General features: G+C 43.4%; 1 protein-coding gene and 1 long non-coding RNA gene across 3 annotated transcripts; one reads left to right on the plus strand and one right to left on the minus strand.

Moving 5' to 3' along the window:
- Positions 1-22,703: 22,703 nt before the first annotated feature.
- Positions 22,704-27,992, minus strand: IRX5 (iroquois homeobox 5). Its single transcript, XM_003916880.5, has 3 exons — positions 27,307-27,992; positions 25,849-26,254; positions 22,704-25,675 (listed from the first exon to the last, which is right to left on the minus strand). The coding sequence occupies exons 1-3, from the start codon at positions 27,553-27,555 to the stop codon at positions 24,879-24,881; spliced, it is 1,452 nt and encodes a 483-aa protein (XP_003916929.1). The 5' UTR covers positions 27,556-27,992; the 3' UTR covers positions 22,704-24,878.
- Positions 27,993-29,992: 2,000 nt separating this feature from the next.
- On the plus strand, positions 29,993-41,290 carry LOC101012009. Of its 2 annotated transcripts, none has more exons than XR_641478.3 (4): positions 29,993-30,277; positions 33,537-33,579; positions 35,110-35,175; positions 39,831-41,290. It is a non-coding gene; the product is annotated as an uncharacterized LOC101012009 (long non-coding RNA). The 2 variants fall into 2 exon arrangements; XR_641479.4 differs by lacking the exon at positions 29,993-30,277 and adding an exon at positions 30,402-31,877.
- Positions 41,291-71,918: the final 30,628 nt, after the last annotated feature.

Genomic DNA, 71,918 nt, shown 5'->3' on the forward strand with positions numbered 1-71,918 from the left:
ACCACCCTCAGTCGACAGAACCAGCATGTCCTCCTCTCTGTTGATATCACAATGGTGACCAGTGGATTGGGATGTTTTTCCATCTAAGTATCATACATTTTTGCAATGAAACAGAAAAAGAGTTGAGCCAGAAGTGCAAGTTAGAATCTCTACCTTGCAGTAAGACCTAGAGCAAATCCTTTTTCTCCATTTTGACCTCTGTTTCCTCATCTGTAAAATGAGTATAAAGGAATGTGTGTTTTCCGTACCTTATAATGGAGGTAGGGAACAGGGAGAAATAAGTAACTCTTCAGGATCAAAGTAGATAATGAATTAAGAAATACAAAGCTCTAAAATGTCATATACATGAAACAGATTGATGCAAACATTTGTGCAAACACAAAGAATGCCCTACTCTCAGGGAATGAGACTCAGCATTGAAAGGGAAACCAAGCAGACTGTCTAGATTGCCACTATAGTGACCTCTGTCTATTGTTTAGAATTCCACCAGGGGATGGGGCAGTTCTTTGGAAAATCAACAACTTTTTCAGGTTGGGACAATCACAATCTCCTCATCCCCATTCCACTGATGTGAGTAAAGCTTGTTGAACCAAGGTCTAGAACATGGACAGAGCTCCCAAGCCAACTGGGGCTCAGAACCAAGAATGTATGTTCATATCTCCCAGAGAAAAGAGGTCATCAGCCCTAAGCCGAGAACCAAGCACAGGGACCCATTCATTCAATATTTGCTCCTATGTCCATTCATTTTATAATAAGTTAACATCTGTAAAGTACTTAGTTCAGTGCCTGGCACATAAAAGGTGCTATGTAAGTGCACATCTTCATCATTCATCAGCTTATTCACTCACTCACGAGCTCACTCACTCACTTGGCTGGGTTGTACAACTGCAGGGATTCCATTCACAGGCATGCAGGGCCCCTGCTCATTCCCTCTTTGCAGTCAGACTCTAGGCCAGGTCCTTTGGGCTTCATGAATGAATAAGAGTCCAGTCCTCAAGGATCTCACAGGCCAGTAGAGGAGATGAGGGTGCCTATAAACATCAATATTCCAACATAAATTGGGAGACAAAAAATAACAACCACCCTCCAAAACACACACAGAGGAATAGGAGGACCAGACAAAGAAGGAGGAGGAGGAGGAGGACGAGGAGAGGGGGAGGGGGAGGAGGAGAGGAAGGGGAAGGAGGAGGAGGAGGAAGAGGAGGAGGAACAGAGGAGGAGGCAAATTGCCTTCCGGTTCCAGGCAGAAAATCAGTCAATTAGGAAAGCATCAGAGGTGAAAAAAAATTCAGGAACACCTGCCCCACCTGTAGGGGGCAGCAGTTAGCCATCTCCAGACAACTGTCCAGGTCCCAGATTGCCAAGTCTTCTGACTTTTCTTTTTTCTTTTTTTTTTTTTTTAGACTGAGTTTCATTCTTGTTGCCCAGGCTGGAGTGCAATTGTGCTATCTTGGCTCACTGCCACCTCCACCTCTTGGGTTCAAGCTATTCTCCTGCCTCAGCCTCCCAAGTAGCTGGGATTACAAGCATGAACCAGTGTGACTGGCTAATTTTGTATTTTTAGTAGAAATGGGGTTTCACCTTGTTGGTCAGGCTGGTCTTGAACTCTTGGCCTCGGGTGATCCAAAGTGCTGGGATTACGTGAGCCATTGCGTCCAGCCTGACTTTTTAAAAGAGGTTGCGGCTGGGTGTGGTGGCTCACGCCTGTAATCCCAACACTTTGGAAAGCTGAGGTGGGAGGATCACTTGAGGCCAGTTCAATACCAGCCTGGGCAACATAGCAAGACACAGACTCTACCAAAAAATTAGCTGGGCATGCCAGCTACTCAGGAGGCTGAGGCGGGTGGATCCCTTGAGCCTGGGAGTTTGAGGCTGCAGTGAGAGCTGTGATGGTGCCACTGCACTGAAGCCTGGGTAACAGAGCAAGTCTATGTCTCAAAATAATAATAGTAAAATAAAAATAAAATAAATTGAAAATTTAAAATAATGTAATAATTTCTGCTTTTAAAAACTACAGCACGGGACCGGGCATGGTGGCTCACGACTATAATCCCTGCACTTTAGGAGGCTGAGGTGGGTGGATCCCCTGAGGTCAGGAGTTCGAGACCAGCCTGGCCAACATGGTGAAACCTCATCGCTACTAAAAATACAAAAAAATTAGTGGGGTGTGATGTTGTGCACCTGCAATCCCAGCTACTTGGGAGGATGAGGCAGGGAGAATTGCATGAACCCGGGAGGTAAGGTTTCAGTGAACCAATATTGCGCCACTGCACTCCAGCCTGGATGACAGAGAAAGACTCCATCTAAAAAAAAAAAAAAAAAAAAAAAAAAAAAATACAGTCCAGGACAAACAAAAGGGCACCAATTGACAACTTTGGTTTGAGCTGATTTACAAGAAGAAACAAATCCCTTCCCAGGGAAGGTTTCTTGAAGGCTTGGTAAGATGAGAAGAAAGGAGTCCTAGGCAGAGGGAACGGTGTGGTCAAAGGCATGGGGTGGGGCTTTCCCAAGGCCTAGAAGAGTAGGATTGGTAGAAACCTCAGAGAGAATCTAATTCATTGATCTCATTTCACAGAAGAGAAAACTAAAGCCTGGTGGGTTGGTTCTTTTTGGCTAGATAATAGGGGACATGAGGTGGGGCAGAGTTAGGAAGAGTTGATTGGAGATAAACCATAAAAGACTTTGAATACCAGGCTAAGGAATTTGGGTTTGAATATGCTTGTATGCCTATGAGCTGACACTTCTGAGTACTGACTCTGTGTCAGGCACCATCTCATTTTGTCTTCATAGTGCAATTACTATCATGCCCATTTTACAGATGAAAAAATTGAGGTTTAGAGAGTTTAAGCAACTTGCCCAAGTTCCCATAGCTTGTAAGTGGCAGAGCAGGTCTCAAACCAAGGCCTTTCTAACGCCCGAGTTTGTGCTCTTGGCCACTATGTTGTACTGCAAGAGAAAAATGGAGCAATAGGTCTTAGAAAGATGTTCTATTGCCTGGACACAGTTTTAAATTCTCTAACTCATTGATTCCCAGAGCTCTGTTATGTTTTTATCGACTTGAAGATTAGGTTTCCTGAGAAGTCTCTCCCCTTCCCTTTTTAAACACAGCTGTCTTTAAGGATGGGGAAGAGGAGTGTTTTAAACAGGAGTTGTTTAACTAATTGCCAATTATCTCTGAATAGGGTATGGTTTCCAACAGCTGTAAGGGATTTAGTTCCCCCATCTATTGCCTACTGTTGCTGGTGCTTGGAGCGTGTTGGGTTATTCTTGACCTCTTGCTTCAAAGAGGCAAACCAGTGCCTCACCCCTCCTCTGGCCACACAGCCCACCTCAGTCCCTTTGTACTGACTGGCTGGCTTAGGAGGGTACTGACTTTCTGGGTAAAAACTCTCTCCCTTTGAGTGCCAGTGCACAGTACTTAGAGGGGCAGAATTCTCCCACGGGACTTCACACCTATGCTGTCATGCCCAGCATGTTTTAACATCGCTTTTGAGTGCAGAGGGTTCTTGCTCAAATACGAGACTAGACTTTGCCTCCTCCATCCCAGATCTAGCAGAAAGCTCAAAAGAAAATCTTCTGAGATGCCAGAAGACCCCAGTGTGGATGGGCGATGTTAATTGTCCCTTCTGGCTCTGTCTGCTGGATTCCTGGGAATAGGCCGAGGGGCAAACCTTTGTAAATGTTAATCTCCTTATGCTTAAGATACCACACTGTCTTTGATGTTCCCAAACATGTTGACTCCTATCTTGGTTGAGGGTGTGCGGCCCAGACAGGCCGAATGCTTGTTTTGTCTGTTGCCTTCCTCCAGAAGAGAGCAATGATAATATGTTCACCCCAGGCTGAAGCATGAAGAGGCCCCCTTTAATGCCAGGTTGGGAAGAGAGCAGAGGGTCAAGAGGCAGTGACACTGGGACTCTCAGGGCCACTACATTCCCATCCCTAGAAACCAAACCTAATTTGAGTCATTTTCTCATCCAAGACCTACTGGATTCAAGTGGATAACCCTGTCCATTATGAACTCCTCGTGTTACAATGGAAGGGAAAAAGGAAAAATGTTTTAAAGTCCATTCATATTTGTATCAGTTAAGGTAACGCTAATTGCTATAACAAAACCAAAAATATATAATGACTTAAAGACAACGAAAGTTTATTTATTAAGTCCAAAATGAGTGCTACGCATTGGAGTTGGCTTTCCTCCAAATGACATACTTGGAGGAAAATACATCAGGAACCCGGATGTATTCCATCTTGTGGTCCTTTCATCTCCAACACATGGCTTCCAAGTTTGCTGTGTTGCTCTGCAGTAAGCTGTGGGAAGGGAAAGAGAGGGCGGAGAAGACGCACCCATTTCTTAATTGCTGTTGCCCGGAAATAACACATATCACTTCCTGTCATGTTCCATTCATTGGCAAGAACCTGTCACATGACTTGATCTAGAAGAGAGGCTGCAGAAAAAATTAAAAAGAAAAGAAAACGATAAAAAATAAAAAAATAAGAGAGGCTGGGAATTGCAGTCCCTAGCTCATAGCCATTTCCCACTCACCACCTGGGCTATGGAAATGGAAGCATGAATCTTTGGTGCACAATCGGTCTCTCCATTACATATTCAGTCACGAGGAGACAGCTATGATAGAGGAGGAAGAGAAAGCAGTTGACAGTTGACGTGGAGCCAAATGGTGTAGGTTCAAGTTTCAGAACCTGGCTATGTCCATCTGGGGGAGTCACTACACCTTCCTGAGCCTTGGTTTCCTAATCTGTAGAATGGAGACAATGTAAGATGGCAAGACATAATAAGGGTGACTATGTGTTATACACTATCAAACATTCTACTTGTGGTCGCCGACAAAGTTTGAACTTCACAGTATTTTAGAAAAAAATCCAGTTGACAACCAGATGGATTTCAAGTCTCCTGGAAAAAAAAAAATGGAAGAACTAGCAACATTGGGCCTACATTCCTACGTGGGGACAATCAGCCAGAGCTGAAGGTAGAAGAAGCATCCCTGTGAAGGTCCCCATGGTCCCAACTACTCCCACTGGCCTGCTCGAATAATGTCATGGTCTGTCTGGTCCCTATTAGCAGATGTGTCTGAGACTCCTGAGCTGTACAGTATCTCATATGTTAATGATGATGATCACACTCAAACTTCAGGAATGATTTACTTCTACTTTTTCATTCAAAAGAACTTAGTCATTTCCAAACCTCCACCCCAGATGCAGAATCTTGTGCATTGGCTTAATTAGCTGATCAGCCCTAAAAATTACTTATTAATAACTAAAGTTGATTCATATAATTTTTTTAATTGTCCATTTTGTTGTTGTTGTTGTTGTTGTTGTTGTTCTTGTTGTTGTTTGAGACAGAGTCTCACTCTGTCGCCTAGGCTGGAGTGCAGTGGTAAGATCATAGCTCACTGTAACCTCAACTATAAGGGTCCAAGTGATCCTCCTACCCAAGCCTCCCAAGTAGCTGGGACTACAGGTGTGCACCACCATGCCCAACTAATTTTTAAATTTTGTGTAGAGACGAGGTCTCCCTGTGTTGCCCAGGATGGTCTTGAAGTCCTGGGCTCAATCAATCCTCCCACCTTGGTCTCCCAAAGAACTGGGATTACAGGCGTGAGCCACCATGCCTAGCCTGTCCATTTTTTTTATCTTGGTAGAGCATTATGTTATGAATACCATGCCACAGACTTCAGAATCTTTTTAATTTTCATAAGATAATGAATGGAAATTTCTGGAGAAAGTTTTATTCCAGAACTCAGAGCCCTGTGTGTCCAACAATACGATCAGGAAGTTGGCCCCTACTGAGACCAGTATTAGGAAGAATGAATGACTGACAGCTGTAATTGATTGGCACTAGTGGGGATGCCACCAGCATGACTTTGTTGAGGTAAACGGATTATCTCCTGCCAGTGTCCACTTGGATGTCACTGGGAAGGCTGGAGAAGAGCAATAATGGAACCCTTTTAATGGTCTGTTGCCAGAAGGTAAATTAAGAAATAGAGTTATAAGACTGCTGGCCAGAACAAGGCTGCAAGAAGAAAGAGATAGATAAAGGGAGGAGAGAGGAAGAGAAGAGGAAAAGGAGGAGGAGGAAGAGAAGAAGAGAAGGAGTAGGAAGTGAAAAAGAATTATTCATTTATCATTTGGGGTAGGCTAAGGTACGCTACTCTAGCAACTGATCCAGTATCTCAATAGTTTAAAATAATAACAGTTTATTTCTTGCTCACAGTACAAATCCATCAAGGGTCAGCAGAGATCTGTGCTCCTCGTTGTCTTCAATCTGGCACCCAGGATGATGGAGTCTCCAACATCTGGAACATTATTATGGGAAGGAAAGAGAGAGGAGTGAATCATGTGCTGACTTTAAAGAGCCCACCTGGAAGTGACACATATCACGTCTACTCACATTTTGTTGACAAGAAAAGTCATACACCATAGTCATATGTCATGCCCCACTCAGAATGAGGGAGGAAGTGCAATCCTACCATGTGCCCAGGAGAAGAAAAAGTGGAAAGTTGGTGAACAGCCCCGAAATCTACCTCCCTGAGGATGCTGGGATTCTGGATCTGGAAGGAATCCGTACTAGTTGGGACTCTAGGTTGCAAATAATAGAAGGTGAAACTCCAGCCACTTAAATAAAAGAAAATATTGGCTCACAAAACCAAAGGTCCAGTGGCAGATCTGTCTGTCTTCAGGCAAATCTTAATCTAATGGCTTAACACCTCTGAGATCTGGTCTCTTTCCGTCTTTCAGCTCTGTTTGCTTCCATGTAGACTTTATTTTCGGGTTTCATAGTCCCAGGGTTCAAGTTTAACGGGGAAAAAAATTCCACCTCTCTTCAATTTTAATAAAAATCCCAGATCTAATCTCACTGGGCTAAATTGGGTCATGTGCACATTCCTGAACCAATCACTGTGTCCAGTGGGATGAAATGTTGGGCATGCCAAAATCATATGTCCAGCCCTGGAACCAAATTGAATTAACTTCATCAAAAGCATATGGACCTGGGGGAATGGAATGGTTGTTCTCAGGGAGAAATTCAGGATGCAGGAATGGAATCTGGGTGTCCCAAAAATTAAACTAGATAACACATATCCACTACAGAATACAGATATTCTCCAACCCAGAGGATTTCCAAGTGTTGTTTTGTAGACATCCACAGGGACTTCCCAGAAAGGCTGGGAGAGGACTCCTGCACTCTCCAATTTCCATTTCAATTACAGCAATTGTGTTTTGTTGGTTATATATTAGGATTCCATGTAAGATTTCTTTGGAACAACAAAAAAGAGGATTTTCTGCATTAAAAAGAAGAAAAAAAAAAGGGCTGGGCACGGTAGCTCACACCTATAATCCCAGCATTTTGAGGGGCCGAAGTGGGTGGATCACTTGAGGTCAGGAGTCTGAGATGAGCCTAGCCAACATGGTGAAACCTTGTCTTTACTAAAAATACAAAAATTAGCTGAGCATGGTGGTGCATGCCAGTAATCCCAGCTACTCAGGAGGCTGAGGTGGGAGAATCACTTGAACCTGGGAGGCGGAGGTTGCAGTGAGCCAAGATCATGCCATTGCACTCCAGCCTGGGCAACAGAGCAAGACTGCATCTCAAAAAGAAAAGAAAAGAACAGGGGAGATTAAACATCACTGCACATTGATTTTATAAAATAAGAGGCTGAGATTCAGAAAAGTTAGTAGATTTTTTTTCATATCTTATTGGCCAGAATTGGTCACATGACCACATAGCTGCAAGGAAGGCTGGAAAAGCGAGCATCATGCAAAAGGGAAATGGAATTCTTACAACAGGCCTAGATATAATCGGTTCCTCCCTTAGGGCAGGGCACATTGCCACCCCAAACAAGACTGGGGTCCCCTTGGGAAACAAAAAGAAAAAATGGTTCTCAAGAAGCTGTTAATCATTGTGCTATGAGTCTGACCTCAATGAAAGTTCCTTAGGGTAAGACTGAGCCTTATGCATCTGTTTACAAAGTTTGCCTGCGACAATCCACGGGCCTAGAAATTTGCCTGCAGCAATCTCATTTAATTCTCACAACAATCCTAGGAGCCAGGAAAGCAGACACTGACTTTTAAAGTGTCTGCCTGAAATGGACTCCTAACATTATGATTGTGCCTCATTTTACAGATGGAGAAACTGAATCTCAGAGGTGAATTAAGTATCCAGGAGCACGCAACTGGTAAAGGGTAGAAGTGGGGTTTTTAACTCATGCTTATCCCTTATTTTACGTGTTTTGCATAGAGAGAGGCAGGACACTAAGGGAGGGGAGGCTTCAAATATAGATGTTTCTACGCAGGGGCTGACTGTAGGAAGGTAGCAGGAAAGGGGGAAAGACAGAGCATGCCAAGCAAAGGGAACAGCGTGTGCAAAGCCTCAGAGGCAAGGTAGAGTACAGATATGACAAACTGTTTTACAGGTTCAGAGCTTAAAATTTGAAGCAGCATCATACTTAGGAGTCTCTGGGCCTTGTAGGAGGGCAATAGGGAGCCATTGACTATTCTAGGCAGCGGAATCATATCACAACATCTGCAGCCATCCTCAGTGGGGAATTTCAGCTGCAGGGAGCAGTACTGGAGCTGGGAGGTCACTGAGGAAGTGAGAGGTGACCATGGCCTGGATTAGTGGTGGCCATGGGAATTGAGAACAAGAGAGATTCAAGCAAAAAGTCAAGGATGTTCAATCAACCAGATTTGGTAACTGGATGTGACAATTTGGAGAAAATGAGAAGAGCTGGCTGACTCCTGGGTTTTTAGATGGCAGTGTTGCCACTTGCTAAGGGTGGGGGTGGGGGGGGGCGTGGATAGGCGGAGGAGGGATCCATCATAGAGGGACAGGAGCCCAGGCAGCCTGACTCTGGGGCCCATGCTATTAGTCACCATATAACCTGGATCCCTGGTACTTGTCATTTGATAGGAAAGAGTCAGGACTGGGCCAAGGGTATTTTAAGGGAAACCTGATTGAAATAGGGAAACCTGATTTAAATAAGGAAACCTCCTTCATTGGGTATGGGTGTACCAGAAGCCCCAAGTACTCATGCAGCCAGCTCTGCACCCTGCCCAGAGCAGCAGGCACAGGAGAGTGCTGCCTCCCAGGGCCAGGGCATGCACTCCTCTGTCATACTGCCTCAGAGCCACAAAGGGACTTTGCTTTTTCCCCTCCACTCACCCAAGGCAAGGCACCTGGGCCCTCCGGTTCACCTGAGAACCATCAGGGTGCACAAGACAGGTCCTGTCAGAACACTTTATTACTTTCTCAACCTGTGTCCTCAGAGAATCACCTGGATATTCTCACGCCCATAGTCTTGAAGCTAAAACTTTGTGTCGGGCGCAGAAAGGGTACAAATATAATGATTTAAACACTTAATAAACTCATCTTGAAATTTGTGTGGAAGATTAAATGCCCCCAAATAGTCAAGTCAAATAGTTTTGATGAAGAAAAACAAGATATAAGGACTGCCCTACCAGATATTAAAGCATATTACAAAGCTATAGTTAAGACAAACAGTATGGTACTGGCTCAGGACAAACAGAGCAGGAAAGCCCAGAACCAGATCTATGTGTTCAAGGGAACATACATGAAAAGATCACAGTAGCCAGCCCAGAGCTCACTGGAGTGTGTGCATTTTGGAATCATCTTGTTTCCAGTCTTCTACCTGGGCACTCAATATGTGGCCAACGAACATACATGGCTCTGTAGACAGTGCTAGAATGAGTGAGTTCGTAAGACATTCCCCAGAAGTGTCCACACTCATCCTAACAGCTTCAGGACACAGAGATTCATGTCCTTACTATTGTGGAATTGAGGCTTTGAGAATTGAGCCCTTACCCAAGGTCGTACAGCTGATACGTGGCAGAGGTGAGATGCAAACCCAGATTCTCCTGACCCCAGAGCCTGTAAACTCCATCGCCTCTGGCTCGGCAGAAGCGCTATGGGCTAGAACCATTGAGGAAGACCTCTAGAAGGGCTTGAGATGAATCTCAAAAGGGCAGGTAGATTTAGACAGGCGACCTGGATGAAGGGTATTGAAGCAGAGGAAGAGCCTGGGAAAAGGGTGTGGGCAGGGACTGTTCACCACAAGATACCCGTTAAGAGTCTTGGGACATGAGGCTTTAAGGAGAGAAGGGTCAGACTGAAGAAGGGCTTTGAATGACAGATACAGGAGCTGAGAATTTACTCCTTTTTTTGTTGTTGTTTGTTTGTTTGGTTTTGTTTTTGTTTTTTGAGACAAGTTCTCACTCTGTCGCCCAAGCTGGAGTGCAGTGGCATGATCTCGGCTCAGTACAACCTCCACCTCCTAGGTTCAAGTGATTCTCCCACCTCAGCCTCCCAAGTAGCCGGGATTACAAGCACCCGCCACCACGCCCAGCTAACTTTTTTTTTTTTTTTTTTTTAATCAAAGGGTTTCACCATGTTGGCCAGGCTAGTCTTGAACTCCTGACCTCAAGAGATCTGCCCACCTCGACCACCTAAAGTGTTGGGATTAGAGATGTGAGCCACTGTGGCTGGCCTGACTTTACTCTTTTTGAAGTGCAGCTTTGATTTTTGTCAGTCTCCTGCTCCACAACCTTCCATAGCTCCATTGTCTCCTGGCTAACAAGGGAAGAGTTTGCAGATGAAAAGATGCAGGGAGAATCTGGAGTCAGAGAGACCTATTAGGAGGCTGATGTCACAGTCTGGGAGCCAGGGGACAAGGGCTTGGAGAGGAGGAAGGAAGACTGTGTGCTCAGGGGCAGGGTTTTGAGAGATGCCTAGCCTAGGCATCCACCTACTCCTTTCACCACATTGAGGATTACTGCTTCCCTGTAGTCTGATAGCATTTCAAGCTCAGCAAATAGCAGGTACCTTATTCAACTCACAGTAGAACCGAGCCATGAATAGCCAGAGAAGCATTTAATGCCTGTAGCAGCAAAGAACAGCCAGCAGCGCTCTCGTGGTTGTGTCTAGGCACAGAAAGAGAGACAGACATTCCTACACACATATCTTACTTTGACACCTCCTCAGGCAAGTTAATCTTGCAATGCCTTAGTTTCTTCATCTGTAAAATGGGGATAATAATTGCACCTACTCTGTAGGGTTTGATGAGATTCTGCTGAGATCATGTATATAAAAGTTTCAGTGCAATAACTGGCACATACTAAGAGCTTAATAAGTAGCTACTGTTATTAATGACAAGATAATTGTTTAGGTAATATGTTAAATCGTGAACTATGTAATTAGCAGCTTTTAGCAAAGGAATCGGTGCTAGAATTATCAAACATTTATTTTACCCCAGAGGGAGAGACTTGGGCCTTATGACTCAGAAATGTCAGAAGATGAAACAAATTCAATTCAGTTCAAGAAGTTATGAATTGTCATTTTCCCCTGCTATGAAGATTGCTAATTATAGATAGACAGAAAGTAAATCATGAAGACTGAATGTATTTTCCCTGTTTGAAGTACTGAATGCTATTAAAAAAGAAAAGAAAAACCTGTTCTCCTTCCACAAGTCCCTGCTTGTGTGACAGAAGTCCACGGTGTCACCTCTAGGAGTTCTCATTATTCAGCAGTTTTTGAAATGAGTGATTGATGTAATTAAAGTTATTGGTAAAGAAAGACTCAGTTACCAAGGGACAGATGAGTCAGCAGCAAGTTTAAGTAATGAAATAATGTTCCGAGGCATGATTCTTAAAATAAGCTTTTTTTTTTTTTTTAACTCTAGACACCTTAAACATTGCTGGTCAGCAAAAAGATGTGAAGTAGTTAAGAACTGAAGGAAACACACTATACAATTTTAGAAATTCTCAGATGAAGACATCTTCAATAACATGAAGCAATATTTATCAAGTAATAATGGCCACAGCTTCCATTTATTTTGTTTGTTGTTGTTTTTTTGCTTTTTTGTGTTTTGTTTTGAGACAGCTCGCTCTGTCACCCAGGCTGGCAATGATGTGGTCTCGACTCACTGCAACCTCCGCCTCCCTGGTTCAAGCGATTCTCATGCCTCAGCCTCCTGGGTGGCTGGAATTACAGGGGTGCACCACCACGCCTGGCTAATTCTTGTATTTTTAGTAGAGACAGGGTTTTATCATGTTGCCCAGGCTGGTCTCAAACTCCTGAGCTCAAGCCATCCACCCACCTCGACCTTGCAAAGTGCTGGGATTACAGGCGTGAGCCACCATGCCTGGCCCAGCTTCCATTTATTGATTGTCGACCATGTGCTTTGGTGGGCTTTGCAGGCATTACCTCATTTGCCCTATGAGCTGTATACTGTTATCTCCATCTTACAGATGAGAACACTGAGGCTCAGAGGGTGAAAGAACTTACCTGGGATTCCACAGCTGGCACATGTCACAAACCGGAATGGAACACAGGCAGGCACACTCTGGAGCTCACCTTCTCACGCCCCACGTGTCCTGGGCATCTCTGTCTAGATTCCGTGAGCATTTAATCTAGCTCACTAATATACTCCGAATAACAGAGGGCCATCAGGATTTGAACCCACATCTGTCTGATACCAGCTCGCTTTCAAAATTCATAGGGAAATTGCATAGGAAAGTACAAACACATTGGCTTAGGATTCATTCATTTGTTTTCATTTCCATCTGCATTTATTGAATACCCAGGACACATCAGGCTTTAGGCTTGGTGTAAGTGGTACAAAGCTGATAAGGGCAGGTAGATGCTCCAGGGATATGTGACAGTCCATGCAACAGAGGACAAAGACTCCAATTAGAGTATGGAAGGGAAGGAAAGGGAGGCGCCAGGAGGTTTCTACACTCCCTCCACTGGGTGACTGGGTGCAGGACGGGGGAGAAGCTGATATGAAGCTAGGGCTAAGGGGAGGAACGGGGAGGGCATAACTTCAGTTTGCAGCATTTTGAAATTGAGTTGCATGTGGTCCTTCTAGTTGGAGATACAGGTTGAGTACCCCTTATCCAAAATGCTTGAGCCCAGAAGTGTTTTGTATTGCATTTTGGGGGGGATTTTGGAATACTGGAAAATATATAATTAGATATCTTGGGGATGGGGCCCACATCTAAACATGTAATTTGCTTATATTTAATATACACCTTATATACATATCCTGAAGGTCATTTTATTTTCCCCTGGGGGACACTGAATACACCATGTGTTGTTTACCCACGTTTTGACTGTGACCTGTCTCATGAGGTCAGGTGTGAAATATTTCACTCCCAGTATCATGTTAGCACTCAAAAATTTTTGAAATTTGGAGCGTTTTGGATTTCAGATTTTCAGGTTAAGGATGCCCAACCTGTATATAATTCAGCTAGTCGATGTGTGGCTTAGAGCAAGGGTGAGAGGCAGGGCTGGGTGCTAAGCCAGGTGGGCAGTAGCAGCACTGAGGGGCATGGCTGACCTTCCAGGGCAGGTAGGGCAGGGCCTATCTGATCCCCCACCCGAGGAGAAAAGAAGGGAAAAGGGACAAGCTAGGGGGAGTTGACTTTGAGTGACATTACAGCCCAAAGCCCCCACTTGTTGACACTCAACAATTACCACATGTCACTGTGGTTGGCTTTAGGAAGGAGAGGACTGGGATGGGAAACCATTTGTGAGTAACTGGAGAAAGAGGACACGAGGGGCTCCTGGGGCAGAAACTTCTGGATGGAAGATGACATCTACCCCTTCACTGCGACGTTACCTGAGAACCCCAACGCCCCGCACCGCTGTGTTTTCTCACAGGTGCAAACTCTGGCCACCTCTCCTGTCCCTGCAGAAGAAAAGAAGGGCCAGAGACTTTTATGATGTCAAAGAGCATATTTGGTTATTGGTCTTGGCTTTTTACCCCCAAAGAGTGACCCACAGATGGGAAAAAAGGGTTCAGGTATTGCAGGACCAGTGGGACAGAAGCAATGAAATCTCAGGGGTTTGCAAGGCCGCTCCCGTTTGAATCTCGCGCCATAGAACCACATTTGAGACGAGGATTTGAGTGCAAGGGGTTTGATAAGAAAGTGCTCCCAGAGGGAACCGGTGAGGAAGTAGGGGGAGCAGGGTGGGGAAGGGAAGACAGACACCCCTGGCTCTGTCCCCAACCAGCTGACTGATCTTGAGTAAGTTGCTTTACCTCTCAGGACTTCAGTTTCCATATCTGTAAAATAAGCAGTTGCTATTTTCCAAAGTGTGGTAAGCACATCTCTGGAAAGACAGGACATGATTTTAGGTGAGGATGAAGAGATACTCATGCAGCCCATATAACTTTGAGGGCAGCCTGCAAAGAAGAAAGAACAGGGTCAGGGGAAGCCTCTAGAAGCAATCAGAGACCCTGAGAAATCTCAGTCACTTTCAAACCCATGGGGTCAAGAATTTCATTGAATTAATTTTTTTTATAAGTGTCTTCTGTTTCAGTTTCAGTAGCATTATAAATGTTCCTAAATAAGTAAATCATGAAAAACTTGGAAGGAAATTATTTTCTAAATAGTAATCACAATAGAAATTGCACTCATTCCAGCCCTGGAATGAGTGAGTTTGAAGAGCGTGGAGTACAGGGCTCTGGTTCCTTTTAGTCTCCAGCCCTGTGGAGCCCCAGATGTTCCTCCTACATGCTCTAGAACTTGTCAGGCCTTAGCCAGATTGAAAGGGAAAATTAAAAAGAAAAAAAAACCCAGAAAGAAAAATAACTCCACCAACCAAAATAAACCAGGCCAATGACTTTTCTGCCACACTCTTCATGAAAGCAAAGAGGTGGTATTTATTCCAAATGAGCCCTTTTCTCCACGTTGCCACTAATCTTCTCTTTTATGTGATCCAGGAAAATTGGCCCTCAGCGACCAATGAATATCTTTGCACAGATGAGTATTTGGAAAAAAAGACACCTATTACACAGGGTTTGGACTTAGATACTGGATACAAATAGAGGGCAAACAAAACAAACAAACAAACAAAAAATCTTGTGGTTTGGATCTAAAAAAACAGTCTCAGAAACAACTATGTGATGTCTGATGTCAAACCATGTTAGCCAGGAAGGTGTCTGGAACATTCTGGAATGGTGAGGGGATTTGGAATCTAGGGATAACAGATGTCTCACTCTGCTTGAAAGATGTTGAGATGCTGTTCCTAAGGGCCTGTGGATTCCCTTGGGGACAAAGCTATCAATCATTTACAGAAAAAAATAAAACAAAACAAAATCCCCAAGTCAAGTAAAAGACTGGAAAAAAAACAAAAAACAAAAAAAAAACAGTGAAGCTGAAATGTCAGAAAAAAAATCAAAATAAATGCATGAAGGACCCATGATGAGGGGCCTTGCCCCCAACTCCAATCTGTCTTTGATAGGGGTTGCTGTGAAATGATGGGCAAAGGAACATTAATTTTTGCTGGCATCACATGGGATAATTGTGGGTGGGCAGACGTCACTTCAAATAGAAGAAATGAGTAAATCCTTTCAAACAGCAATTGTTTAGGAAAGAAAACATTCCCTGGTAGGCGAAAAGGCCCCAGTTTCTCCTTGTTGTTGAGTCTCTGGGAGAGACAGCACATTCCGAGCTTTTTCTTCATCTGTACTTCACACACGGAGTCCTGAGGAGGCACTCATCCTCCAGCAGTGTCTGAGGAGGGCTAAGATGTTTCCCGGCCCAGCCTAAATATATCTCCCTTGACAGCCTGTCACGGTGTCTGAGATTCTGCCATTATAAATTCATTCCTCTCTGTTAAAGCATTTTGTTTCCAGGAGTTCTCCGTTAAAATACAGATATCCCAGAGAACTTAGCTTGGATGAGGCAGGGAAGAACGCAGGCCTAGGGGTTAGGAGACTTGGGTTTTGGATCCATCCCTGTCTCTAAACCCATGGCATGAGCTTGGAGAAGTAATTTTCATTTCGTCAGTCTCAGTTTCTACCCTGGTAAGGAAAAAAGAAATAAAAAGGGAAGCCAGGGTCCGGTGTCTCACACCTGTAATTCTAGCACTTTGAGAGGCTGAGGCAGGAGGATTGCTTGAGTCCAGGAGTTCAAGACCAGCCTGGGCAACATAGTGAAACCCCATCTTTACTAGAAAGAGAGAGACAGAGACAGACAGAGAGAGAGAGAGAGAGAGAGAGAGAGAGAGAGAGAGAGAGAGAATGGATAGAGAGGTTATTTTTTAAAGGAAAAAAAAAGAAAAGAAATGGGAGATGTGGTCAAAGAACTGTAAGGTCTATGGTTTCAGGAGAGAGGATCTGTTGAATTTTCCCTGGACTTGTGCGTCTGCCTTGGGCATTTGACTGCTTTGTCATTAGATGCCTCACATGTCCACAAAAGCAGCTCCTTTTGGCCCAATGGCTTGAGGGTCAGGGCAAAGAGTATTTTACTTACCCTCTTTCTGGAGGAAAAAAAAAAAAATCCCTTCACCTCCCTTAATGTTAGGCATCTCAGCAAATGACACCCCCTATTATCCTGGGGACTCAGGCCCAAATCCTTAGGGGCATCCAGCATTCCCCGCTCTTCTCTCTTCGCCCATATACAATCCGTCATCAGTAAAGCCTGCTGACTCTGCCTTCAAAATATCGCCCAAACTTGAGCACTTCTCCCTGCCTCTCTGGGTACCATCAAGTAGAGGTTGGTGCAAAGCAACATTCCCGCCCCCTGAATTCTCCATTGGCCTCCTAACTGTTTCCTACTTGCACTCTTGCCCTATCAGACTTTCAGCTCCTCACACCCTGGGGATGCATTTAAAACATAAATTAGATCTTGTTGGGCGGGGTGTGGTGGCTCAGACCTGTAATCCCAGCACTTTGGGAGGCCGAGGCGGGTGGATCACGAGGTCAGGAGACTATCCTGGGTAACATGGTGAAACTCCGTCTCTACTAAAATTACAAAAAATTAGCCAGGCATGGTGGCATGTGGCTGTAGTCTCAGCTTCTCAGGAGGCTGAAGCAGGAGAATCACTGGAACCTGGGAGGCAGAGGTTGCAGTGACTGACATCGCGCCCTGTGCTCCAGCCTGGGCGAGAGTGAGACTGTCAAAAAAAAAAAAAAAAAAAAAAAACAACCAAAAAAAAAAAAAACCCCAAAAAAAAAAAAAAAAAAAACAAAAAACCCCATAAGTTAGATTTTGTTACTCCCCTCAAAATCCTTCCACACCTCTTCCTTTTCTCCCTCTCTCATAAATCCCAAATATCCCACCAGGACCTACAAGGTCCCATATAACCTGACCCTAGCTTTACCTAGGCTTCTTCCCCTTCCACAAAGATCTCCTTGCTGCTCAAACCTGCTCCCACTGTAGGATCCTTGCATTTGCCCTTCCTTCTGCCTGGCACTCTCGTCCTGGGAATATCTGCATGGCCTGTTCCCTAACTTGTTCCAGGACTTTGTGCAAACACCTAAGAAAGCTTCCTAAGGGAGGGTTCCCAGACTGCCCTCACTAACCCCTTACCCCTACTAAATTTTTCTCATAACTCTTATCACCTGGACATGGTGATAAGTCATTACCTCACTCATCTGTTTATTTTCTGTCATATTCTTTCAAGTGTAGGAAGGCAGGGACTTTGTTCTGTTCATTGCTGCATCATCAATGACTAGAACAGTACATCTGGTATATCACAGGTGCTTAATTGACAGTGGTTAGAAGAAGGGAAGGGAACAGTTTAAGTGGGGCTGTATTAACACAGAGACTAGGATAGGCATTCCACTAGAGAGGTCAATGTCAAGGTCTTTCCTGTCTTCTGTTGCAGGAACACTGGATGTCCTGGGAAGGCAAGGGAGAAGTCCACTGTTGGGAGATCCGGGAGGGACAGAGTGAGGTGGTATGAGATAGGCAGGGGAGGTGATTCAATCAGAGAAAATAATCCAGGTTGAAATGATAAGTTCATGGGCTGCAGGTTCTTGATTAAAACCAGCAGAAATAGCCAAAAGGTCCTTGTGGACAGATTCCAAAAGACAGGAGTCTACAGACAAAGGGTGGGTTATGAGAAGAAGAAGTTCTGAACCGTTCAGCAGACTAACCTGAAAGTAGATTCTGCCATGTAAACAAGCCACATGGCAGCTCCAGTCAGCTCCAGAAAGCTCAACTCTGAGCAGGTCACTCCCTGGTTGAACTGCCTTCCGGTCTCCCTCACTGTCCGGCTATCAAGACAGAGCCAGGAAAGGTGGGGAGGTTGAGGCAAGTGCTGAGAAAGATCAGCCATTCAGGCAGGATTCTCTCTCCCTCAAGTCACAACCCAAGCCTCTGTCTCCCACCCTCTGTTTGTTCCCAGGCCTTAGCTAGCATCTTCAGTGAACTGAAGTCTTAAAATAGCATGATTTATTAACTGTATTGAAGGGTAGCCAAGCACCATGCACTTGAATCCTCACAAAGCCAGGAGTGGTAAAGCCCCATTTCACAGATGAGGACACTGAGGCTCAGACTGGGTATTGGATCTGTCCAAGGACACATAGCTAGTAAGTTGCAGAGGCAGGACTGAGCCACCAAAGCCCAAGTACCAACCCAGTAAACTATAACATTTTTGGAAGACAACTCCAGTCCCCCAGCTCCAGGCTGCCTCGCGTGCCACAGTCACACTCAGTCCTGGAGAAGCCATTGCCCCCATGGGTCTGCAGCGGACCTCCCCCCAGGCCTGGGCAGCTGGTTCGCAAGGGGCGATGGCGGCAGCTAGAGCCCGTGCCCCGAATTAGGTTGGGTCGTAGGGGAGACCGCCAGCAGGAAGTAGCTAAGGAAAGCAGTCAGGACCGGGCACTTGGGGAAACCTGAGCAGGCGCTGAGCCCCTGGAGGCTGAACCCCAGTTGTGTTGAGCGCCGCCGCCAGGCCGCCAGTGCAGACGCGAACTCTCCAGTCCTTGTTTGATGAGCAGCGGCCAATAAATTCATTAATCATCATTTTATGCCTCATCAAACCCCTCCAAGCCCCTCCATGGGAGTTACACAAATTAGCCCCTGAAAAGACAGTAATTTCAGTTTAGCGAGGTAAGTGCTTTCTGATGGGCTCCGCGCACAGAGCTCTCCTGACAAGCCGATCCATCAGCGCGTTGGGGACGGGGCGTGGCCGGGACGCCCTGCCCGACCGGGCCTCCCTCCCACCCAGCCCTTCGCAACCTCGCCAGTCCAGCCCTCCCGCCCACAGTGTCTCAGCCTAGGGCGCCCCTCACCACCGACTGCTGTGCACCCATTCTCGGCAGGTTGTCTCATCAGGTCTCTCTCCCAAGCCCATCCCGACCTCCTCGCAGCCCTTCTGAACATGAGAGAAACTGCAGGAACGAAAAACTAAGACCCCAAAATGGAAAACAAACTTGATGGGAAGGAGGATGCGCTGTCCTTGAGGTTCGAACTCCCGCCCCAGGGAGGCAAGAGCCAGGCACCCCTTTCTCCTAATGTCTGGTTTTCGGGGTTCCGCGACCCCTTGCAAAGACTTAAGGGCTCTGTGTATTGTGTTCCTACGTTATTTGGGAGAAAAGGGGTTAATCCATGTCTTCCAGCTGATTCTGAAAGAAATCTCATGCTCCAAAAAAGGGCCTTGTGGGAACAGAGAAGGGGATCCTTCCTTCTCGAGGGCGGCTCCGCAGGACCCTGGAGGCTGGAGGGTCGCACCTGGTCTTTTTCATGGCCCTCGCGTCTTTTTCTGAAACCTCCAATTGGGGTGGAAGACGACGCCTGGGGAATGAAGAAGATGCCTGGGAAAGGAGATAGGAAGGATTTTCTATGGAATGGGCCCAGCCAGTACGACCCAAGCATGGGGACTTGGGTAAGAAAGGAGAGGGGGACAAACCGAGGTGGAGAAAAGAGAAAGTTGTGGCGAGGGTGGGGTATTTGCAAGCGCGATGCCAACATCACGCCTTCTCACTTTCCCAGCCTGGAGCACAGAAGGTCCTGCGGGGACCCTATCTAGCGGGCAGGGCCAGTGCAAAGCAGGTCGACAAGGAGTTGCAGCCCACGCGGAGCCGGTCGGCCGGCGTGCTACCGCTTCGGAGAGCTCGAGTGCCAAGCGCTGCGCTGCTCCTTCATTAGCTTCCCCTCCACGCGGCGCTGCATGCCTCGGAAAATAAGTTAGCAAACGGGGAGCCGTTTATCTCTTTTATCTTGGGGCCTGATCCAATTAAATAAGTGCACATTTACATTTGCATCCATCAGGCGGGAGCGCTGAGAGCCCGGGGTTTGCTTGGAGCAAATAAAAGCAGATTTCACTGGGAAAGTGGTGTCTGGGCGCGCTGGGCTCGTCCCGGTGCCGGAAACGAACGCTGCCCGGCGAGCGGCCTTGGGGACCCAGGGCTGGGACCTGCGGCTGACAAGAGGCCAGAGACCCCCACTGGCCCCGAGAGGCCGCCCAGCGCTGGAGGTGCGGCCAGAGCTGCAGCTAAGCCCCCGAGGCGATCTGCTGTTAGGCCACAACCTGGGCTCGACTAGTGCCCGGGGCCCAAGTCGCAGTAATCGTGAAAACGAAAAGGAGATCCGCTCTGCGCTGGACACAAAGGAAGACCCGCGGGGTGGGTCTAGGGACAGTCCTGAAGTTTTAGCCAGTTTAAGGGGAAGGCGGGCGCCAAGGTCCCAGTCGGGCCCGATTTCCCTCCTGTTCGATGGCCGGGCGACGAGGGAAACAAAGATCCAGCCTGAGGGCGCGCCCGGCTTTCCCCAACAACCCTGCACCTGAGGGAGAACAGTGAACACAACCTATGAGGGCTTCTGGAGGGATAGGGCGAAGCCGAGGTGAGCACCGCAGGCTTTGCCACGCTGACCTCATGAAAGTTCTTTTCGAAATAGGAGGGTTCGACGCAATGAGAGGGTACTTTTGTTTTGTTTTTCCTTTTTCTACAGATGTTCACCCACAGGCCAAAAACTCTAAAGACCAAAACGGTCTTTGGGGCGCGGTTGCACGGTAGCACCCCCACTTTCCAAACCGCAAATTAAAACTGCGCGGGGTCCACAGTTTGAACGTGTAAGGGCCCGCAGGAGTGGAAAAGAGTACACCTGATGCAGGGCGGGAGCTGCCGGGCGCTCAGGGTTGCAGCCCCCACCCGCAGGCTATTTCAGCCGGTAGCATATTTCTCAACTGCCTACGCCTGTTTTTTTGAAATGTGCTGAAGCTGTGGCGGGAACCGGTAGGGTTAACACTGTTCAAGTCATGGGCCCTGCTCCCCAAATCCCGAATGCTAACTGGGTCTTAGGTCCAGGGCTGTGGCGCGTTGGGGTGGAGAAGCAGTTTAAGTTTCTCCGGGCCAGAGTTCAAAGCTAAGGCCCCACGGTGGGTGTGGGGATAGCTGGGGTCTCCACTCGTCCCCCTCCCTGCGAATCGCATGGTTCCCGGGGACCGGTAGGCGGCGCCCTTCCTAAACTGCATCCGCGTCTGGCTCAGTTATGGGAGCGCAATTACATTCCTTTCACTTTGGGCGGTTTGCATTGCGCTGTTCCGCGCTTCGGTCCGAGTGGGCAGCTAACTGTGCGGGACAGGTGGACTAGGAGGCACGGCCGGTTCCAAAACCTTACGCGCGACCCTCCCTCCCCCTCAATTTTCTAGGTCCCAAGGGCTGCGCATGGCACCCGGAATAAGCGGCCTGGAGGGGTTTGCAAACCAGGAGGCCTTGCTGCAGACCCCGCAACCGGGTTGGGGGAACAGCATTTCGGGCCTTGGTACCCGGAGTGTAAGAGTGGGAAGAAGAAAGGAATCTCTCCTGACTCCCAAATTCCATGAACTGATTCGGCCCGGCACAGAGCAGGTTCCCGTTTTTGCACTGCCTCAGGGGACTGCTTACAGAGACCCCATGCAGTGATCCCGTGACCCCTGTTGCTAGACATCCAGCGGCTTCTGGTCCCTAAATGCCAAGGTAGGCGTTTCTTGAAGCCCAGAAACTGTCTAGCCAGGCGCAGGTGGCAAACGCCAGCACAGTCTCAGCACCTCGGGACCTTAGGCTCTGCCTCGCGCAACGTCTGCGCCCCATTCCATGCCTGATAACAAACCCTGAACCCCGTACACGCTGGAAATTTTCCCCAGAGCGTCTAAGAGGCTTCGCCTGCTGGAGGGCCCGAGACGCAAAGGAGAGGCTCCGGGAGGAACTTGGGATCCTACAGACACGCAACCACTTCTGGGGTTAAGCGAGGAAGACATTTCCTAAATGCCCTGAACCCCCCATTTGCCTGGTAGGCCACCTCCAAACTCAAAGTCGCTAAACACCAGAAAAGCTGGTGACCACCGAAACCCAGCTCTGTAAAGAAGAAAAACCCAGACGTAATTGGGTGCTAGTACTGAAGACCAAGTGCGCATAGAAAACCGCAGACCCTGCGGAGGCCCAGGGCGGGAGGATGCGGGCAGGGGTCAGCGACTCAGGCAGCAGCCGCCGAGCCCCCAGCGGTTTAGCTCCTCAGCCGGGAGGCTCCCCGCGCAGCCCCTGGATGAAGAGAAACGCCTGGCGCTCCCGGGTGCGCGGTTCCCGTTCCCAGGCAGCTCGGCGGGCATTCGGCTCCCAGCCCCGAGCCTTCGCGGTCTGATTTGGGAGGCCTGCGCCCTGCCATTTGCATATTCCCGGGAACACTGGGAGGCCTGTAATTTTCTTTTTAAAATCGTTGGGCAGGGTTTAGGGCCAATGCTTCCAAAACCCCGCCGAGTTGATGTCCTTAAAGTCTCCCTTAAGAGAAGGGGACTGGCCTATTCTTCTGACTTTTTTAGAAAAGGTGACTCCTGGGGCTGCATATTCAACAGGGGGGAAAGCTGATTGTGAACCAGGCTGTGGGGGAGGGAGGGGAGAGTAGAGGGGGATGAGGCGCAGGGTGGGGGGAGAAAGAGCGAGGGCAAGTCATCTCTGGAATTCAATTGTTTTAAAAAATCATTTATAATTAAAGGGACAAAATAAAATACGATCGTCTCATGCATATTTAATCATTCACACTTCCAGCTTTGAAACCATTTTCCCTGCGTGAATTTTCTCACTAATTTAAACCCTGAAGTCCACTGCTGTTTGCTAAAACATCTGGACAATGCAGCTTTCAAACTTGTTTAAATTCGAATAAGCTTAAAGGAGCTCCGTGGCAGGTTAAAAAAAAAAAGAAATAGCAAAAGCAACTCCAGTGAAACTTCGGGGTGGGTTTAAAACACTGAGTTAAGGTTAAAGTCATCTTCAGTAGAAATGCAAATATGTGCATTTTGATTTAGCCTAATTAAGCCGGTGTTATGTGCAAACACATTCCCTCTCTACACTCAGGCTTGGGTTTAATAGAGCAAATTAATTCCCCTCGCTGGGGTATGTTTTTGCTATAACACCCACCCCTACTCCCTCCCCCAACCACTGAAAATTTCCCACGAAGTGGGCTCCAGATCTCGGCTGCAAAATGGAGCCGTCAGCACCGCAGCCAAGCCCGAACCCACATCGTTGGCCGGCCTCCGGCGCAGGGCGTTGATTCTTCCTCATTAGGGATTCAGATGCATCCTGACTTTTCATTTTGAGATGAAGTATGCGGGATTAAAACGAGAAAATAAAACCCCAAAAATATTTTTGTAGCTGCTCGGACTCTTGCATCTAAGCTGGGAAAAGTGCTAAAGCGACGACAAGCCTGATGGAGTCCACAACGGCCTCGTTATCTAGGCAAATGGCCTCGAACTTCTGAAGGCCACTTGTCCGAAAAGAGGCCCGTTGTGAGGGGGAGGGATCCTTTCAGGGGCTCCCCTCGCTTCCCCCAAGTGGCTGTGGCGCTCCCTCCTCCGCCTCCGCCCACTCTGCAATCTCCGACTCTGCAAAGTGCAGGCTTGAAATTCAGGACAAGTGTGACACCTACCTGTGAAAGGGGGAAACCGTCCCCTCGCCCGTCCCGCTCGATCCCAGCCCCGTAGCTGAGCGGACACTCCTGCGCCGCCGGCCACCCGCACCGTCTGGGATGGAACGTTCATAATTTAATCAAATCCAAAGAGATCAATGCCCAAATTTGAAGGGGCAGAGAAGAAGACGGTGACTTGGGAAAGCCTTCCTCTTGGCATCCCTGAATACTCCCCCCCGCATTAGCCCGAAGCACCCTTGAAATAGTAATAAGGGCTAAATCCGGCATAAAATCGAACTCATTAGCAAAGTTCACCAGCTGATTACTTTGCATAAAACACGGCACTGATTGGAAGTAATTAGGTTAAGCGATGGCGCTCGGGTGGTGCGTGTCCCTAACTGGCTTTGCCATTTTTTCTCCCTTCTGGGTACACACTTGGGTCTCTCTTCTCCTTCCTCCAGGGTCCAGTCTATCCCAAACAGCCCACATCAGTGATCCAGATCTGCTTTCTGGGCAGGGCCAAGTTCCCCCGGGCTTGCAACCTAATTATGTTTTTCCCCTGGCACACTTGAAGGTCTGTGGAACCTTTCAATCCCCACTTTGAAAAAAGTTGCAGTTTGCACCTTTTGACCAAGGCAATGGACAGTTTATTGAGGCTTCTAAAAAGTAATGAGTGGCTCTCATTATGTTAAAATCTCTTTTAATTAAATATTTTGCATTTTACAAAGGCGCCTGCAGTTTCTTTCACTTTTTAAATCTAAGAGTATAACCTGTTTCCTTTCTGTAATAATACTTTAGCTCATACCCAGCAGAATCAATAGGTGTAAAAAATTAAATTAAACTTGTATTTTTAAACTATGAAACAGTTTTGGGGAAACACAAATGTATATATTTATATTACAAAAAAACATTAAATGCCTGTACAGGTGTCTTGATTTCATAATTTACTTCAAAGATAATGAATTATCAATTTAAATACAAAAATGCTACATTAAATATACAGAATAAGATTTAATACAAATCCTTTTTTAATTTTTCTTTTCGGTTGGTTAAGACTTTTGTGTGTGTGTGTGGAGATGTTTACATTTTTATGCCATCCATCTCCATAAACTATAAACTTTTGAATAGGAGGGGTAGTTTATTTTTTTTCTCTCTTTCTCAGTGATGGAAAAATAACTGCCAAGGCCATGTTTTTAATAAATTAGAAAAGTCCGGGACCGACGCAGCCCGCGTTAAATGTCGGACATACCTTTCTTCAATTCATAGGGAGAGTCTTTGCACAGGTCTAGCTGAGACTGGCTCCGCAACATTTTCGGGTCTTTAGCCAAAGCGTCCGCTCGGTTCAACACGGTCTGGTTTAATCCATTGAAATGAGACCCCGGACCGGTTGTGGGCCCTGGCCCGGGCCCTGGGTGGCCATGAAGGTGTCCGAAGGAGCCATAGTTCGTGTAGCCGGGATAGAAGGGCGCGGTGTAGTAGAGAGGCCGGGACAGCACCGTCCCGCCTGGAAAAGGACACTGCGCCGAGGGCGAGCGCGATGGCGCCGGGGCCGGCGACGCACGGCTGCCTCCTAGGGCTTGCCCAGCTATGGGCCCGGGACACGGTGGGCATGGAGAGCCCTCGCTCCCGCCACCCCCGTCCTTGACCTTGTCCGAGGATGTGGCGATCTCTGCCAGAGACCACAATTTGGGCTTGGCAAGCACCGCCGGAGGCGGCGGCGGAGGCGGCGAATGGATAACCGAGGGCCCGCCGGGACCCGGGGGCAGCTCTCCCGCGGCTGGATGCGGGCCCGGCGCCGGCGCGCCCGCGGGATAGTGAGGGGCCGGGTCCTCCGCCAGCCGCGCCGCCGCTGGCCCAGCCGGGGAGGGCCCGCCGGTGCGGGGGGCGCCCTGCAACGCGTCGAGGCGGCCCTCCGAGGGCGGCTCCTTAAAATCCGAGTCGCTGAGGCTGCCCTCGGTCTCCTTGCTGGCAGGGGTGGGTGGTCCCTGAAGCCGTTCGCAGCCCGAAGCCGCCTTCTGCTCAGCTCCTCCTGCGGGTGAAACCCAGGCTGTCAGAGGCGCAGTGGCCGCGCGGCGGGACTCGGTTCCCGCCCGCAAAGGTAGAGACCCCTGCTCCCAACCTCCAGGCCCCGTGCGCGCCCCCTCTAGGTCTCTCTTTTCCTTTTTACTCCCGCCCAACACGCCCGTTCCCGTGTCCACCAACCTGCTTCGGGGCCCTCGGGGTCGCCCTTGTCCTCGGGCTTCTGGGGCTCGTCCTCGTCGTTCTTCTCCAGGTCAATGTTCTCCTCCTCTTCTTCGTCCTCGCTGCGGTTCCGCGGCGTCCACGTCATTTTATTCTCTTTCTTGAGGCGCCGGCGCGCGTTGGCGAACCAGGTGGACACCTGGGTGAGGGTCATCTTGGTGATGATGGCCAGCATGATCTTCTCGCCCTTGGTGGGGTAGGGGTTCTTGCGATGCTCGTTGAGCCAGGCCTTGAGCGTAGCCGTGGCGTCCCTTGTGGCGTTCTTCCGGTACGCTGGATCCCCGTAAGGGTACGAGCCCAGGGGCGCCGCGTAGGGATGGTACCCCAAGGAGCCCGCCATGCCGGGTGTGTGGTCGTAGGGAGAGCCCTGCGGTGGAGACGCAGAGAGGTGAGTGTGGGCCTTGGTCTCCACTGCCATCGGAACGACCGAAGCACCCTTTTCCCTGCGCTCCCCGGGGTCTGTGGGTGGACGAGGCCCGCACTCCAGCTTCCTCTGGGGCAAGGCTGGCGGGGTTCAGACCTAGGAGCAACTCCTCCCCCTCCTCAGAAGGCAGCGGGGACCTCAATTCCTGGGTCAGGTCCTTCTGGGGCCCCTGAAGCTGTCCCGGCCTCGGTGCCTCCCATAGGCCCCCATCTGCCCCGGCACGTCCGTACCCCGTGAGCAGATCTGGCCAGGGCAGCCCGGCCTCCATCCAGATAGAGGCCTGGGCAACTGAGGCGACTCCGCGGTCCGCGCGGGAGCGGCCGCACGTTGGGCGCAAGGGGGGAAAACAAGGGAAGTAAAGGTTCTTGCTCTTTTTTTTTTTTCCAACACGCTAACAAATGCAAACAAAAAGCTGAGCCATGCCCAGGCACTCCCACCCTCCAAAATACTACCCCAGACCGAAGTTACAACCCGGCCGAAAAATCCCGGATGCACCGCAGCTCGACCGACTTTTCTGAAATTTAATACCCGCAAATCGGATTGCGAAGATAGGATTACGGATTTGCAACATTTTGGAGGACTAATTAAAGGCTAGGCCAAACACATTTACATTGACTTAGCACGCTTCTGCTCAAATTTCGGGTCTATTTCTTTTGAACTACTTTTCCAAAATGGCAAAACCAAAAATATAAAATTTGCAGGGCAGCCCGGAGCTTACGTTTACACCAAATGCTGCTCTTTAATTGCAGCTACCTCTCCCCACAGAACCCCTTCCCGCAAGCTCAGCGATCCGAGCAAGACGCGGCTCTCTTTTCCGAGCAACTCTTGAGTCCGAGGCCTGGGCGAAGCCGGGGGAGACAATCGCCCAAGTTTGAAGGGGTCGCGAGCTTGGCGGGGGAGGTCGGTGTTGGCGCCTAGGCCCGTGTCCCCCTCCGACCCCGTCCTCCCGCCGGGCCCCTGCCGCCCCTCGCCAGCCGCGGATCCCGCTCACTTACCACGTACGAGGAGAAGGCGGCGGCGGCTGCGGCCGCGGGGTCGGCGCCGTACTGGAGGTGCGAGTTGTAGCCCGGCGAGGGCGCCGTGAAGGCAGTCGAGCCAGCGTAGGGCGAGAACGCGGAGCCCGAAGAAGAGCGGCCGAGCTCATCCGTGCGGGGCCCCGAAATGACGCTGGTGCTGTACGCCGGGCACGAGTAGAGCGCCAGCGAGGCGGACGGCTGGTACAAGTAGCCCTGCGGATAGGACATGGCCACACACGGGCATGGGGCGCGCCGCGCCGCGGCCGCCAACGAGCCGGGCGGCGCCCTGCGAGGGCGAGCGGGCGGGCACCTGGCCTCTGGCTGCCCTGGGCCGCCGCTCTTCTGGCCCCGGCTCCGGGGCTCCGGCCCGCGGCGCCTCCTGGTTGGCTTCCCGCGCGCCTCCGGCTGCGACCGCCGCGCCCGCTCCTCTGCGCGCCTCGCTCGCCCCAGCTGGGCTTTTTTCCCCTCCCCTCCCTTGCTGCTTTCTCTTTTTTCCCCTCGCTCTTTGCACCGGGGGGCTCTGCTTTTGGCTTTGCAAAGGTCCTGCCAAGATGCTAAGTTGGAAATTGAGGATTCTGACGCCTTGTGCGCGCCCGAAGCTCCTCCTTCCCGGGGTGTAGTCAGTGGGAGGACTGGCAGGAGCTTCTGGGCGGCCGCAGCCAACCCGGCCGCCAGGCGCGCCTCGCCCTCTCCCTCTTCCTCCCCGGCTCCCTCTCCCGCTCGCTGGCGTTCCTCTCGCCCCTCCCTAGCGCCCGCCTCCCCTCCGCGGCCCCCCTCTCACCCCTCCTCTTTGCCTCCCCTTTTCCCCTCCCCGGTCTCTCCCTCTCTCTCGCTTTCTCTCAGACTCTCGAGCGCCGGCCCCAGGATGACAATCACATCCCAGGAGCGCCGATCTCTTCCAACTTTCCTCTTCTGCTAACTTGGGGCGGAGTGGCAGTCCCGCCGCACGGCCGGCCCTGCAGCGGGTCCCGCCGCCCCGAAGCACAAAGGGAACAAGGCCGCGGACTGTGCGCCGGTGAACGCTCTGCGCTCTCCTAGCCACAGTAGATTGCGGACTTAGCGGATTTCTTGTTCTCCGGCAGGCTGGGCTCCGAGGCCGTTCGTTGCCCACCGCTCTCTGGCGTCTTCCCCAAGCCAGGGAGGCCGAGAGCCAGCTGGAGATCCGGAATGAAAGTCTCTGGGAGAACCGATGGATGGCCCGCGCCCAGGGCGCAGGAAGTCCGGGATGACTGCCCCTCTGCGCCGGCAGCAGCAGGTGGGCGAGATACAGGCCTCAGACGTCTGCACGTCTCCGGCTAGCCTTCCTTCTACCGACACGCCGCCGGACGGCGAGGGAAAAGACACTGGTTCCTGGAATTACCGGGGTAGCCTTTTTCTAGAGTATGGGTGGTGGGCAAGAACTGCCAGAGAATCAGCTACACCCGAGGACGTCTCGGGACCGTCCCCAGCTCCACTCCCACGCCTCTCCGCCTCTTTCTCCCGGCTTTCCAATCGCACGCAGCTCGCACCGCCAAGTCGGTGGTGGTGGAGGGAGCAGGTCCCCTTCCCTTTTGTTCAACTAAGTCGCCTTCCCCTTCGCACGCACTCTCGCACCCGCCCACGCTCCACTGCAAACACTGGGCAGAGCAGTGCCCAACCCAACCACTGTTTGTTCAGCGAGGCGCTGGCGAGGCAAACACACACAACTGAGTCAGAGGCAGAGCCCTTGCCCACGACGGCCACACAGTTAGAATACAAAACAGACCCTCTCCTCTCCTCTCCACCTCCCGCCGCCACAAGCCACGGAAGCACTCGAACTCTGGGACAGACAGGGGCGCTGGTGAACCAGGACAGAGGATGGCACAGGTTTGGGCACGCCGCGGAAGCTCGGGATTTCGGAAACTTCGCATAATGGGGCCACACGCAAGCCCAAGCATAACTATATACAAAGTTTCTCGCATTGACTTTGACGGGCGAGATGTACTTTATTTCGCGAGCTCACACTAACCCACCCGCCGCACCGGCACCCGATCGGCAGTGCGCCCTCGTGCACGCGCCTTGGCTCCTCCCCTCCGTCCGCTCCCCTCCCCCAGACACCGCCCACCAAGAGGACTGACCGGTTCAGACTACATTCTCCGAGAACCCCTGGGTCCGCCCAGCCCAGTGCCTGACACCTCCTTCACCTATGATTGGGCCCTGGCCTCTCTGGGCTCCGCCCCCTGGTGACGTAACCCGCTTTCCTCCTAGTCTCGGCGCCAAAGGGGCGGGGCGAGGCGGGGCCTCGATCGCGCTATTGTCATGGAGACGGGAAGCTGGCGGCAGCGGCAGCGGGGACAGCTGGGCCGAGGTGGCTTCCAGCCGGCCAATGCCTAAGCGAGGCGGAACGCCCCGGGCGGCCCGAGCCTGGGGCAGCGCGGAGCCGACCAGTGGTGGCCTCGCCGGCGGCCTCTTCCCGGGCTCGCGGTGGGCCTGAGTCTTCGCCGGGAGCTCCCGGGAGCAGCGTCCCCGCCCTGCTCCCCTCGCTCCCGCCTCTTGCGGCCCCATGGCCCCTCAGCGCCCGCCCCCGGCTCCGCCCGCCGCAGCGGCAGCCCCTGGCGCTAACGGTCGGTAACGGCCCGCGCGCGCCGCCCGCCGGGGGCTCGCGCCAGCCACGAGGGAGCGTCCGCGGCCCGCGCGCCCGCGCGGCGGAGGAGAGGTGAGCCCCCGCCCGGGCCAGGCCCCCTGGCCGTGCAATCCTCCCCTCGAGCCGCGTCCCCTGGTGGACCGGACGGACGCGGCGGTGCCCCGCGCGCGACCAGACGTCCCGTGGGCAAGGGCCTGGGCCTCGGGCCGCGTAGGCGCCGAACGAGCCTCTCTGGGTGTCGGCGTTCCGCGGGGGGCGCGCGTGGGCGTGGCCCCTCAGTCCACGCGTGGCCCCTAAGTCGCCGCGGCTCTCGTCCGGGACGCGGCTTTCCGGAGTAGAGCCCTGGAGGTTTGTGCCACCGAGAACCCGAGTCTGTGACACAGACATCCTCATTACATCATCCTGCCACTCCGGCCGTCCCGCTCTTTCTCCCCCCATCCCCGCCCCGTGGCTTGTTTGTTAGTTGGTTTTTTAAGTTTTTTAACCCCATTTTCTTGTACTGTCTTATTTTTGGTGTCAAGGACTGGAGAGACTCCTGCAAGATATTGAGGCATTTAGAATGTATGGTTCTGTTGCCGTGGTTGTCACCTCCGCTCTATGTCAAATTTAAGACTCATTTCTTAAGGATGTCTCTATTTTCTGCTTTATTTGCACATTGATGGCTCTGCTGCTCAGCTGGCCACGGCCACCCGGCGTCTGAGATAGAATTGTCTTAATATGAGAAAGGGAAGGGCGGATCATGATTAGCAGGCAGACTGCATGCAGGTAGCGTCTGGCGGGTTTTCTCCGTTTTTATATGAAAGCGTTCATTTTTTTTGCTGGTAAACACGAGCTTTTAACTTTTTGTCTGGATAGTCGAGACCATTTGTTTCGCTGTTCCCTCCTTCTTACTTCCTATTCATCGGCTTTTCCGTTTGGAAAGCTGCATACTTGGTAGCGGTAGTTTAATTGGTGCCTTGACTCTGAAGCTTTCTCTTCCAGCAGAGGTGGGATCTGTATCCCTCCCATCCCAGGTTACCAAGAAGACTTTTTCTCCCCTTGCTTTCTGTTGCATTTGTATCTTTCTAAACATTTAAACTTACACTAGGGATAAGTTTGCTCGGGTTGTTTTTAACGTAGGACTATTAAATATTCTCATTTTAAAACTTCCTAAAGGTTTATTGGTTTGTCATGTCTGCACGGATCCAGTTTCGCATAACTCTTAAAATTTAAAGCTTTAAAGTAGGATTCGCAGTTGTATTGCCAAGACATGGCCCTAGAGCTTGTTCTTCAAGTTTTGGCTGTACAGTTGTCATTGTTTCAGTCAAGTGCAAAAGAGGTTATTCCTGTTTATTTAGTGTAATAGCTATTTACAGTTAAAACTTTAAAGACTCATAAAAGTAGGTCTGCTGTATTTTAAAGATCTCATCATTCTTGTGGGAGAGACACAACACCAACACTAGGAAAGGCAACAGATTGCTTCTGTCATATCGCTTTGCTGTTTTGGAGTGTACTTAAAGGATTATGATTGATAAGGCTGTCTTGCCAGAGAATGTTGACACAGGTGTGCATCGTTATCTTAATTAAGATCCTGAGAAAATGTTGTCTATAAATGGTGACATAAGAAGGGCGGCATATTTTTGTACAGTTTTGCTTTTGGAGAATTTAATTGCACTTGAAACCTGTCTTTGAGCTTCCAGATTTTGTGAGCACTTTGGCAACAGAAGTTTTAGAGAGAAATGATAGTTTAATGTTAAGTGTTCTGGCATGGACTAATACTACTTGTGGCTTTTTGGTAATGCCTGTGTCGGTTTCTTTGTGCTCTATCTTTGTGGAATAATGGTTTCTAATTTTGAAAGAAAAGCATAAAATAGAGCAGTATTTTATTAAGCAAACACTTTATTAGTGTTCAGAATAAATCTGTAGAGGAAGGCATGCTTAATGTGCAGGAACAGGAATGTAATAAGAGGTAAATATATGAGAAATTTATGCTATTTCGTTTTTTTGGAAAAGAAGCAGTCTCCTGGGGTGCCTTAATGATCTGAAACAATTTCTTTTTCATATCAAATACCTAACTACAATGTTTACGGAATGCCTTGTTTTTATTTCTAAAAATAGAAGAAAACTGTTTTATTTCTTCCAAAATATTGTTCTGTGCATTTGAATTGATGAGTAAGTGAAGATAGTGCATTTAGTCTCTTACTCGTTTAAGGATCTGAGTCATAACCTGGGTGACCACTAAAATAATATTACTGTTCTTCACTCCAGATCTTGGAATGCAAAAACACTGGCAAGATGGATGCTGTTGATTATATTACCCTTGGCTTACCCAGCACCTAATACCTTTTAACATAAGTATTGCATTAAGATTTTCCCCTCTCTTTGTAGCTCATGATTTCCTGGAAGCTGGCTATCAGTGTGTATGTAAGAAGTGTGTATGTTTTTCTTTAATATTAAAACTCACTGTAGAAAGAGGAAATGAAAGTGGAGGAGACCATAGGCATATGATCGGAAAAGCCAGGTGTAGTCACAGCTCATTCTTGACTCCAAGGATAATTAGCTGGTTAGAATTACATAGTAAACTAAAAGAAAGACTTATGTAGATTTGTTTGCTAAAACTAAAACAAGACCATTAATTTTGAGATAATTGCTTTATTTATCTCCCATAGCACCCCCAATCAAAAAAATTTTTCCCCTCTGGCAGCTATGATGAGCATTCTTATGGTGTTATCCATGTGTTATTTTCAAATTTGATATATTGCATTAAAAGAGATGAAATAGGAATATGAACTAATTGTCCATTTTAACGAATAACTCAATAATTATTACTATATGTGTACATTCTAGAAATCTTAGGAAAAAATGTTCTTTAGTTGATAACAGGAAAGTAAATTAAATCATGTAATCCTGAGTGAATTAAATATGCTCTTCACAATAGATTATGAACATAGCATCATACTTTGGAATAATGTTTTAACTTTGGGATAGTACAGCCTGTTTTGAGTGGTAGTATCTCATTATCTTTGTGTATTTCTCTTCAATATCTCTTTTGTGTTGACTCCTGTATTTTAACATCTGTTTGGTATATTTGTTAGCTGTTTATAGGGAATAATTTTTCTTAATAGAATAGCAGCTGGTGCAACTCTAAGAACATGTCAAATCTAGGAATTCTTTTTTCCTTTTTCAATAATGACTGGTTTGCTTTCATAGCACTACTCCGAAGTGTGATGCTGAAGACTTATTTCTGCATAAATCTGCAGTGTTTTTATAGCTGTAGTATACCTAAACACCAATTTAGCTTAGCAAATTAACTTAGATGCTTCAAAATTGAAAACCAGTATATTCTAATGTACTTTGAGTTTAAGTCTTTATTAGTAAGCATGCACTTAACATTTGTTCGGGAGAAGAGAATGTAATTTTCTCCTGCAGTTGTCATTTCCGTAATCCATTTTTCTAGTCTTTTCTCAGGCTAATGATATTCCACACCTTGATACAGCTTTTATTTGTTTATTTGCCATAATATGGAGTGATACCTTGGAGAAAATTGGATATTTGAATCTAATATCCCAAAAGTATTACTTAGTTTTCTGTGTTTCCTTAAACAGAATCATTTCCATTTTCTGTGCAGGTGATAAGCGTGATGCTTCCGTAATACATTTGGATGTTGTCAGGTAAGTTCACTTCTGAACTAAGGGGTTCCTCCAAATGTTGGCTGAAATTTGTCCTTGCACATCCCAAGGCTCGTCTGCAAGTGAGTGTCTGCACACAGTTTGCTTGTACGTGGAGTCAATCCAAAATAGCATCAATGTTGGTTTTACCAAAGTATTTATATTGATAATAGAGGCTAAGTACAAAATGTAGAGAATGTCAGTTACTTGAGGCCTTTGATCATTGAAAATTTTTATTAATTCATTAAACAAGACTACTGTAAATAGAAAAATTTTAGATTCATGAAATAAAACTGAATAATTTATTTTTACTTACTATTTATCATGGAATTACTTTGAATAATTTATTTTTAATGGTATACTTGGACAGTAAAATTTATAAACAGTGCTTTTCATAAAAATCAAAGTGAAGGTTGTGATATTTTATACAAATAGAATTATTATTTAAGAGAAATAACCTGTTTATGCCTAATTAGAGTTTTAATCGTTTCAATTACCTAGTTCCTTTAAGAACAAATTTAGTGGGAATATCAGTTCCAGTCAGGGGTACCAAACATTTTTAGTGACAGAGTACACACAGGTATGTAAAACTTGTCATTTCTCATCAAATAGAGACTGCTGAATATAGGCAGATAAGAAAAGCTATGAAAAAGAATTGTTTTGCAGAATATTTGTCTAGTGGTCAGATCTAGGAACTGAATTTATTGACTCAGAACACTTATATTAAGTAAAAAAAAAAATGGCTTCTTATAATCAAAAAAATAAAAAGTTAATTTTACAGAAGGCAGTAGTTAATATAGCCTCCAATAAAATAAATGTTTCTCTGAATACTTTCCGAGGCATTACAGTGATTTTTAACTAATATGAAGTGATATATAATAATTTTAAAATAACATCCTTGTGTTTTCCTATTACTGATTGCTTATGGAAATTGGGTTTCATGTATGACTGAGAGCTAAAGCATTACAGTGAGTTGGAAAACACAACACAAATATAAAGAAAGTGTTAGGCGGTGAGCAATCTGATTCCTTTTTGTTTGCCTTTAAGCTTAGTTTTTTGTTTTACTTTGTTTTAGACCATGTATAAAATTGTTGAATTTAAAACATAAGAGGATTGAGTGATTTTTTTTTCCTCCTAAGGGTAAATGTAGGGAAAATCTAAACACATATGCAGATTGGTTGAGTTTTATATCTGTTATCGGCCATATTTATTAAGATTCATATTTCATGTATATTAAAGGTATTCAAATGTATTAAAATTCTTATATTCTTTCTATGTAAAATAGATGTAGGGGGTTCCCACTCTTGAAAATATGAAGAAAACATGTCCTTTCAGCAGTAATGGGTTTTGGTTGATTAATTGAGAAGGTTGTATTAAACGTTCTCTAGTGGAAATGGCTAAAGAGCATGCTTTTTGAGAAATGTATCATCTAGGAATAAAATCAATTGGAGTATTGGTAATTAAATTGTAATTCCATGAAGGAAGGAAGTGGTGCAAAAGATGAAGCTAACTATTCCTGTTTTTCTCTTTAAGAGTCTACAATTCATAATGGAGCTACTGTACTAGCTATTGGAAGGAGGAGATTCTGAAGATAAGGAGGTAATGTTATCTCTTTTAAAAGAATACTTTCCTCTGTAATCCTGAACCTTTATTACATGTAAGAACTTTGTGCAGTAGACAGCAATTTCTTTAAATTTGGTATATGGAAACAATTTTATTTTCCTCTGCTGAGTTTTTGAGCCTGCCTTTTCTAGTGCTATGGACTGCATTGGTAGAGCTGAGAAATATCATTTAGCCATACTCAGCACCCTTAAAATAGCTTCTTTCTGAGAATTAGATCTGCAAAGATGTCCTGCACAGTTCTTGTAGATGTCATTTTAGTTTGTGGTTGACGTGCATGCATTTAGCATGTTGCTTAACCGTCCTCATTCGCCTCCCAGTTCTTTGTTGCCTTCATTTTAGGGGGAATGTGTTTTCTGCTGGATGATTTACTGCCAGACACGACCAAACTCTGAGTAGAAGACTTGGTGGTTGGCAACTGGTTCCAGTGCTCTGCTGAGAAGTTAGTTGGGCCCAGCGTGGGGCACTGTAGTGTCCTGGAGGCCAGGAGCTCCTCACAGGGGTCTTTTCCTGGTTCAGAGCCTTAGGTGCCTTTCCATTTTTCATGTAATCTTTTCCTAGGTTGGCTTCCTGCTTGCTTTGCAGCTGTTGCAGGGATTCATATGGAATGGAGGGCTCTCTTTTATTGTGGATTATTTCTTTGATAATTTACCCATGTGCTTTTTCATTTTCAAAAACCCAATGGTGTTTAAGAATCAAAGATTCTTGAAGAACAAAAGTTGGGTTCAATTTGTATCTATGAGAAAAGATTCAATCCTCTGATGCTATGTAGCCACACTGAATATGCAGGCTAAATTAAAAACAGAGATAAACGTTTTTATAATAGGCCAATTACTATATCTAGGAATGTTTATACAGGCTGAAATTTTGTAATGGTATTTATATCTGTTTTCCTTTTTAAGGGAAATAATATACTTTTCTAGGCATCCAAAATATCTGCCCCTTTCACTAATGTTGACATACCAACTTCCCCCAACCCCCAACACTAAATTTGACTGGCTTAAAAAAATCTGCCCCCTGAACTATATCTGGGGAGGAATATTATTAATAAAACAATGAAGGACTTCATGGTGTCTAGTTATATAATTAGGAAATTGGTTAGAAACAAGACTAAAACCAGTTTCTTTCATTAAAAGAACTAGTGTACATTTAAAAACAAAAACCTTCAGGAAAAAGACTCTTTAATCTTTAAGTCAAATAGTATTTTTGGTTAACACAGCAGGAAGGGGAAATATACCAATTTCAGATTCTTTTTATTCATGCCTAAGTAGAGGTTATAAGCAGCTAAGGAAGCGATTAAAATGTAGTCTAGTAAAAAATGGTGATATCAAAGTGATTACTTGGAAAGCAGTTTACATTTGCAAAAAAATTCAGTATTATGACCTTCACCAACTTTTCACATCATATACTTGGGTTATTATGGGATAGCTTTTGTATGAAGTGCAAGGGTATTTTTGAATTGACTAGGTCTTGCTGGTCATCTTAAAATATGTTGCAATATTACAAAGTTGAAATGTAATATTTTTTAATAGAAGGAAAATATAAATTTAATATCTGGGCAATTGAGACCTTTAAACTTACTTTAAAAGTATGATGTTGACATATATGATACTGTTTTGTCTTTGCTACATTAACAGAATTAGAGGGGTGTTCTACAATTCAGATATCTTATATATTAATTCCAAATTTTATTCTGTATAATGGACTTTTAAAATAAAAGGTGTATGTGCTTCAGAGGGCAAAATTTGAATCATGAGCTAATTTACTAAGCATCAGATTATAGAAAAGCAGCCTTGATTAATTTGGAACTGTGAAAGGGGGCAGGTAAAACTGTTTTCAGCTGAAATTTACTAATGCAGCAACCATTTAAATTAAATGTTTGTTAACATAATAATGATGGCATTTTCTCCTCCCCCTCCTTGTGGTTTTGTCCAACTAGATGTTACAGTGGCAGTTGCACTGACTGTTAAGTGTTTAAATGATGACACCATTATGTGAAGTGATTTTGAAATGAGAGATTCCAGCCAAGAATTACATCTGCTCCCATCTCCTTCAAATCATACTCTCTGGCAGTACAGATTATGATTGATTTGTTTGTGACAGATTGCAGGAAACAGTCATTGATTTTTCAATATTTTACCTTAAAATTATTTACAGTTGTAACCATGGGGAGGTATTTCCATGGGCTGTCAGCCCCTGAAAGACTAGGATAATATTCCCTGCTCTCTGACAAGACAAATTACCTGTAATGAGTGCAGTAGCTGAAGGGTATACTTTTATTTTAAAATATGTCAATAACCCCAGTGACTAAACGAATATTGATTTAGCATAATGAAGCCTGAGTAATGTGAAAATGAGCTTTTTCAAGAGGCATGGTAAAGTCTTTCTTTTTAGCTGGTTATAAGAAGCTTTTCATTCTTTTCAGCTAGCTGGTAGGAATATAGAATTTTATAAGCAAACCATCAGGAATGATAGTGTTTTTTCTGATAAGCAACATCCAAATATGTTGACCCTGCTTTTACTGTTTTTTTTTTCATTTCTTATTTTCAGTCTTACTTTCAGTCATAGAATAGTTACTGATTTGATGTGGTCTTTAACCGACTTAATATTTTTACAATTTCAATATATTTTGCATTGGAATCTCAAGTAATGAGTATTAAAATATATGTACAATCGTTTGTAGATGATATCATAATTATATTAAGACATTTCAAATGGGCTATTGTGGTATTTAATGTGCTGTATTTTACGGTAGAATAATTTTCAGTCTCTGGACATCAGATTGCTTTCAGTGGGAATGAAGATTAATTTACTTCAGTCCTGATTTTTTAGGCATCAATGCATGTTTTCATTTTTGTCAGACTTTTACCCCCTTTTAATATAATTCTCAACTTTTTATGGGTTTATTTCCCAATACATAAAATCCTTCAAAACAAGAATAATAAATTTTATATTTTGTATAAAAATAAATTTATTTTTAGTCCATCAGGGTATCTAAAGACTTTATGCCTAGGTATCTCCATATCTAACTCGATAAGGAAGGAAAATAGGATAAACAATGCTGGTAATATGTAGCAGAAAAGTAAGTATTTGAACAAGATGTCAAACTGATATTTCATGGAAACCGAACTCATTTTATGGTAACTAATAGTAATCTTTTTTAAATCAATAGTAAAACCTGTTTAGAAATTAAAAATGAGTTATGATTTAAAGAAAATTCAGATGACTCATTGTGAGTGCTAGTTCTCTTGTAGGATGCCACTGGAAATGTTGAAATGAAAAATACAAGTATATCTTTTGATGGAAAAAAGGATAGTCTCTAGAACACAAAATTATTGTTTTATTTTTTTTTTCAGGAGTTTGCCTAAGGGTGTGACAGATGATCTCTGTCACTTAGTTGTGTCCTGTAATAAACTGGATGCTTTATAAAATACTAGACCTGTGATTTCATATGCTGTAATATTTCATTTCTCCATCTCGCCTCCAAATTATTTCCCCTTTTCTTTAAAAGGACCTTTGAAATATAGAAATATGAGGGATCATCATATGTGAAACTAGTAGCCCAAATTCATCAACCATTGATTTGATTTACAGTTTTTTAAGTCAACATGGTAACCATAGAATTACTTACGCCTTCCAGGGAAAAAAAAAAAGATACAAATTTTTTTCCTCAATAGTTTCTTAATAAAGTTAGATATGGAAAATAAAGCATAAACACAAATGTATGCTAAGAAAAACACGTATATTATTGTTTAGTTTATTTTGGAGTACAATCATAAATGTATTATAGTTACCATCTCCTGACCCCTCTTTAATTTCAGCTAAACTAAGCATGTGTGTTTGTGTGTTCATTTTATAGTTCATATGTAGAACTATGTGAATTAAATTTAAGAAACATGTAAAGTAGAGGAAATAGTTTTCTGGGGAAATTTTTCCTTTTTGGATATTTTGCCCTTTTCCATTGCTTTTCTCTGCTTGAAAGCAAAAAAAGTACCCTGCCCCTGTTCTCCTTTAGGGAAAAACTATTCCTATAAAGTATTTTTAAATCATGTAAGTCATTGCCTCGGGTTAGCTAAACATTTGTTTTTAAAAAGGAGAAAATGCCCCTGCTTTAAGATTGTCTTGTATTTGTATCTATTAAGATAAACAGTTTGCTTTGATACGGTACATACCAATCTACTTAGTTAATTTTTTTCCAGAATTCGTTTTACTGTGTTTAGTCTGACCTTTTATGATAACTTAATATGGGAACAAATTAGCATATAATTCTATTTTCCATGTGACCTCAACCAGTTGCAGAATTGTACCACCACTTTTGGGGGGCAATTTGATAGTTTATGTAGACTATAGCATTAATTGTTCCCAAATGTTCAGTGCTTCCTGGCTAATGTGTTATTGAAGGTGTTTTCACGTAAGCAGTTAGAGGAAGCACTTCACCCCTATGACTAAGTTATTAAAATGCCTCCTAAAGGTAGCATTTTAAATTAGTATACATAATTGATTTGTAATTTGTCTTCTCCCAAGCATAAAACAGCATAGCAGAGTTAAGTGTGACCAGTGAAGTATAAGATATTAAGGATTGATGGTGACAATGATCATGGTAACTAAATGGATTTTTTTTTTTTAAATTTTAGATTCAGCGATCGGTCTTTGAAATTTCCTGTGATGTGTTTCAATCTAGATGCAAAGGACATGGAAAAATCAAAGTGCTCGAGTGGTTTAAATATGTTTTGGATGTTCCTGTTTATAGACGATAATACTTTTCCAATTAAAATCCTCAGTTGTCATGCAGAAGAAAGTTAAGCTCTACTTGATTGCCAATTTTACTGAAAATGCTTAGTATTTTACAGTATCACTGAATATATTTTGTTTAGCCAAAGTATAGGAAAAATAAAATAAATTGTATAGGTTGACTTTTTTCTAAAAATGTCTTTTTTCTAAAAATATCTTTATTGGATTGAATGTTTATGCCTGAAAAAAAAAGTTTCAAAAAATTCCTTTTACCATCGTAGTCATTCTTTTGACAATCAGTTATTATTAGACTCGATGTAAAATAATTTTCTAATATGACTCTTACATTTATGGGAGGAAAAAGACTTGAAAGATACTCCTGTGTGTATTTTAATTCTCTGTAGTAGTCCCTCTGGAATAGAATGTCTCTTCCTCAAACAAATCTATTGGCTCATTTCATATATGAGAAAAAGTTGCCCTAACTGGCAGAGTTTCATCTCTGTAAAGAAGGCTGACATCCACCTCCTTCACAGAATCCTTGCATCTGGGTAATTGAGTAATGACAGATTACCTTGCCATTGGGAAATACCTTGTTGTGGCCTTTGTAGCAGCTACAGGAAGATGGAAGAATTCTTCTGTACAGACAGGTCTCCAGCCTCTTTGGTGTGGACACTGTGAAGGGGTACATCTGGTGAGAAGGAGTGCTTAGGGAAGGAACTGGGAAGGTCCACAAAGGCTGATGATGACAAAGAATCCAAGGGCTATGATGAATTCTTAAGCTTAGATCTCAGAGTCATAAAGTAAATTTATTAGGCTAGAGAGATTTCCTTTTTTATTTTTGATCTAACTTTATTTTTTCAGATTTATAAGTTCACATGCAGTTGTACAAAATCATACAGAAATCTTTGAACACTACCCAGTTTCTCCTAATAGTAACTTCTTGCAATATACTGTATAGTACAGCATCACAACCTGGATATTGACATTGATGCAGTCAAGATAGAGAGCATTTCTATAACCAGGAGGATCCCTCATTACTGCCCTTTTATAGCCACCCCTACTTCCAGACCATCTCACTCCTCCCTTAACCCTGGCAACCACTAGCCTGTTCTCCATTTCTATAAATTTGTTTTTATAGGAATGTTATATAATTGCAATTAAAGTGTGTAACCTTTTGGGGTTTGACTCAAACCCAGCATCATTTTCTGGAGATTCAGCTTATATGTGTCAATAGTTTGTTCCCTTTTTTTCAGTTCAATAATATTCTATGGTATGCATGTACCACATCACTCATCAATTAGAACTTCTGGGTTGTATCTGGTGTTTGATTATTACAAATAAAAGTGCTATATATATTCGTGTAGAGGTTTCTGTGTGAACATAAACTTTCATTTTCCTGGGACAAATGCCCAGGAGTGAAAATTGTGAGTCATATGGTAATTACATAGAGTATTTTTTTTTTTTTTGAGACTTGAATTGATTTTGTGTCTGTGAGGGGGGAGGCAAGGAGAAACTCTATATTTTTGTAGTGTTTTTAACTAGATTTGTTAATGATTTTAAAACATAAAATCTTAACATAAGTTGTAGCCAAATATAAGAAAGGATTTTTCCAGAATCTAGACTTTATTCTTATTTTAGAGAAATACTTCTGAAAAAATTGCTTTATTGGCAAACAATTCCTATGTAAAGAAATAAAAGACACATATATACTCTAGGAAAGATGTTGCAAAGCTGACAGGCGACTTTGGGAAATTTGAGGGCAGTTTTCCAGTGTTACTAGAGACTTGACATTCAAGGATGTATTATGATAGTTTCTGAATTGATAGACTCTTTAGCGTTTGTCACTACCCTCAGGCCTGCAGTTTTTATTTGTGGAATTAACTCATTATCTTTACAATGCTTTGTTGAGTGCTGTTGAGAAAATGCTCATTTAATTCAATTATATACACTTACTAGGAAAAAGAAAAAGTATCTTTTTCTAGTACATGGCCCCTAAAAATGACAGCTTTACACAATGCTGAATGGAGGAAACAGCTCTGTTTCCATCAAACTTCTGGTGGAAATTATGCAAAGTTACGTTATGCTCTCTGAGACATAGTGAGGTAGTACACAACCATGTATGCTATATTACTGGGGAGACCCACTGAAATAATTTACAAGGATAATTTTTACTCTGATTTTCCATCATGTATATTGACTTTATTGATTGATTGATTGATTGAGATGGAGTCTCACCCCATCGCCCAGGCTGAAGTGCAGTGGTGCAATCGCTGCTTACTGCAACCTCGGCCTCCCAGGTTCAAGTGATTCTTGTGCCTCAGTCTCCTGAGTAGCTGAGACTATGGGCGTGTGCCACGACGCCTGGCTAATTTTTGTATTTTTAGTAGAGACAGGATTTGCTAGGCTATTCTCAAACTCCTGACCTCAGGTGATCCACCCACCTCGGCCTCCCAAAGTGCTGGGATTACAGGCGTGAGCCACCGTGCTGGCCATGTATATTGACTTTAAAATGTTACCAGCTGGGCGCCGTGGCTCACGCCTGTAATCCCAGCACTTTGGGAGCCCGAGGCGGATGGATTACCTGAGGTCAGGAGTTCAAGACCAGCCTAACATGGTGAAACCCCATCTCTTCTAAAAATACAAAAATTAGCCAGGCGTCTGTAATCCCAACTACTGGGAAGGCTGAGGCAGGAGAATTGCTTGAACCCGGCAGGCAGAGGTTCCAGTGAGCCGAGACTGTGCCACTGCACTGTAGCCTGGGCAACAAGAGAAAACTCAGTCTCAAAACAAAATAAAACAAAAGTTACCAAGGATGAAACATTGGACTGCTCACAGTGATCCCTCTAACAGCAGTCAATATTATAAATCTAGCATTTTTTTGAGTGAGATACTAGGCACAGGGAACCCCAGTCTTTCAATACTCATGAAATATAGTTTAATCTTTAGCTCATTATGGTCATGACCATAGTGAAATAAATGACACAAGATAATAAAATAGTCTTTGCCCTTAAAACTGACCTGGGTAAAAGGATGTACACATCTTTGAATACCAGCACAGTCATTCATTCTTAGAGCCATGTTGTAGCATCCCATGTTCTGGCCCTTCCAGCACTGGGAACTCATCATAAAGAAGGCCCTACAGGCCAGGCGCTATGGCTCACGCCTGTAATCCCAGCATTTTGGGAGGCCGAGGCGGGCGGATCACCTGAGGTCAGGAGTTCAAGACAAGCCTGGCCAACATGGTGAAACCCCATCTCTACTAAAAATACAATAATTAGCCAGGTGTGGTGGCAGACGCCTGTAATTCCAGCTACTCAGGAGACTAAGGCAAGAGAATCGCTTGAACCTGGGAGGCAGAGGTTTCAGTCAGCTGAGATTGTACCATTGCACTCCAGCCTGGGGGATAAGAGCGATCACCTGAACCCAAAAGTTCGAGACCAGCCTGAGCAACGTGGTGAAACCCTGTCTCTACAAAATACAGAAAAAAAAAAATGTTAACCAATTTTTTTAACCTCCCAGCTACTTGGGAGGTACTTGGGAGGCTGAGGTGGGAGGATGGCTTGAGCCTGGGGAGGTCGCAGCTGCAATAAGTCATGATCGCGCCACTGCACTCCAGCCTGGGCAATAGATGGAAACTGTCTACACACACACATACACGCGAATGACTTTTGGTAAGATTATACATAGAGTGTATGGCTTTATTAAGAAACTCCTGAACAACCTAAGAAAACACAGTTATTTCTGTACATTATTTTGTTAAAGTGTACAGGGTAGTAAGAGCTAAGAGCCTTTTCTAAATGTGCATCCAATCTTAAGAGGCTAAAATAGGAAGCTTTCATATAGCCAAGGCCCCATTAGCTTGGGAACCTGGAAAACAGAAGATGTAAGTTTCTATCAGAGTTTCTTTAAATTTATGTAAATCATAAATTTGAGCAAGGTGGTTATAAAAGACATTAAAATTAAGATACTCAGGATTTTATATGTAATAATATTGATTCCAATATCTTCAACTCTGTGGCACTGCCAATGAGGAGACCAAAATGAATTGTATTTTATGAAAGGGCTGTATTAGACCAGTGACTTAAAAGTTCCAAGTACATATAATGACAAAGCATTGTGGAATCATCTTGTACTACTGTTTATGTAGTAGTTAAAAAAGTAAAATAAAAAGAAAATGGTGCAATTTTAGACAGTTTAAAAAAATTTTACAAATACTGCAAATCATAGGTTGGTTACCACTAGACTTCCTGACTCTGCAGTGGTTGCTGTATTCACCGTACATTCTTTTAAAACACCAGGCACTTTATAATTTTGTCTATAATTGTTTATATATTTTTTCTCCACAACATGTTTTAGAACAACTTATTGCTAAGTTACTTTAACATATGTGCCATCTTTAAACTTTGTATATGAGTGTACTAAAGTTTCAGTTGCAAGACACATCTATGCACTATTTTTTTTCAGGAGCCTATTTATTCAAACTACCTTTTAAATGCAGTGCATAAAAATAGCAGGCTACTTCCACTTGCAGGCTTTTGGAGCTGGAGAAGACTTGTTTTTCAGATGAGGAAACTGAGTCCCAGCAAGTTGAAATGACTTGCCGGTAAGTGATACGATTAAACTTATTTTTTGACTCCAAAGCAAATGCTGCCAACTTAAAGATGCTTGTCCCAACTTCTGGAAATTCACTGTATCAGTGTTTGTCTTACAGCCCCATTCTTAATAATAGTTTCTTCACATTAGAAATAAATGTCAGAAATAAATGTCTACTTGCATTTGTACATGTCATGCAAACATTTTGGCACCAGATGTGGGTACAAGTAGAAAGCAGCACGTTCATCTCAGAACTGGATTTTATCCAATAGAATGTTCTGTTTATTCATTGCTATTCATGCATACCTGCTGTGTTTTAACATTGTGATAAATCCAGGGAATCAAATATGAAGACAAATATTCCCTGAATTCAACAAAGTAGGCATTGACTCTGGCCAGGAGACAAAATGTTAAATGGCATGCAGTCTTTACCCTGGCAGAACTTGAAGCTTATCACCTATTGTAGAGATGAAGCCATAAACAGATCATTTCTGCACAGCATGATAAAGGGGAGCTCCAGGGATCATGGGAGTACATGGGCCCAGTCACTAATTAAATCTAATGGAGTGTGGGCAAAGTTAAGGAAGGCTGCCTAGAGGAGAGAGCATTGGGGTTGAGCCCTGGCAGGAACAGGGTTCCAGGCAAGGGGAACAAAGACCAATGACAATGGAGAACCTTGGAATAGTTCAGTGTAGAGGATTATGAGGGATGTAAGCAAAGATGGGAGAGAGGGAAGAGAGCGGGCACAGGCAGGGGCAAGACTGTGAAGGGCTTTTATATGCCTGGCCAACAAACTTGCATTTCATCGTGCGAACAGGGGGGCCCCTTAAGGTTTTAAGCATTTACCTGACCAGGTCTGCATTTTAAATATATCACTTTGGTGGTAGCATGGGGTATGCATTAGAGGCCAGCAAGATTGGATATTGAGAGATCAGTTAGGTTTCTGCAAGTAGTTGTCGGCCTGAGCTAAGAGTGGCCGGGGAAAGGAGAAAGATCTGTGAATTGATAGGAAATGCTCAGATGCTAGACATAAATGGACTTGATGACTGATTCCATGTGAGGGCAGAGGAAAAGCATATCAATGGCATCCAGAGTGCTTAAACAATTAGGTTGTGGTGGGATGGGGATGTTTTGAGTTGGGACCCAGGAGAATTAGGTCTAGAAGGAAAAAGATCCATGTTCAGTGTGGGTCCAGCAATTGGTTTTGAGGCGCGACTGAAATACCTAAGTGTTTGGAATCTATTCTTTCATATTGCTGCATCTTTTTTCCTCTTAAAGAGCAAATTTCTCAAGAAATGTGTCTCCTTTCATTATTTTTATTTATTTTTTGTTTTGTTTTTGTGTAATACAGCTGTCATGGTCCTGTGTAAAGCCAGTTGTGAGGCAAACTGTTCAATATTATTGGGCAATGTTTTGAAAAAGATGGGGTTTGGGAGTATATGAAAGAAGGAAAGAGAAAGAATGTTCCTAGCTCTAGTTGTCCCGTAAGCATTTCAATGAATTAAATGTAGTAAATTTCTATTGTGCATAGCAATTAGTAGATGGAGAGGAGTGAAACATTTCAGGGACAAAAAGCATTTAAGAATATTTTTGTTTTTAGAAATTTGATGAGTTTGGTTACAACATATGCTCAAATGATTAGTATCTTCAGGTTTTCATGTAATGTTACCTGTGTCTTATTACTTCAAACAGACATTCTACAAATACAGTCGTGCACTGCTTCACGATGGGGATAGTTCTGAGAAGTGCTTTGTTAGGTGATTTCATTGTTGCATGAACATCATAGAGTGCACTTACACACACCTGGATGGCATAGCCTACTACGCACCTCGAATGTATGCTGTAACCTATCACTCCTAGTCGACACAGCTGTACAGTGTGTTACTGTTGTATACTATAGGCAGTTGTAACACAATGATATTTGTGTCTCTAAACATGTCTAAATATAGAAAAGGTACAGTAAAAATATGGTATTATAATTTTATGGGATCACATATGCAGTTCATTATTGACCAAAATGTTGCTATGTGGCACATGACTATACTCATTCAGCACCTACTAGGTACTGGGTACTGGGACAGCGTTGGCCATAAGTGGAGACCACGGTAGCCATAGTCCTTCCTTCACAGAGTTTATAACCCCGCTGTGGATTATAAACCGTGATAATGATCTTCCTGTCTGCATCTGCTTAATGTAATTAACATACATTGTGAGGACGACTTACAACTCTTAAATCCTGCAAGAGTGAACATGTATACCACCAGAAGCCACTGCCGTATTCAGAGGTGGAAAAAGGAAAGAAAGATTCAGTACTGCCTTGAATTTTTGCCTGTTGTGTTGGAGCTGGTGGAATTGTTCCTTAGAGCAGAAACAGGACCAGATATGGATTGTAGCTCCTGTTTATTCCTGAGTGGCTAAGAAATAAGGGGTTATCACTTATTTGCTCAAAAAGATGAGCACAAAAAAAATAGAGATTGAATAGACAGGTTTTAGAAGGAAGTTGGAAACTGGTACTTCCTTGACATTTTCATTTTGAAAACCTTGAAACCCACTGAGAAGCTGAAGTAATGCAGACTTAATTGTAAAACCAACTGGGATAATTTTTTCAGCAAAGCACAATACGTTATTTCTGTAATTTTTAATTTTTTTTCTAATTTTTTTTTTTTTTTTTTTTGAGACAGAGTCTCGCTCTTGTTGCCCAGGTTGGAGTGCAATGGCGTGATCTAGGCTCACTGCAACCTCCGCCTCCTGGGTTCAAGCAATTCTCCTGCCTCAGCCTCCCGAGTAGCTGTGATTACAGGCATGTGCCACCACGCCTGGCTAATTTTGTATTTTTAGTAGAGATGGGGTTTCACCATGTTAGTCAGGCTGGTCTTGAACTCCTGACCTCAGGTGATCCACCCTCCTTGGCCTCCCTGAATGATAGCCTTTCTCCTATCTAGCTAATCACTTGCTTTCTCTTTTCCGTTTTCCTCTGGTATCTTACCTCTTTCTATATCTTAAAATTCTCCCTCTTCACTTAATTTCTTTTCCTTACTTCCTTCTATTCTAAAACATCCCCTCTAGACCTACTCTCTTTCTGTGCTCCACTGAGAGCATTTGCGTCCTTAACTGAGCTTTTAGAAAAAACTCGATAGAAAGGTGTCTTTCTGTTGACTTTCCCACTCTCATTTCTCATGCAGCCCCATGCCATCTGGTTTTCTTTCCCTCTTTCTTTCTTTTTTTTTTTTTTTTTTTTTGAGACAGAGTCTCACTCTGTCACCCAGGCTGGAATGCAGTGGCATGATCTCAGCTCACTTTAACCTCCGCCTCCTGGGTTCAAGCGATTCTCCTGTCTCAGCTTCCCAAGTAGCTGGGATTATAGGCACCCACCACCATGTCCTGCTACTTTTGATATTTTTAGTAGAGATGGGGTTTTGCCATGTTGGCCAGGCTGGTCTCGAACTCCTGACCTCAAGTGATCAGCCTGCCTTGGCCTCCCAGGGTGCTAAGATTATTGGTGTTAGCCACCACGCCCAGCCTGGTTTTCTTAGTTTTCTCAGAAGGCCTAGTTGCCAAATCTGATGGTTTTCAGTCCTCATCCTGCTTGTTCTCTCTGTGCAGGGAACAGTGTTCCTCATTGCTTGGTTCCTCCTTGGCCCCTGCCTGTGTTGCTTTTGCTGGCCACCTCATTTGTGTATCCCTCAAAGGTAGCTCCTCTCTGGAGCTCCACCTTCCACCTCAGTGCTCTCCTTGGCCCAAGCCTGGGTATGGGGAGCTCAGTTGTCTACCGGGACAGCTCCTAATTGCCCCTCGTCTGGCTCCTCTTCCCCAAGCCTGTCTCTCTCCATACCCTCCTCCTCATTATGTCTTGGGTCACGGCATCACTCTTGCCCCAGTTACCCAATCAGTTCATGTTCCTCCCTATCAGATTAGGTCAATTCTGCCCTCTAGCCCCCTCAAAGCTCACACCTGGATCTGTTCCACCATCAGAGATACTTGAACAAAGGGCTGGGGACCCAGGGTTGAGGAATCGTCTCCACACCTAGAAAGACCACAGTCCACAGTGCGACTCCAAGTGTGCTCCATGGACTGACAGCCTACATGTATTTTTTTAAAAATAGGCTTAATTTTTAGAGCAGTTTTTGGTTCATAGTAAAATTGAACAGAAGGTACAGAAGGTACAGAAGTTTCCCACATGCCTGCTACCCCCACACATGCACAGCTTCTCTCATTGACATCCCACACCAGAATGGTGCATTTGTTACAATTGCTGAACCTACATTAACACATCATTATCACCCAAAGTCTATAGTCTACATTAGGGTTCACTCTTCGTGTTGTACGTTCTATGGGTTTGGACAAAGGTATAATGACATGTTTCTACCACTATAGTATCATATAGAATCAGTTCACCTCCCTCAAATCTTCTGTGTTCTGCCTGGTCATGCCTCTCTCTCCGTAACCCCTGGCAACAACTGATCTTTTCAGTATATCCATAGTTTTGCCTTTCCAAGAATTGCGTATAATTGGAATCATGTACTATGTAGCCTTTTAACACTGGCTTCTTTCACTTAGTAATATGTATTTGTTACCTTCTTAGCTTTTCATGACTTCATAACTCATTTCTTTTTAGCACTGGATAGTATTCCATCATCTGGATATACCACAGTTTTTTATCCATTCACCTCCTAAAGAACATGGTTGCCTCGATGTTCTGGCAATTACAAATGAAGCTATTGTAAACATCTGTGTGCAGGTTCTTGTGTCGACATAAATTTTCACCTCCTTTGGGTAAATACCAAAGAAAGTGACTGCTAGATCAAACGTTAAAATTATGCTTAGGTTTGTTAGAAGCTGCCATACTTTCATAGTGACTGGACCATTTTGCATTTCCAGCAGCAATGAATGAGAGTTATTGTTTCTCCACATCCTTGTCAGCATTTGGTGTTGTCAGTGTTCTGGCTTTTGGCTATTTTAATAGGTGTGTAGTGGCCTCTCATTTTTATTTGCATTTCCCTAAAGACATATAATGGGGAGCATTATATGCCTATTTGCCATTTGTAGTTCTTTTTTGAAAAATTAATTTTGTTAAGAAATACTTAATGTAAGATCTAACCTCTTAACAAATGTTTAAGTGTACAATGTAGTTATTGTACACTCTGTCGTTAACTATAGAGACAATGCTGTACATCAGATCTCTAGATCCACATCTTGCATAATTGAGACTTTATGTGTGATGATTAGCAGCTTCCCATTCCCCCATCCTGATTCCCTGGCAAGCACAATTCTGCTTTCTGATTTGATGAATTTACTATTCTGGGTACCTCATATAAGTGGAGTCATGTAGTATTTGTCTTTCTGTGGCTGGCTTATTTCACTTAGCATAATGTCCTCGAGGTTCATCCATGTTGCAGCATGTGTCAGAATGTCCTTCTTTTTTCAGGATAAATAATATCCCACTGTATGTATACGGCACCTTTTAAAAAATCCATGCATCTGCCAAAGGACATCAGGCTGTTGCCACATCTTGACTACTGTGAGTAGTGCTGCAATGAGCATTGGAGTGCTAATATCTGTTGGAGATCCTGATTTCAATGGTTTTGGATTGGATTGCTGCATCATATAGTATTTTTATTTTTAATTTTCTGAGGAATTTTTATTTTTTTTTTTATTTTTTATTTTTTTTTGAGACGGAGTCTTGCTCGGTAGCCCAGGCTGGAGTGCAGTGGCCGGATCTCAGCTCACTGCAAGCTCCGCCTCCCGGGTTTACGCCATTCTCCTGCCTCAGCCTCCCGAGTAGCTGGGACTACAGGCGCCCGCCACCTCGCCCGGCTAGTTTTTTGTATTTTTAGTAAAGACGGGGTTTCACGGTGTTAGCCAGGATGGTCTCGATCTCCTGACCTCGTGATCTGCCCGTCTCGGCCTCCCAAAGTGCTGGGATTACAGGCTTGAGCCACCGCGCCCGGCTAATTTTCTGAGGAATTTTTATAATGTTTTCCATAGTGGCTGCATCATTTTGCATTCTCATCAATAGTACAAGGTTTCCCATTTATCCACATTCTTACCAACATGCTTTTTATTTTTTTTCTGATAATAGCCATTATCTAAACAGGTGTGAGGTAGTATCTCATGGTTTTGGCTTGCACTTCTCTGATGATTAGTGTGATGTTGAGTATTTTTCAATTTTTCATATACATGTTGGCCATTTTTGTCTTCTTTGAAGAAACGTCTATTCAAGTCCAGGCCCATTTTTAAGTTGGATTATTAGTGTTTTTGCTATTGAGTTGCAGGAGTTTATTTAATTTCTGAAATTAAATATTACCATATAGGCTGGGCATGGTGGCTCATGCCTGTAATCCCAGCAATTTGGGAGGTTGAGGTGGGAGGATCACTTGAGGTCAGGAGTTCAAGACCAGCTTGACCAAAATGGTGAAACCCCATCTCTACTAAAAATACAAAAAAATTAGCTGGGCGTGGTGCTGCACGCCTATGGTCCCAGCTACTGAAGAGGCTGAGGCAGAAGAATTGCTTGAACCTGGGAGGCGGAAGTTGCAGTGAGCTGAGTTCATGACACTGCACTCCAGTCTAGGCAACAGAGCATGACTCTGTTTCAAAAAAAAAAAAAAAATGACCACATACATGTAGGATGATTTTCCATCCATCTTCTTTGGTGAGATGTCTGTTAAGGCATTTAGCCCCCTTTTTCTTTCTTTTCTTTTTCTTTTTTTTTTTTTTTTTTGAGAGAGAGGGTCTCACTCTGTCACCAAAGCTGGAGTGCAGTGGTGTGATCACTGGTTACTGCAGCCTCTACTTTCCAGACTCAAGGAATCCTCTGCCTCAGCCTCCTGAGTAGCTGGGACCACAGGTGCATGCCACCACACCTGGATAATTTAATTTCTGAAGTTAAATAAGAAATATTTAATTTTTGAAATTAACTTCTTATCTGACATATGGTTTGCAAATATTCCCTCCCATTCCTTTGGTTGCTTTTTTACTCTTTTGATTGTTTCCTTTGCTGTGGAAAAACTTCTTAGGTTGATGGACTTCCACCTGTCTATTTTTGCTTTTGCTGCCTGTGCTTTTGGTGTTGTATCCATGAAGTCATTGCCAAGACCAATGTCTTGATACTTTTCTACTATGTTTTCTTCTAGGAGTTTTACATTTTTAGGTCTTATATTTAAGTCTTTAATCAATTTCAATTAATTTTTGTTTATGGTGTAAGGGTCCAGTTTCATTCTATTGCGTGTGGATATCCAGTTTTCCCAATACATTTGTTGAAGAGACTGCCTTTTCCCTATTGCGTATACTTGGCGCCCTTGTCGAAGATCAGTCGACCATATATTTGTGGGATGATTTTTTATCTATATGTCTTCTTTGGTGAGATATCTGTTAAGGCATTTAGCACCCCCCCTTTTTTTTGAGACAGGGTCTCACTCTGTCACCAAAACTAAAAGTGCAGTGGTACAATCACTGCTTACTGCAGCCTCTACCTCCCGGGCTCAGGCAACCCGTTTCCTCAGCCTCCAGAGTAGCTAGGACCATAGGCACACACCACCATGCCTGGTTAAATTTTTTAAATTTGTTTGTAGAGATGGGGTTTCCCCATGTTCCCAGGCTGGTCTCGAACACCTGGCTTCAAGTAATCCTCCTGCCTCAGCCTCCCAAACTGCTGGGATTACAAGCATGAGCCACCATACACAACTTGGCCCGTTTTAAAAATCAGATTGCTTGTTTTCTTATTTTTAAGTTTAAGCGTTCTTTGTGTATTTTGTATAACAGTCCTTTATCAGATATATCTTTTCCAAATATTTTCTCTCAGTCCCTGGCTTGTCTTTTTATTCTCTTAACAGTGTCTTTCACAAAGCAGAAATTTCTAATTTTAATAAAGTTTAGCTTGTCAGTTCTTTCTTTCATGGATCATGCCTTTGGTGTTGTATATAAAAAGTCAGCACCAAACCCAAGATCATCTAGATTTTTCTCCTACGTTATCTTCTAGGAATTTTATTGTTTTGTGTTTTACATTTAGTTTTGCGATCTATTTGAGTAAATTTTTGTGAAGAGTTTAAAGCCTGTGTCTAGATTCATTTTTTTTTGAATGCAGATGTCCAGTTGTTCTAGCATCATTTGTTGAAAAGACTGTCTTTCCTCCATTGTATTGCCTTTGCTTCTTTGTCTATGATTAGTTGACTATATTTTTATGAGTCTATTTTTGGGCTTCTATTTTATTGCATCAATCTATTTGTTTACTCTTTCACCAATATCACACTATCTTTATTACTATACCTTTATAGCAAGTCTTGAAGTTGGTATTGTCAGAACTTCAACTTTATTCTTGTTTATCATTTCATATCATATCATATCTGTTGGCTATTCTGGGTCTTTTGCCTATCCATATAAAATTTAGAATCAGTTTGGTGATATCCACAAAATAACTTGATGGGATTTTGATTGAGATTGTGTTGAATTTCTAGAACAAGATGGGAAGAACAGACATCTTAACTACATTGAGTCCTTCTATCCATGAACATGGAATATCTCTTCATTTATGTAGTTCTCTGATTTCTTTTATCAATTGTATAGTTTTCTTCCTATAGACCTTGTACATATTTCATTAAATTTAAAATTATTTTATTTGTAGTGGTGCTAATGTAAATGGTACTGTGTTTTCATTTTCAAATTACACTTGTTTCTTGCTAGTAAATGGTAAAGCAATTGACTTTTGCATATGAACATTGTATATAGCGGGCTACCTTGCTATAATTTGTACCACTTTTTTTTTTTTTTTGTTTTGTTTTCTGCTTACTTTGGATTTCTTTTATTTTCTTCTTTTTCTGGTTTCCTAAGGTAGAAATTTAGATTGTTGATTTTAGATTTTTTTCTTTTCTAACATATGCATTCAATGCTATAAATTTTCCTTTAAGCACTGGTTTTTCTGTAACCTGTAATAAACTGCAGTTTCAGTTTTATTTATTTTAAAATATTTTGAAATTTCTCTTGAGATTTCTTATTTGACTGCTGTGTTATCTAGAAATGTATTATTTAATCTCCAGATTATTTGGGGATTTTGCAGTTAATCTTTCTGTTAATTTCTAGTTTAATTCCATTGTGTTTTGAGAGCATATATTGTATGATTTGTGCTCTTTTAAATTTGTTAAGGTGTTTTTTATGGCCCAGAATATATTCTATCTTGATGAATGTTCCATGTGAGTTTGTGAAGAATGTGTATTCTGCTGCTATTGGATGAAATAGTCTATAGATGTATTATATCAAGTCGATTGATGGTTTTCTTGAGTTCGACTTTGTCCTTACTGATTTCCTGCCTGCTGGATCTATCCATTTCTGATAAAGAAGTGTTAAGGTCTCCAACCCTAATAGTGGATTCATCTACTTCTCCTTGCAGTTCTATCAGGTTTTGCCTCACATGTTTTTGACACTCTGTTGTCAGGCTCATACACAGTCTCTTTTCAATGGTACATTTAGACCCCTGATGTTTAAAATGATTATTTATAGAGCTGGATTAACATATATCATGGTTGTTCCTGTTGTATATTTGTTATTCGTGTTCTTTGTTTCTATTTTTGTCTTCTCCTTTTCTGCCTTTTATGATTTTAATTAAGCATTTAACAATATTTCTTTCCTTTCTTAATGTATGAGTTATATTTCCTTTTTTTTACTTTTTTCAGTGGTTGCTCTAGAGTTTGTCATATGCATTTACAGCCAATCCAAGTCTTCTTTCAAATAATATGATACTGCTTCATAGGTAACATGATTACCTTTTCATAATAAAATAATTCTAATTCCTCCTTCCTATCCCTAATATCACATTGTTGTCATTCATTTTACTTATACATAAACATATATATGTATATATAATCAAATGCTGTTGTTGCTAGTATTATTTTGAATAAAACATTATCTATTGGATCAATGAAAAATAAGAAAAATAAAAATTTTTATTTTTTCTTAACTTATTCCTTCTCTGATGATCTTTTTTTTCTTGATGTAGATCCAAGTTTCTGGCCTATATATGTTTTCTTCTCTCTAAATAATCTTTTTAAACATTTCTTGCAAGGCAGATCTATTTACAACCCTTTCCCTCAGTTTTTGTCTGAGAAAGTCTTTATTTCTCCTTTATTTTTAAAGGATAATTTTACAGGGCATAGAATTCTAGGTTGATGATTTTGTTTTGTTTTGTTTTTCTCTCTTAACACTTTCAGTATTTCAGACTACTCTCTTCTTGTTTGCATGGTTTCTGAGGAGAAGTTCAGATGTAATGAACTCCTCTATAGGTAAGGTGTTTTTTCATCTGACTTCCTTCAAAATTGTTGCTTTATCTTTGATTTTCTATAGTTTTAATATGATATGCTTAGGAGTAGTTTTTTGTTTGTTTGGGTTTTTTTTTTTTTTTTGCATCAATCCTGCTTGATGTTCTCTGAGCTTCTTGGATCTGTGGTTTGGTGTCTAACATTAAGTGGGGGGAAATTCCCAGTCATTATGGCTTCAAGTATTTTTTATGTACCCTTTTGCTGTTTATGCTCCTTCTAGCATTCTCATCACATCTGATTACACCTTTTGTAGTTGTCCCGTAGTTCTTGGATATTCTGTTCTCTTTTTTCTTTTCAGTTACTTTTCTCTTTACTTTTTAGTCTTGGTAGTTTCTACTGAGATATCGCCAAACTCAGAGATTCTTGCCTCAGTCTACTAATTAGCCCATCAAAAGTATTCTTCATTTCTCTTAACATTGTTTTTTTATCTCTAGTTTTTTTTAATTCTTTTTTTGAATTTCCATGTCTCAGCTTATATTTCCCATCTGTCCTTGCATGCCCTCTACTTTATTCCTTAGAGTCATTAGTATCTTTATCATTGTCTTGGTTCATTTGTGCTGCTATAACAGAATACCACAGATGAGATAATTTATACAGAACTGAAATTTATTTCTCACAACTCTGGAGGTTGAGAAGTCCAAGATCAAGTTGTTAGTATCCGGTGTCTGGTGCCTTCTTGCTGTGTCCTCCCATGGCAGAAGGCAGAAGAACAAGTGAGAATGAAAGTTGTATTCTTACATACTAGAAGAGTGAAAAAGAGAGACCCTACTCCTGCAAACCCTTTTGATACTGGCATTAATCCATTCATAAGGGCAGGGCCCTCATGACCTGAAAACCTTCCATTAGGCCCACCTATCAGTATCATTGCATCGAGGATTAAGTTTTCAATACAAGAGTTTTAGAGTGGACAAAAACATTTCAACTATAACAATTATAGTTGTTTTACATGGACACGGGGAGGGGAGCAACACACACTGGAGCCTGTTGGTGCATAGGGTGAGGGGAGGGAGACCATTAGGAAAAATAGCTAATGCATGCTGGGCTTAATACCTAGGTGATGGGTTGATAGATGCAGCAAACCACCATGGCACACATTTGCCCAAGTAACAAACCTGCACATCCTGCACATGTACTGGAACTTAAAGTAAAAATAGTAATTGAAAAAAAAAGGAATGGAAAAACCACAATTACTTTTGCCCCAACCTAATACTTGAATTCAGTTTAACAAAGTCTGACTTTGATTTTGACTTGAACTGTAGCATCACTTGTTCAATTTCAGGCACTGCTCAATTTACTTTTCTGAAATTAACCATTAGCAATATGTTTGATCTTGGGAAAGACAGGGTAATAAGCATCACTTAGAGACACAGTTCAGCCTAAAAAAATAGTTGTTTAAATAGTTGTTTTATTCCCAGTCTAGTAATTCCAACATCCTTGCTATGTTTCAGTCTGGTTCTGATGCTAGCTCTGTGTCTTCAAACTGTGTTTTTTGCCCTTCAGTATGCCTTGTAATTTTTTTCCTGATAGCTGGGCATGATGTACTGGTCAAAAGGACTTGTCGTAAATAGGCCTTTAGTAATCTCACGGTAGGTGTGGGGAGAGGGGAAACATTCTATAGTCCTGTGATTAGGTCTTTGTCTTTTAGTGAATCGATGCCTCTGGACTATGAACTTCACATGCGTTTCTCAGTTTCCCCTGCTTAGGAGGGACAGAATGGCTGGAGAGGGCTGGAGTAGGGTATTTGTCTTCTACTGCATGGAAGTATAGAGGGGGCTGAAATTGAGTATTTCACTTCCCCCAAGACACCTGGGCTCTGATAAAACCCCATCAAGTTAGGCTATAGTCAAATAGCAGATCTTGTTAAGGACAGATGAGGGATGAGCACGGTGGCTCACACCTGTAATCCCAGCACTTTGGGAAGCTGAGGTTGGTGGATCGGGAGGTCAGGAGTTCAAGATCAGCCTGTTCAAGATGGTGAAACTCTGTTTCTACTAAAAATACAAGAATTAACTGGGTGTGGTGGCGGATGCCTGTAATCCCAGCTACTCGGGAGGCTGAGGCAGGAGAATCACTTGAAACCAGGAGGCAGAGGTTGCAGTGAGCCAAGATCACGCCAATGCACTCTAGCTTGGGTGACAGCAAAACTCCACCTCAAAAAAAAAGAAAAGAAATAACTGATTGGGGCCAGGCACAGTGGCTCACACCTGTAATCCCAGCACTTTGGGAGGCCGAGGCAGGTGGATGACTTGAGGTGAGGAATGTAAGACCCACCTGGCCAACATGGCAAAACTCTGTCTCTACTAAAAATACAAAAATTATCCAGGCATGATGAGTTTGAGGCAGGGGAATCACTTGAACTCGGGAGGCGGAGGTTGCAGTGAGCTGAGATCATACCACTGCACTCCAGCCTGGGTGATAGAGCGAGGCTCCATCTCGAAGAAAATAAAAAAATATATAAAAAAAGAACACAATGGAAGAGAGTGCTGTATTGTATTTCAAGTGGTTTCTTTCCCCCTCCCACCCCGCTAGAAGCATGAGGGGAAGTTTTTCTCTGATATTCACTGTAATAACCCAGTAGAGCTCTAAGAGGCAAACCTCACAAAATGGCCCCCTACCTCCCCATGACTGGGGCGTGGGGGGGTTTAACTGTCAGATTTGTACACAACGAGTCTCTGGCAATTGGTCAATTATAATTCAGGTTTTCCTGCCCGGTTTTGGTCCCCACAGAGGTCTCTGCTCTGATAAGTTGTTTTCTATATCTACCTGTCTGTCTCTCCAGTTTCAGAAGCAGCAGTTTGCTCTGTGATCTCACTCTTACAGACCCAAGTCAGGTTGCTGAGTTTTCAGTTTGCTCAGCTTTCCACCTGTTATGATGAAGGGGCAGCTTCCAAGTTTGGCTTTAAATGCCAAACTGGAAACTGGACTTCCACAAACATTTTTGATCAGCCTGTGACAAGACAAACACAGGAAATGAGGGAAAGCATTTAGAGACCTGTATAGCATTTGACATTGCCACGGTACCAGAGTGTACCATTTTGTATTTCATAGAATTAGCTTTCTAGCAGATTGGAAATTAGAAACAAAACAACAATAATAGCTGATAGAAGGAGAAGCATGGGACTGGGAGGCAGTCCAGAAAATGATGATTTGGGGTGAGAACGTTACTGTTTTTGCTGTTGTCTAGAAGGTGCCCATAGATCCTGGGGGAAAAGGTTGAATTCTCTGGGGTGCACAGGGAAGTGGTTTTCAGAGGAGATGTGATGGGGAGGGTCCAGCAGCCTAGGAGAGGGCACAGATTTCCCTTACCCCACCTACCTCACCCCTGCTGTTAGAGTCATCTTCCTAAAGTGAGATCTGATCATATTGTGCCCTTGCTTAAATGCTTTTTAAGGATTTTATTTTTTTGAGACAGAGTCTCACTGTGTCCCCAAGGCTGGAGTGTGGTGGCGCAAACTCAGTTCACTGCAACCTCTGCCTCCTGGATTCAAGTGATTCTCCTGCCTCAACCTCCCAAGTAGCTGGAATTACAGGAGCGCACCACCACGCCTGGCTAATTTTTGTATTTTTGATAGAGTTGAGATTTCACCATGTTGGTCACGCTGGTTTCAAACTCCTGACCTCAAGTGTTCTGCCCGTCTTGGCCTCCCAAAATGTGGGGATTACAGGTGGGAGCCACCGTGCCCTGCTGTTTAAATCCTTTAGAAATATCCTCCTGCACTTAAACAAATTTACAAGAAAAAAAAAATCCCATCAAAAAGTGGGCAAAGGATATGAACAAACATTCTCAAAAGAAGACATTTATGCAGCCAATAAACATATGAAAGAAAGCTCAACATCATTGACCATTAGAGAAATGCAAATCAAAACCACACTGAGATACCCTCTCATGCCAGTCAGAATGGCAATTATTAAAAAGTCAAGAAACAATAGATGCTGGCGAGGCTGTGGAGAAATAGGAACACTCTTACACTGTTGGTGGGAATGTAAATAAGCTCAACCATTGTGGAAGACAGCGTGGTGATTCCTCAAGCATCTAGAACCAGAAATACCATTGACCCAACAATCCCATTACTGGGTATATACCCAAAGGATTATGTATCATTCTACTATCAAGACACATGCACATGTATGTGTCTTAATTTAATTTAGGAGAGCTAAATAATTAAACATGAGGCCAAAGTACATAAGAAAGCGGCAGCCTTTTATTGCAAACATGCACACACTCTCGGGCGAGGTTCTCCAGTCCTCAGGTATGGGGCCAGGGAAGTCGCACTGGCACTCTAGGGTGAGGTTCTCCGGCCCACGAAAACGGGGGTCGAAGAAGTCACACCGCCTCCTGCCGGCCACGGACTTTTATGCATTGGTACTGGAAGGGGGAGGGCAGTGGGCGGGATAAGGGCATGATGGGGCGTCTCCGTAGGCGTGGCCCGGTAAGTTTCAATCTCTTTGGATTGACATCACCTGGCGCATGCTCGGTTGTCCTGCACATTCCCGCACCCGGGAAGATGGTGATGAAGAACCCAGAAGCAATCGGGACTGTGCCATCTTATTCAGCTTCCTCCATTTTGGTCCCTTCTCCCTCACCCAAACAGTTTGTTTACTGCAGCACTATTTACAACAGCAAAGACATGGAACCAACCCAAATGACCATCAATGGTAGACTAGATAAAGAAAATGTGGTACATGTACACCATGGAATACTATGCAGTCATAAAAAGGAATGAAATCGTGTCCTTTGCAGGGACATGGATGAATCTGGAAGCCATCGTCCTCAGCAAACTAACACAGGAACAGAAAACCAAACACCGCATGTTCTTATAAGTGGGAGGTGAACAATGAGAACACATTGTCACAGGGAGAGGAACATCACACATCAGGGCCTGTTGTGGGGTGAGGCGCAAGGGGAGGGAGAGTGTTAGGACAAATTGCTAATGCATGTGGGGCTTAAAACCTAGATGATGGGTTGATATGTGCAGCAAACCACCATGGCACACATATACCTATGTAACAAACCTGCATGTTCTGCATTTGTATCCTGGAACTTAAAGTAAAATCACAATAAAAATTAAAATTAAACAGAAACATCCTCCTGCCCTCCACTTCTCAACAGTGCCATTCACAAGGTCTTTCGCTGCCGGACTGGCAGACTATTCCAGCCTTGTTTCCCATCTCTTCAGCCTATGCACCCTTCTCTCCCAGAAGCTGCGTTTCTTAGGGTAGACCATGACATACATGACCCCCCCCACGCCTGTGGGTCTGCTGCGTCTTCCGTTTGGAGGGTCTTCCCTCGTCTCATCCTATTCTGATGAAATCCACACACCCTTTCACATCCTCCTCTTTGAGGCTTCCCTGCACTTGAGGTCAAATGCATGGGCAGGAACCAGGTGTTCAATCAATGTTGAGCCATCTAGGTGGCAACTACTTTGTCATTGCAATGCAAAGGCAGCCATAAACAAGTGCTCCAGTAGCATTTACAAAAACAGGCCGTAGGCTGGATTTAGTTTGCCAAGCCCTGTTCTAAAGGAGAGAAAAGGTCCCCTTTTTTTTGCCCTGTCACTGAAAAGGGAATGTGGAGCTGAAAAGGGAACTTTCAAATTCAACCACTCCTCTGATGACTTGATGGTTCTGAGTCTTCATTGGGTGTTTCACAACTGGCAAGTGGGGTGTGTTTTAGGCCTTTGTGATCTCCAAATAACACAGACCTCTGCATCTGGATGTCTTAAGGCTGAGGTGGGGGTAGGGAGGGGCGAACAGGGAAGAAGCTATTTAAAGCTGGGTTGGGGGGAGGTGCTTTCTAGGACAGAAACAGATTTGCTGGGGTTCCTGTCCTTCTCAGGGAGAGAGACTTAATTTTATTGATTGATTGATTGATTGATATTTCGAGACGGAGTCTTGCTCTGTTGCCCAGGCTAGAGTGCAGTGGCATGATCTCGGCTCACTGTAAACTCCACCTCCCAGGTTCAAGGGATTCTCCTGCCTCAGCCTCCCTCCCGAGCCACCATCCCTGGCTAATTTTTGTATTTTTAGTAGAGATGGGGTTTCGCCATGTTGACCAGGCTGGTCTCGAACTCCTGATCTCAAGTGATCCATCCACCTCGGCTTCCCAAAGTGCTGGGATTACAGGCATGAGCCACCATGTCCAGCCTGGGAGTTAACTTTAAAGCAAGCATTGGCCAACTTTTTCTATTAAGAGCTATATAGTGAATATTTTTGGCTTTGTGGCCCAGGCAAAGTTACTTTGTCACTGCATTGCAGAGGCAACCATAGACTAGAGGGTGTAACTATGCTCCAATGACACTTGTACAAGAGCGTTCCAATGACATTTACAAAACAGGCTGCAGACTGGATTTAGCTGACCGACACCTATTCTCAAGGAGAGAAGAATTCCCCTTCTTCTGCTCTGTCTCTAAACAGCCTTTCAAAGACCTCGCTAGGATTGCCTTTGGGGTTTTTAAATCCCCAGATCTGTTCTCCCCCAAAATGTCGTAAACAATGAATTATCTGCCCCGTCTTGCCAATTTATTGCAGAAGTCTGAAATGTCCTTCACTAGTGGAGTGGAAGATGTATGCACCCCCCCTTTTTTTTTTTTTTTTTTTAAGGCTGGCTACAGTGGCGAGTTCTCGGCTCACTGCAACCTCCACACCCAGGGTTTAAGCAATTTTCCTGCCTTAGCCTCTGGAGTAGCTGGGATTACAGGCATCAGCCACCACGCCTGGCTAATTTTTTGTATTTTTAGTAGAGACAGGGTTTCACCATGTTGGCCAGGCTGGTCTCGAACTCCTGACCTCAGATGATCTTCCCACCTCAGCCTCCCAAAGTGCTTGGATTACAGGAGTGAGCCACTGCGCACATTCTAAGCATTGTGTAAGTGCTTGTAAAATTTTTTACTCAGGTCTTTATGAGATAGACACATGAAGTTCTTCTAAAACCTCACCATAAAGCAATTTGGTAATGTCAGGAGTGCCCTATGTTTCAGTGGGCTGTGTGAATTTTGGACTGGGAGAGTAAAGTTCAGCTGGTCATAAACTTGGATAAGGCTGGGCACAGTGGCTCACATCTGTAATCCCAGCATTTTGGGAGGCCAAGGCAGGCAGATCACTTGAGTCCAGGAGTTTGAGACCAGTCTGGCCAACACGGAGAACCCCGCCTCTACTAAAATACAAAAATTAGCCTGGTGTGGTGTCACACACGTGAAATCCCAGCTACCTGGGAGACTGAGGCAGGAGAATTGCTTGAATCTGGGAGGCAGAGGTTGCAGTGAGCCAAGATCGCACCATTGCCCAATGGGCGCATCTTGCCCAAACTGGGCAAGGGAGCAAGACTCCATCTCCAAATAAATAAATAAATAAAATAAACTGGGGTAAGGCTGGGGACTGAGAGGCTACCCATGTCCCTAGTATGGTTATGCTATCCACAATTCACAGCCTATGGGAAAAAACACAAAGGTTACTAACATATTTGAGTTAATAGAGTGGTGGACAGTATAGTAATGCATAAATTATGCCCATAGACATTAAACATTAAAGGCAAACATGCCCACTTCTATGGTGATATACTCTGCAAAATGCCCAAAGAGCCATGTAAATTAAAATCTAAAACAATGGAATCACTAAAACTCTGACATAACCTGTACCAGGCAAGGAGGTGAAGGAAGCTTGCTAACAATATAGGGAACCTTTTGTCACCTCCCTCTGCCCCCAAGGGGCTCCATGGAGGTCACCTGCTACCTTATTTCCCCAAAGCCACAAATCAGGACATCTTTTGTTAGCCTGGCTGAATGGGACTGCCTAGTAGTGAAGCTAGTGCTGGAGGAGCTGTGAGTCTGGGACTCTGACTTCATCCTTCTGATCTCCTGGTGCCATTTTGAATGTCTTCAGATTAGTCTTCTATTCTGAAACCTAACCAGAGCCAGATATTATTCACCCAGCATCTTTTCCTCCCAGATGCAGCCAAAATCAATGTGTGCATCATAGCTTTCAGCAGGTTGAGTTCCTCTAAAATTTCAAATTCCTCTCTTTCACTTTCCTTATATTTCACATCTCTAAATACCCCCAAGAAAAATTGATGATATACCTGTTATCGCCCATCTCTTTTTTATCTGACATCTGAATGCCTTGTAAATTATGTTTCCGTTCAACAATTTATTGAACATCTACTATAACTGTATGTTGTAAAACCGAGTAAGAGTGGTATAGAATATGATTTCATCATCACATGGATGCATAAACTGATTTATTTTCCTATAGACTCTTTTTATTGGAGTGTAGTGCATGTAAGTTAATAATTTTATACCTCTTTTCTCACCATTTATCTTTAGATATTTAGTTTTTCATTTTAAAAATCCATTTTGAATAAATACACTGTCAGTTTTGAAGAGGACTGGTTTATCTTAGTTCATTCTAATGTTATGTACTTTTATGCTTGAATTATTTACTATGGGTTGGTTATTGACCTATTTTACTTGTTGTTTTATGGAACACATATTTTCAGTGGAGACAGTTAGGCTAAGCTATATTTATTTATACCACAGTACATTAACCATAAAACTATCTAACTACAGTGAAACGATGCTAATCTGAAACCCTCAGGGAATGGGTTATTCAAGATAGCCCAGTTTTCAGAATTAACATTAACTATTTGTGATGGAAATCTTTCTAAAATGGATTATACTTTCCCCTCTCATCTTGAAAGCATATCAAGTCTCATTTAACTTTGGTAATAACTCATCGTCATCAGTAAGAATTGGACTGTTCTCATGAAAGGACTTGGCCCTTTTGTTTTGTTTTAGTTATTTTGGTTTTTTATTTTCTGTTTAGCTCTCATTAGCGTTTCTTGGAAGCTTTCTGTTTCTTCAATTGCTGTCAGCTGTATTTCTCATAGGCTCTACCTGTGGGCCTTGCCCTGCCCTTCAAAGTGCTGCTTTTATGCTTCTGTGGACTGGGAGACCAGGTAGTGGAGCTTATTAGAAGATAGCAAGCATGAAAAAGGGCTTCCAGAGCCCACTAATGGGCCAGATGCCACAGTTGTATATGAACTTGCAAGCAAGTCTTTTCTCAGTTCTCTGTGTATTTTAGCCAATTGGGTGTTAAAATGAGGGGCATCTGCTCTAACCCCCTCCTTTGACATCCTGCCCCACTTCACAGAGTTCTGCAGAGGCTGATTCTAACCAGGATAGGTGAGCCATCAGGCCTCGAGTCTGGGAACTAAGGGAAATAGTTGAATACACCTTAGAAAATAAAATTGAAGCAGGCCTCATTTTAAGTTTATGGTTTATTAAATGACACCTATATTGAGATAATATCCTGTTAATTCCCCTTCTCTTCTTTATCCTATTGCTCCCCCCCCTTTTTTTTTAAATAAACTCTAAATATATCTTCTTTTGACTTGTAATTTACTGGGACTAAAGCTAAAGCCTTAATTTTTTATTTTTTATTTTTTTGAGACAGAGTCTCGCTCTGTCACCCAGGCTGGGGCGCAATGGTACAATCTCGGCTCACTGCAACCTCCATCTCCCAGATTCGAGTGATTCTCATGCATCAGCTTCCCAAGTAGCTGGGATTACAGGCACGTACTACCATGCCTGGCTATTTTTTGTATTTTTAGTAGAGACAGGGTTTCGCCATGTTGTCCAGGCTGATCTTGAACTCCCGACCACAAGTGATCTGCCTGCCTCAGCCTCCCAAAGTGCTGGAATTAACAGGCATGAGCCACTGCACTCAGCCTAAAGCCTTAATTCTAAAACAGCATCTCTAGTGAAAATTGCAGAGTCCACAATTATTCTAACCTTTCTCTTTTTGTTAGGCACATTATTATGGATTCACTGCATATGTTTTTTACTTTAGGTACTTTGCACAGTAACATGAGAAATGCTTTGTTAAATGGCAGGTAAACGTTAGCCTGGAAGCCTTGGGTATCTTACATTTACATGCTGCTTTACAACTTCTGCAGCAGCTTCATCTTTTCTCACTGGACCTTGAGAACAATGCAGAGATTACATTGTCCCCCATGTCAGAGGCAGGAGATCAGGGGTGCAGAGGTGTGGAGTGACCCATCCTAGATCACACCACTGTTCGCACTCTCAACTTTGAGCTCAGATCCTCTGCTTCCAAGGTCGGTGGAGTTTTCTCACTGGCTTCATGTACTGGTATTGGTGGGATAATAGGTGAGACTTAGTTCTGACTGTGTAGATTGGGGCTGCCAACCCCTGTGAGTACATGGAGTGTCAGGTCACAAGGAGGGGAACTTGATGGGCATGTGATCCTGAGGGGGTCCATGTCTCATCATCTGCGGCTAGTCGTCATCCTGCTGCTGCAGCTGGAGATGGGTGGAGACTGTCTGGGATTTGATGACCAACTCCAACTGGTTAGCTTGGTGCAATAACTGGGGACCCTGATACTAAATATAGTAACTTTAATTATAACCGTCTCATGTTTTTAGAGAACTGGGTGTTGTTTTGTTTAGTTGTGTTTTGGCCACATATTAGAAGTCAGTTAAATTCTGGTCCATTTCTTCATATAAAAAATATCTGTGCCACTGGTATTCAAAGCATAAGTTTTCTTTATTTTGATTTATTTATTTATTTTTTTTTGAGATAGAGTCTTGCTCTATCACGCAGGCTAGAGTATAGTGCAATCTCGGCTCACTGCAACCTCTGCCTCCCCAGTTCAAGCAATTCTCCTGCTTCAGCCTCCCAAGTAGCTGGGATTGCAGGTGTGCACCACTATGTCCGGCTAATTTTTGTATTTTTAGTAGAGATGAGGTTTTACTACATTGGCCAGGCTGGTCTTGAACTCCCAACCTCATGATCCACCCGCCTTGGCCTCCCAAAGTGCTGGGATTAGAGGCATGAGCCACCATGCTTGGCCAATTTTGACTTTTTGATTTTAAAATATAGCCGTTTTTTGGGCTGGAAAAAAAAAAGGTCTTTGGCAAAAATAATTTGTATAACTGGATGTAATACGTCTTTTAGAAATTCTATGGCTTATTGTTTTAAGAATTATTTTATAAGATATATTAAGCTGTTGTTTCTAAAGGTCTATTAAGATATTACCTTCCATATAGATTAATATTTAAATAAACCTTAAATAAATTTTTATTTTTATTTTCATTTATATGTGAGTGTGTGTATTTGCTGATTGACTGGAGATTACTTCCGGAAAAGTCAACTCAACCTCAGAATTCTAATATGTTCTCTTTACCCAGTTAAGTTTTTTTTTTAATCAGAAATTTAGGCTGATTTATTTATTTAACCGACTGGTGCTATCCAGTTAGTCCTATAATTAAAAATTCATTTCTCAAAGATGTTACTAAAATCTTAGAAATATTAAAGTTTTAACCCTAAAGATGGGTATGGAAGTGATTAAATTTTCCCTATTATTTTTTTCTCTCTCTCCCAGCGTGATTAATTTCACTTTCTGTGTCTTAGTCCATGAGCCCTAATGCTTCTGCTGAGATTCCTAATTCAGTGAAACCTGTTTAGGGGATCATCTCTGTTAGGCAGACAGCTGCTGAAAAGGCATTCACTTTCCGAGCATGGAGTTTAGATTATGGCCAATCAAGACTCTGGGCTGGAAGAACACCTGTCAGAGACGTTTTTCTACAAGGAGATGGTCTCTTTAATCAGATTTCATTGTACTTCAGAAAAAGGTTTATTTTAAAATGTGAGTAAAATGGCATCTGCTTTTATAATTCATCCTTTTCAGCTGAAACACCAATTTAGAGCTTATTTATGACATTGTTCTATGGTGAAACGAGAAACTGCCACAAAGCATTTGAAAAGGAAGAGCTTTCCCAGGCATCCGATTTGTAATTTTCTTTTGTGAAAAAAATATAAAATTTTTTTTGAACTTTCCTACGTGAATATAATTAACAATAGTAATTCCTGTGAACAAACTTTCAAAACATTTAAGCTAAATTGTGAAAACATGTAATGAAACCTGGGAAACTTCCCTATTTTGAAATATGTTGCATTTATCTGTGAACAATGCAAAGTATTATTGATACTGATTGGTGTTTGGAGAAACTACAGTCGACTTTCAACTCGGCTCTAATTAGAGGCACCGTGACGTACATAAAATGCAGGTACTTACTCACATCTGCAGACTCTATTGAGTGTAACTATTAGAAGACAAACTTCATTTTGCAAACTAATTTAATGGTATAACAGTGTGCAGACCAGAATATCAGTTAATTTTCAAAACATTTTATTTTATACCAATTAGCTCAGGTCCTGGAGGGCAAAATGACAAGAGGTTACTCGTTCACTATGTATTTAATTAATTGAAAAATGCTCAAATTGCTTTTACAGTTGTTATTAAAAAGTAGAATCAGTGTTGCCAGTGCTCAACCATAATTGGAACCCCAGGGAATTAAATATTTAGCATTAGTAATGTAACAGCACTTAGGACACAAATTTCTATTTTCGTAATGAAAGCTATACACTGTGAGTGCAAGCGGCTGAAACGACAGCTGTGACAAGTGAAATGGCCTGGGATATTTCAATAAGACACCTCATTGGACAGCAAGTCTTACCACATTACTCGTTTGTAAGAGATCTGCAAGTTTAATTCCCAATAGAAACCCGTTACCCAAGTATTTAGATTTCTAATTGCATGCAGGATGAACAGTTGGGCAAATGTCTTGCCATAAGTGGCTGAAATGTATAGTGCTTGCTAAATAATCCTATATAAGTTCATGCCTTTGTCAATTTAAAAATAGTGAGACTGTCAGGGGATAAAGATCTTGTTTGTTTTAAGTTTAATTACATTTTAAGCATAAATGCTTTCAGTGCTACAATGAGAAAAGTTGGATATTGGGCTCTAATGAGCTGCAGGGGTAGACGGCTAGAGACCCTAAGGGATTCACTCCGTAAATTAACTGGATAAAAGTACTTGGTTAGGATATAGTTGATGGCTGAACTGTTCTTAAAACCCAGCTATAGAGCTGTCTCTCACTCCTGTTTTCATTCTAAACAGGCCCTGTAGAGACTTAAATAGCCTCCTGTTACAACTGTTCGACTTGTCAAAATGTATTATATTACTCCACTAATAAATAGTATTAAAGGGTATTTGACTGCATTTCTCGTTTTCAGAGGGGATCAGGTTGATAAACACAACTGGTATACATTGGCCTTATTTTAATTTGTTTATGTCACCTAAGTAATATTGAAGGTACACGGTTTGAATGTGCAAACATTACTTTCCTGGAGATGTAAAACCTACAAATATTATGTACAATGGAAGCAATTAATGAAGGCTATTAGAGAATTGTTATCCTTGAAAGATGTATGACTTTGACATTTTAGCTCTCATTCAAAGTATTAGAAACCCCATAGCTAAACTAACATTCTTTGAAGCATGACTGGACTAATTCCTTTGCCAATCATTTTATATCTTTTGGAAAAAAAGTTATAGGATACATTGATTTCATAATTTTCTTTTGCTTACCATTGTCCCTGTATCAGTTTTTGAGAATTTATTTATATTTCTTTTCTATTTTATTTTTTGTATTTTTCAAAGCAATACATGGACTGGGCACGGTGGCCCGCGCCTGTAATCCCAGCACTTTGGGAGGCCGAGGCCAGTGGATCACTTGAGGTCAGGAGTTCAAAACCAGCTGGGCCAACATGGCAAAGCCCTGTCTCTACTAAAAATGCAAAAACTAGCTGGGCGTGGTGGCATGCACCTGTAATTCCAGCTACTTGGGAAGCTGAGACATCAGAAGCACTTGAACCTGGCGGGCAAAGGTTACAGTGAGCCAAGATTGCACCACTGCACTCCAGCCTGGGCAATAAAGTGAGACTCTATCTCAAAAAACAAAAACAAAACAATACATGCTTACATTAAAAGAAAAAATAGAGAAGAAGAATGTAGGCTGGGTGTGGGGCTCACTCTTGTAATCCTGACATTTTGGGAGGCTGAGTCAGGTGGAACACCTGAGGTCAGGAGTTTGAGACAAGCCTGGCCAAGATGGTGAAACTCTGTCTGTACTAAAAATACAAGAAATTAGCCAGGCATAGTGGCAGGTGCCTGTAATCCCAGCTATGTGGGAGGCTGAGGCAGGACAATTGTTTGAACCCGGGAAGCAGAAATTGCAGTGAGCCGAGATTGTGCCACTGTACTCCAGCCTGGGCAACAAGAGCAAAACTCCGTCTCAAAAAAAAAAAAAAAAAAAAATTGTAGTTTATTTGATAAAGTCTCCCTCTCCCTTTGACTCTCTCGCCTGTCCTACTTCCCTGCCTGGTGGTCACTTTTGCTAACAATTTGAAGGAGTCCTTTTGTAACATGTTCTGTGCATATTCTACATAGGAACATATGGGTGTATTATATGTATATATTACATATATCATATTAGTATTATTCCATAGAAGTCTGTGACTTGCTTTTTTTTTTCACTTTTTATTTTATTTGTTTATTTTATTTTTTTTCTGAGATGGGTCTCACTCTGTTGCCCAGGCTGGAGTGCAATGGTGCCATCTCAGCCCACTGCAACCTCTGCCTCACGGGTTCAAGCGATTCTCCTGCCTCAGCCTCCCAAATAGCTGGGATTACAGATGCCCGCCAACACACTTGGCTAATTTTTGTATTTTTAGTGGAGATGCGATTTCACCATGTTGTTCAGGATGGTCTCGATCTCTTGACCTTGTGATCCGCCCACCTTAGCCTCCCAAAATGGTGGGATTACAGGCCTGAGCCACTGTGCCCGGCTTTTCACTTATTTTATTACAGACATGTTCCTCTATAGGTGCTCAAGATCATTCTTATTGTATTTAATAGCTATTTATTATCTCTATTTTGGAGGTAAAAAATTTACTTATTTCCTATCCATGTCCTTTAAAGCCATATATCCAGTTTTCGTTTTGGCAAATAATGCCATGGGGAATTTTGTTTTTTTGTTTTTTTTTTAAGACAGAGTCTCACTCTGTCACCCAGGCTGGAGTGCAGCAGTGCCACCTCGGCTTACTGCAACCTCTGCCTCTCAGGCTCAAAGAAATTTTCCCCCCTCAGCCTCCAGAGTAGCTAGGACCACAGATGCATGCCATCACGCCTGACTAATTTTTTTGCATTTCTGGTAGAGACAGGGTTTCATCATGTTGCCCAGGCTGGTCTTGAACTCTTGAGCTCAAGTGATTCACCTGCCTCTGCTTCCCAAAGTGCTGGGATTACAGGCGTGAGCCACGGCACCCGGTGGCCCATGGGGAATTTGTGAGTGTGCTAAGTGTGTGAGCTTGCAGCACATGTTTGTATATACATCTTTGTGTATATGTCATAATACAATATTGAATTGCCATCTATTGATTACTCTATGCCATGCATTATTCAAAACACCTTTACATGTATTAACTTATTCTATCTTTGCAATAAATAATTAAGAGGTATTATTATCCCTATTTTCCATATAGGGAAACTGAGGTACAGGGTTTAGCTCGTCCAAGGCTCCACGGTGAGTAATCAGCAGACCCAGGAGGTTTGGCACACCAGAATCTGAGCTCTTAGCTAACAAAATGTGCCTACAGAAATACCTGTTTTTTCCCTTGTAATTTGCCATTCCTCATTAGTGAGTTTGAATGTGATTTCACATATGTGTTGCCATTACATTTCTTCTTCTGAGAATCATCCTGTTTATGTTTTTTGTTCATTTTCCCATATTGCTGAGTTCTCATCAGATTACAAAAGATCTTTATTAATTACGGCTACTAACTCTTTGTTATACTTTATCAAATATTTTTTCTCAGCCTCTTATATTTTGACTTTGAATTGAATATTATCTAGTTTTGCTTTATGGATTGCAGTGTAAGAAACGCACACCCAAAATTACTAGTATATTTTCCTACATTTTTTGCCTACTACTTTTAATTTTTTTTGAAGTTTTGATCTTTAAACCCCATGGGATTTATTTGATTGTGTGGTATGACATAAAGATCAAATCTTTTATTTCCAGTAACACCCACAGTTTCCTCTTATACATTGTCCATTCTTTTTCCTCCATGGCTTGAAATATGACCTTTGTCTAATGCTATATCCTGCCTATATATGTCTCTGAATTGCCAGGGTTTTTGTTTGTTTGTTTGTTTGTTTGTTTTTGGTAATGTTTCATTTGCCTAATCCTACAACATCAACTTTTTTATCATTATAACATAAAAGTAAGTTTAAGTCTTTATAGCTTTTTAAAAAATGCTCACTATCAGGTACTCTTAATTTTAAATTATAAAAGTAATACACATTTCTAAGTTAACAAATACAAACAGTTTAGGAAGCTCTAGTTGTGGTAGGCAGAATAATGACCGTCCAGAGATGTCCTTATCCCAATTTCCAGAAGCTGAATATGTTGCATTACACAGCAAAAGGTGATTAAGACGGCAGATGTACTTAAAGTCACTAATTAGCTGACTGTAAAATAGGGAGATTACCCTGGATTATCTAGGTGAACTGAGTGTAATCACAAGGGTCCTCAAATGTGGAAGAAGGAGGCAGAAGATGCAGTACAGGAGTGACACAACACGAAGACTGAGCATTGCTGGCTTCAGAGTTGAAGGAATGGAATCACCAGTCAAGGAATGTGGGCAGCATTTAGACACTTGGAAGAGGCAAGAAAAGAAGTTCTCCTCTAGAACCTCCAGAAAAGAACCACACACTGCTGACACCTAGATTTTTGCCCAGTAAGACCTAATTCAGACTTTGGACCAGAGCTGTAAAATAAATTTATGTCACTTCAACTGCCAAGTTTGTGGTGCTTTGTTATAGCAGCAATGGAAAACTTATACAAAGGGGAAAAGTAAAAATCCTCCTCCCCATTCTCTACACCCTCTCCCCTCCAGTCCAAGTCCGCTCCTGGCAGTAACAACTGTGAACAGGCTTTGGGGTGTGGGGTGTTATCAGAATGGGGTCCTGATCCAGACCCCAAAAGAGGGTTCCTGGATTAACCACAAGAAATAATTCAGGGCAAGTCCATAGAGTAAAGTGAAAGCAAGTTTATTAAGAAAGTAAAGGAATAAAACAATGGCTACACCATAGGCAGAGCAGCAGTGTGGGCTGCTCACCTAAGGATACTTACAATTATTTCTTGATAATACACTAAACAAGGGGTGGCTT

This window comes from Papio anubis, chromosome 18, assembly GCF_008728515.1.
Source record: "Papio anubis isolate 15944 chromosome 18, Panubis1.0, whole genome shotgun sequence".
NCBI classification, from domain to species: domain Eukaryota; kingdom Metazoa; phylum Chordata; class Mammalia; order Primates; family Cercopithecidae; genus Papio; species Papio anubis.

Excerpts from the sequence above, each read along its gene's own strand:
- IRX5 (XM_003916880.5), bottom strand. The coding sequence starts at position 27,555 with ATGTCCTATCCGCAGGGCTACTTGTACCAGCCGTCCGCCTCGCTGGCG. Across the intron at positions 26,255-27,306 it reads CCGCCTTCTCCTCGTACGTG|GGCTCTCCCTACGACCACAC; the intron begins GTAAGTGAGCGG and ends TCTCCACCGCAG. Across the intron at positions 25,676-25,848 it reads CCCCGAGGGCCCCGAAGCAG|GAGGAGCTGAGCAGAAGGCG; the intron begins GTTGGTGGACAC and ends TTTCACCCGCAG.